At 38.3% G+C, this 72,089-nt stretch overlaps 1 protein-coding gene across 10 annotated transcripts; it reads left to right on the top strand.

The window, feature by feature from the left end:
• The first annotated feature begins 27,325 nt into the window (after positions 1-27,325).
• Positions 27,326-48,144, top strand: LOC107828372 (rab GTPase-activating protein 22). Of its 10 annotated transcripts, none has more exons than XM_075241511.1 (15): positions 27,326-27,482; positions 29,267-29,357; positions 29,703-29,762; positions 29,896-30,085; positions 31,862-31,960; positions 38,521-38,624; positions 41,204-42,015; positions 42,116-42,238; positions 42,349-42,437; positions 42,546-42,746; positions 43,550-43,951; positions 44,971-45,142; positions 45,235-45,460; positions 45,713-45,909; positions 47,194-48,144. In XM_075241511.1, the coding sequence occupies exons 4-13, from the start codon at positions 29,963-29,965 to the stop codon at positions 45,240-45,242; spliced, it is 2,133 nt and encodes a 710-aa protein (XP_075097612.1). In that variant the 5' UTR covers positions 27,326-27,482; positions 29,267-29,357; positions 29,703-29,762; positions 29,896-29,962; the 3' UTR covers positions 45,243-45,460; positions 45,713-45,909; positions 47,194-48,144. The 10 variants fall into 10 exon arrangements, with proteins under 10 accessions (XP_075097612.1, XP_075097614.1, XP_075097610.1 ...); XM_075241513.1 differs by having other exon boundaries at positions 44,971-45,054; XM_075241509.1 differs by lacking the exon at positions 45,713-45,909.
• Positions 48,145-72,089: the final 23,945 nt, after the last annotated feature.

Raw genomic sequence — 72,089 nt, forward strand, 5'->3', positions numbered from 1 at the left:
TTAGGTGATACCAGATAGTGCCAGCATTCTTCTAAATATCTAAAATTGTCCGTGCCATTAAGAACTCATGACCTTCCTCTCGAAATTGAACAGTAAACTTGCACATGCAAATCTCAATCCCGCACGACGCATCACCTCTACTATACCATCATATGAAGGCACGAGAATCCCATTATCAACTTTGAGCCATAAGCAGGACACATACTCTATCATCCAGAAACCTTCCACTTAATCTCATCTAGGAGAAAATCACAATACGCAACATACTCATCATGCTGGTAGAAAATATTCATCTCAAACTGTGGTAGAAATCATCGAGAACTCTTCGAAGCCCATTAGCATAAGACCAAGCCATCAGAACTGAATCCCTCTAACTCAACCAAGTCGCGCAGGTCACCAAAACTCAAGAATATTGCTAGAAAATACCGATAAAGCCCCACCATATCATAAGAACCAAAAGAACTAATAATATCTATTACCTTGCTGATCCAACCTACTACCAAGTTGTCTTGTTCCTCTGAGTCCCTTCTGAATTGCCTTCAAGTAAACACTTCTCCTTGCCATAATACCACGATCCTTACCCAAAGCTCACCACAAGAGATCCTAGCATGAAACCACGTCAATTTAAAACCCATGAGCCACTATATTCGCTCTTAAACGCCCCAAATACTGCAACCAGATACCCACGCTCAAAATACTTTATGTGAATTTAAATCTATTTCCTCAACCTTTCTAATACTAAAATATAGAACCCGATAATAATACAGAAATACCGCGAGTACCAACACCATTCAATGCAAATTTCATATCTTAGCCATTTCCAAATCCGAAAATTTCTCAAATACCACATATGAACCTTGAACCCATTAGAACCTTTCCGAGAGTTATCCAAATTGTTCTAATCTCAAATGTACCGCCCAAACAAGCTGAACGACCTCTGCTCAATTAGCACAAAAACACCCAAAGAAGTAACCCCAATTTAACACAAACAAGTGACTCCCTTTTCTTAGCACATCACATCTATCACGAATAACAGACCCAAATCATTCTAAGATTTCCACTTATCCATAAAGTGTAATACATCACGCTTCCAGAAATTCCCTTACTCAAGTCATCCTCAAAATCAAAATCTTCAAGTCATAACTGATCCACAAGTATGCCTCATACCAAAACCAATACAACACGTAACCATGCAATCAAATCGTCGATAGCAGACTCCCCCACTTGGCTCGAAGCCATAGATCAAAACACTCGATAACTCACAATGCCCATAAACTATTACTGCCATAATACCACAGTGAGATTCAACTAAATCCTTTTATAAGCTCATGTAACACAATTCATAAAATACCTCAAATCATCTGCTAAGTTCACATTCATCCTCATGACAATCGATTCAACTTCCTCAAGCAACCCAAACTCAAATTGCAACACATATAACTCACTGATAGAAAGAAACTCTCCACATAATCATCATAAGAATCACAAAACCTCAGAACACCCCGCAGGAGATAAGTCACCTGCTTAGCCTCAACCTGGCATCTCTCTATGCCCTTTCATGGCCACAACCACTATGCAATTACTAAATCTTCCCGGGTCTGAACTCGTCAACAAGGCATAAAACAGACATCATTCCACAAACAAACAATTGAAAGATCCTTGACACACTCGTGACTCAGGACTGAACAATACATTAAGACAGAAATCGAGCACCCAATAGTCCCTTTTTTTACATCCCAAGCAAACTCTTCTCGTCATATCCAAGTGATCTAAACACATCCCACAGTCATGTCATATTCATCATATAGCTATCCAGTCACTCATCGAGCCATAAATCCCACTCATAGGGACACTACCGGACATATAAGTCCAAAAGTACATGCTTACACAACTGAAACTATCGAGCCTAAGTTGCGGTCCAAATCTGGCCTCAAGTACTTCAGACTGGCCCATCACCAAAATATAGAAAACACATCTCGCACCTAATCCACGGAATCACAAGTCATCGATGCACAGCTGATACCGAGCGCTCACATAACATATGAGCGAGTGGAAGGAATTCAAAGAGATATGCTTCAAGCTGAATCAATGCTGCACGATAAAGAAAGAAAGATGGGAAGTTTATCCTAGATTCCATGTAGCCTCACAAAGATAGGTATGGACATCATCATACCGATCTGCAAGACTCTACAAGATATTTGCCCATGACTCGTTGAACCTATGAACCTAGTGCTCTAATACAAACTTGTCACGACCCAAAATCCAACTAGTCGTGATGGCACCTAACCCAACCTGTTAGTTAAGCCAACTAAAAGTCAACATAATCCAAATGAGATTAGTAAGAAAATTATTGATAAATTAACTAAACTTTTATACAATAACCCAAAGATTGGTAGTACAAATCATGAGCTTCTAAGACTTAAAGTCTACAAAGCTGGTATGAAATAAATACATCATCTGTTCAAAATATACATAAATAGATTTATAAATCTAAAGCTACCAAGGACAAGTGGAAGCTGCAACCGGAATGCAGGTATATATTCAATTTAAGGTCCATCATACACAGTAACATCAGCTCCAAGATATGCACGCAAGGTGCAAAAGTATAGTATGAGTACAATCAACCATATGTACTCAATAAGTAACAAACCTAACCTCTGGTTGAAAGCAGTGACGAGCTCGGAAGAAGGTCAGTTCCCATCACCAATAACCATTAACAATTCATAGCAGTATAGTGAAGGTAGTAAAGGTATATAACTCAAGAGATGTAATGATCAGCTCGTTCACAGATAGGGAAAAGTAGACATGCATTTCAGGTATAACAGCCCAACTCTAAATCTTACCAATGAAATCAATTAAACATGAGTTTATCAAAAGAATGGTGTTTTCCAATTTACAACATCAGATAAGACTTTTCGGTTATCAATTAGCATGAGGAAATTACATCTTTATGCCTACATGTCAAATATGCATGTCAAGTCATCAATTATCATATACCACCTAGCATGAGGAATATACATCTCTATGCTTACATGTCATAATATACATGTCAAATCATATATGTCACATTACCTTCTAGCATGAGAAAAATGCATCTCTATGCCTACATGCCATGTATACATGTCATATGAATGATTTCACGATGATATCCCCAAGTACTCCTACTCTCAACATACTCAAGTTGTTTGTCTCAATTTCCCACTTCATCACACATACATAATGACTCAGCACTGTATGGGTGTCTGGCTCATAAGCCCCTCACCAAAGCACGTGTAAATATCATCGTGCATGCGCTCACTGCTGGTATGTTATATACCTTTACTACCTTCATTATACTGCTATGAATTGTTAATGGTTATTGGTGATGGGAACTGACCTTCTTCTGAGTTCCTCATTGCTTTCAACCTTAGGTTAGGTTTGTTACTTATTAAGTACATGGGTCGGTTGTACTCATACTACACTTCTGCACCTTGCGTGCGTGCAGATCTTGGAGATAATGTTGTTGTGTATGGCGGGAGCTGGCATTGAAGATATACCTACGTTCCGATTACAACTGCCACTTGTCCATGGTAGCTTTAGATTTACAAATCTATTTATGTACATTTCGAGCAGATGATGTATTTACTTCGTACCAGCTTTGTAAACTCTAAGTCTTAGAAGCTCATGATTTGTACTACCAAACATTGGGTTATTGTATAAAGGTTTAGTTAATTTATCATTAATTTTCTTACTAATCTCATTTGGATTGTGTTGACTATTAGTTGGCTTACCTAGCGGGTTGGGTTAGGTGCCATCACGACTAGTTAGATTTTGGGTCGTGACATGGGACCAACACCAGTATCTACACAAGAAGTGCAGAAGTGTAGCATGAGTACAACCGACCCAATGTATACCATAAGTGTCGAGTCTAACCCCGACGAGGTAGTGACGAGGCTATGACAAGACACCTATGTAAATTTTGTACATGTATAACATAAAGCGACAAAATAACAAGTAGGACAATTAAAATATTGATTGGGATGGGACATGTAGAAAGTGGAGTACGATAAGAATGGCAAGTAGAAAATCACCGAATAACCTTTTCCCGAAAAACAATAATAATGCAACCAATTAAATCATCAATATGGAAATCAAGTAAATCAATGAAATCATTAATGGCGTGGCATGACCCTTCGTGCGTTTACTCTCGTCCTCATCATGTAATTGTCACGACCCAAAATCCCGCCTTAGGCATCACGATGGCACCTAGTCTGTAAGACTGGGTAAGTCGATTACGTATAACAGTTAAACCAGTTAAGCATGATATTTTAAAATAGAGTTTAATATAAATACCGAAATAAATATGACACAAGCCTATGCGGCAATAATCACAACAATCCTCCTAAGACTGGTAGTATAAAGTCACGACATTAAGGTGAATGAATACATAGTAATATTTGACAACAAGGTACAATAATGTTCGGATAACGAAATAACAATACAATCAAAGGAAAAGGACTCTAAGGGACTACGACGACCAAGCAGTTCTACCTTGAATCCTCGCGATCAAGAAGCTAACTCTGCCTGAGTCCAATATCTCCAATACATGCATCTGCACAAAAATATGCAGAAGTATAGTATGAGTACACCACGTTTGGCCCAGCAAGTATCAAAACTAACCTCGATGGAGTAGAGATGAGGTACGAGTCAAGACACCTACTAGTCATAAAACCTGTGCAGTATATAAGTATAAAGCTAATAACGGAAACAAGAATTAGTAATTGGAGACAAGGAAATAAACATGTGATATAAACAGTGAAGTAATACGAACACCGTAAAAATACCAGTGAAACCAATTAAGGAAAATAAATGACAACTAAATAATAAAACTGTTCTAACACAAGTTTCACCACTACATTACTCCGAGATACCTCATCTCATAAACACAAGTCACGTGTCCCAAATCATAACTCATATGCTCACGGCACCTTGTGCCCACATCATTAATTATAACCGCACGGACAACTCATGTGCCAATATCTCAATCCGCTCGGTATAGTTACAGGCTCACAATCACAATCTTCCCGGTATGGTCACAGGCTCAGTATCAAAATGGAAGTAGATAATACAAGGATACATGGGCATGATCAGTGAATGCCAAGTTTCATACTCCTGAACTGGTGTAAATGGCATGCTACGGTGTATGCTTGTGCGAGTGTACTATTACAATCCAAGTCAACAAGTAATATCAAAGACATCGAGTAGCTCATTAGAAGCGACACAACAAGTCACGTAAGGTACATGACATACACAAGGAATAACACATCATCGCATGAATATCATCAATATTATGCCCCCAGGCCATCACATATCATCCTTGACATAGCCACCCTTATCTCTCTGTATTGATAACATCACAATAGCCACCCTTATTGCTCCGCCCAGACATTTAACATAATAGCCTCCCATATCACTCCGCATAATGGCAACCTGTATCGCTTAGCCCAAACAATAACACAATAGTCACTCATATCACTCCGCCCAAACAATATATCAATAGCCACACGTATCACTCCGCATAGACAATATCAATAGCCATTTGTATCACTCCGCACAGACAACAATATCATTAGCCACGTGTATCACTCCGCACAATCAACAACAGTGAGATGCCACCCTTATGCTCCGCATAACAACAATCAATCCACATGTGCTAACATCACAACAACACGACATATCAACTCGTACCACAAGCGCCCATAAGCCACAACCTTTACACAATAACAATACCAATATCACCACAATACATAGCCTACGGCTCAACCATGATGTGTAAAAAAATCTCAATAGCAACAAAAATGAAATGGGGAAAATACTCAACAACGAACAATACACCATTAAACAACTTCAACTAAAACATGTTAATTGCTTTCAATAACTTCAACTTCAATTAACTGTTTAAGAATAAACTCAATAATGAAGGTATTTCCATGAAATGACAACTTCAAATCCTATTGAATAACATAAGCTAACAATGAAAGAGATGGTCATGAAATAGCAACTACGTCTAAATACATGAGAATAACCCGACAACAAATGGATATCATGTAACCACAATTTCAATTAAGAATAACTCAACAATAAATGAGGTCACATTATAATAAGAGAGGTAACAACTTCAAATAAAGCATATGCATAAGAGTAAACTTGACAAATAAAAGATATGACATGTGCTAACCACTTCAAATAAAGCATGTGAGAAAAAACTTGACAAATAAAAGATATAACGTGTGCTAACAACTTCAAATAAATACACGAAAGAAACCTAAGAGTTTAAACCGGTCAATTTCTATATATAAGCCTGAGTACGCTCTCGTCACCTCGCGTATACGTCGTTCACATAATTCAAATAATACAATCAACCCAAATCCTAAGGGGTAGTTCCCCCACACAAAGTTAGGAAGGATACTTACCTCCAAGAAGCTAAATCAATACTTTAAATAGACCTTCCTGTATGAAACAACCTCCAAACAGCTTGAATATAGCCAAAATAACTTAATATCATAAATAAAAATCATAGGAAACAATTCCGGATAATAAAGCTTTGATCTTTAATGAAAACCAAAAAGTTAACCCAAAAAGTCAACCTCCCGCGCCTCGGAACCCGACAAAATTTACAAAATCCAAACTGCGATTCTGATACGGGTCCAACCATACCAAAATCATCCAATTCCGACCTCAAATCGACCATCAAATCATAATTTTATATTTTAGAAATTTTTTACAAAAATCCTCAATTTCTCTAATTCAAATCACTAATTAAATGATAAAAGCAAAGATGGAATCATGAAATATAACCAAATCCGAGTCGCGAATACTTACCCCAATCCAAATCATGAAAATCCCCTCCAAAATCGCCCAAATCCGAACTCTCTAATTCAAAAGTGATAAAATAACAAAAGTGCTCGAAATAGAGTACTTATAAGTCTGCCTCGGTGTTCCTCTTCGCAATCACGGAATATGCTTTGCGATCGCTAAGAACAAAATCATAAGCTACCATATAACCCTAAGCGAACGCGATATTGAGGATGTGAACGCGATGCCCAGCAAGGAACAGCTACGCAAATGCGGAGTGCTAACCGCGAATACGAAGGCTTATGTTGACCAACCCCAGGCTACCCTTCTACGCGAACGCGTAATGATGCCCGCGATCGTGAAGAGTTGCATACCCACAATGACGCAAACGCGTCTCCATCTTCAAGAACGCGAAGAGCAACTGATCCTACCTACCAAAAACCCTATGCAACTACGACGGTCGACTCGAGATCGCGAATAAGAAGACACCAGATATCAGAACAACAATCCAAAATAGGAGGAAATGGCCCGTAGCCCATCCGAAACACACCCGAGGCCCCCGGGACCCGTCCGAACAAACCAACAAGTTCCATTACATAATGCGAACCTGCTAGAGGCCTCAAATCACATCAAACAACATCAAAACTACTAATCGCACCTCAATTCAAGCCTAATAAACTAATAAACTTTCAACTTCTACAAGTCGCGCCGAATCATATCAAATCAATTCGGAATTACCTCAAATTTTGCATGCAAGTCCCAAATGACACAACGGAGCTATACTAACTCCCGGAATCGAAATCCAAACCCAATATCAACAAAGTCAACTCCCGATCAAACCTCTCAACCTTCCAAACCTTCAACTTTTCAACTTTCGCCAAAATGCATCAAATCAACCTACGGACCTCCAAATCAAAATCCGGGCATACGCCTAAGTCCAAAATTACCATACAAAGTTATTGGAATCATCAAAACACCATTCCGAAGTCATATATACAAAAGTCAAACTTCGGTCAACTCTTACCACTTAAGCTTCTAAAACAAGAATCATTCTTGCAAATCTATCCAGAATCACCCGAAAACTGAATCCTACCATACATATAAGTCCTAATACATAATACGAAGTTACTCGAGACCTTAAGCCACCAAACGGGATGCTAATTCTCAAAATGACCTGTCAGGTCATTACATTCTCCCCTTCTTAAACAAACGTTTGTCCTCGAACGTGCCAAGAACCGTTCCGAAGTCATCAAATCACTGAATGTACTCACCATACACATACTCACGGGTGATCCCATGTCACCCCAATCTAAATAAGTCTGACAACACCATCTCAACTAAAGATTGTTCCTTCCACCCATACCGATAAGCCTTAGAACCAAATTTCTTCAACATCCGATCATCCCCCAAAGACCCGATTCTCACATAAACACACGGTATCAACCTCAACCAGCTGCAACAGCTCAAGAATACACCCACAATGTATAACCACACGACGTAACATATCACCCACATACCTATAGCAACAAGTCGACTACTATAACTATCCATTACCAAACCCGATACCGGTAAATAGCCTCATATCGAGTAGAACCTTATTCCAAACCTTCACAACACTAACAACGATGCAAGAAACATGAAGATCTCATCACCACTCACCCAAATCAACAAGCCACACCCAACGTCACTTGGGCACATGCCTCGCAAACTAAACTCACAAGCACAACTCGAATATGACTGAATATAGAAAGAGAAACACATGAGAGAACTATTGAACAAGTCGAGCAGGTACAACTCCACATCGGTATCATACTATAAATCCATGCCACAAAGGAAAAACAAAACCATATGAACTAATCACAAGGATCTCATCCTAATATAACCCTACCACAGCACGTAGCCCGGTTCAAACATATCAAACCACAAGAACACTAGGTTCCCATCCTCCACTCGGAATCACAAGTAAGGTAAACATCTCGACATTTAAAACACTCTACTAACTCAATCCCGTAGAACTAAGTAACGGACTTCCCAGACCTGTAGGGCACCTAAATCATAAGTCGTAGCCAAACCATCCAGAAATCAATCCAAAACCTACCGTATTAAGTAACAGAAAGTTCATCCGAGTCTCATAACTCTCAATAGTGAACAAATCGAAATGATAGACACGAGCTACCACTATAAAATCTCTCAATATATGCAAACACATATGCATAGTATAAGAATTACGAAACACACCCATACATGAAGCAAGGTAGGAGGATTCATACCGATAAATAGGACCATATCAAAATAAGATTAATTCTCCTCTATGACAAACTGAAACCATACCTGTAATGACCTCATCTGGTGCAGCGGTCTCAGCCCTACCATGGAAAGCATATCAACGGGTTGGGCCTCATCCTCTAGGACGCCCTATACCCACATATCCTCCACTCCTAGCTGGCTGTGCAAGTGGAGTAGCAACTGGAATGGATCCCATAGCCTGAGTTCCCTGATGAAATCCACCTCTCCTGAGTCTGGGACATTCCCTCATGATGTGCCTAGTATCACCACACTCATCACAACCTCTCTGCGGGCATGGCTATTGGTACTGAGTCTATGCCAGATTACTGGAATAACCGTTGTAGGAACCCCGTGCAGGTGGTGCACTAAAAGATGACTGTCCCATATAAGTACCCTGAGGTCCCTGACTAGCCGAAGCACCACAAGTAGTCTGAAGTGCGGACTGGACTGGCCGACTGCCTGCGCCTCCGCCATGATGGGTCATAGCTGAAGAATAGAATCCATTGAATCCTCTAAAACCTCGAGGTCTCTTGGCCTCATTATCCTCCCTCTCCTCACATCAAATCCGCTTTAGCCTCCTGGAAATCTCCACAACCTGCTGAAATGGAGTATCAGTCTCTAACTCCCGATCCATGCTTGAATCTAAGACCGTAACTGAGCCCCTCGATAAATCTGCAGACTCGCTCTCTGACTGTAGGAACCAAGGTAGGTGCATGTCGGGACAGCTCATTGAACTTGATGGCGTACTCTGACACTGCCATAGTGCCCTGGCATAGCTGCTCGAACTCGGTGCGTCACACATCTCTTAGGGTCTGGGGAACAAACTCCGTCAAAAACATCTCTGAAAATTGAGTCTAAGTGAGTGGTGTTGCATCAGCTAGCCTACCCTCCTCATAATCCTGCCACCACTGATACGCTGCTCCTGACAGATGAAATATAGTAAAAGCAACTCTGCTCACCTCCACAATACCCATGGTTCAGAGAATACAGTGACACTTCTCTAGAAAATCCTCCACATTCTCGATAATTGTGCCACTGAAAGTGGGTGGATCATACTTCTTGAACCTCTCAAGCCTCTTCTTCTCCACCTCTGATGCCCTTGGCCTGACCTCAGGTTGAACCAGAATAACAGGTTGTACCGGCATAACACCTGGAACCTAACCAATGTGAGCCCGATGCTCTAGAGTACGGGTGGTGGGAGTTTAAGCACCTCCCCAGTCTGTGAAGTGGCTGGTGCAACCGAAATCAATCCCGCTTGAACCAATGTACCAAACATGCTGAAGAACTGCGCTAAAGTCTCCTGAAGTACGGAGATAGCAACAGGTGCCTCCAGTGCCTGTTCCCCAATCGGAGCTACTAGTGGCTCCTCCGCAAATGCTCTAGCGGGTGCTCTAGTTGCGGCACGTGCCCCTCATCTGCCTCTACCTCGGCCCCAGCCTCTCGCGGTTCTAGGAGGGGCCCGGGTGTCTTCTCAACTGATCTGGTAGTGCGTTTCCTCACCATCTATGCGAGAATAGAAATACAAAGGCTCAAACTCTGAAAGAATTGAATTCGCACAATAAGAATGAAAGAAGTGGAATTTTCCTAATAGTTCTATAGCCTCTCGAAGTTAAGGATATAAGTCTCCGTATTAATCCGCAAGACTCTACTAAACTTGCTAGTGACCCGTAAAACCTATGAATCTAGAGCTTTGCTACCAACTTGTCATGACCCAAAATCCTGCCTTAGGCGTCGTGATGGTACTTACTCTCTAAGACTAGGTAAGCCGATTACGTACAACAGTTAAACTAGTTAAGCGTGAAATTTTAAAATAGAGTTTAATATAAATACCAAAATAAATGTAACACAAGCCTACACGGAAATAATCACAGCAATCCTCCCACGACTGGTAGTACAAAGTCATAAACTCTTGATGAATACATAGTAATATTTCAAAACAAGGTACAATACTATTTGGATAACAAAATAACAATACAATCAAAGGAAATGGACTCCAAGGGACTGCGACGACCAAGCAGCTCTACCTTGAATCCTCGCGATCAAGAAGCTAAATCTGCCCGAGTCTGATATCTCCAATACCTGGATTTGCACAAAAATGTGCAAAAGTATAGTATGAGTACACCACGGTCGGTACCCAGCAAGTATCAAGACTAACCTCGGTGGAGTAGTGATGAGGTATGAGTCAAGACACCTACTAGTCATAAAGCTTGTGCAGTATATAAGTATAAAGCTAATAACATAAACAAGAATAAGTAATTGGCGAAAAGGAAATAAACATGTGATATAAACAGTGAAGTAATCCAAACACCGTAAAAATACCAGTGAAACCAATTAAGGAAAACAAATGACAACTGAATAATCAAGCCGTTCTAACACAAGTTTCACCACAACATTACTCCGGATACCTTATCTCATAAACACAAGTCACAAGTCCCAAATCACAAGTCATATACTCACGACACCTTATTCCCACATTATTAATCACAACTGCACGAAGAACTCACGTGCCAGTATCTAAATCCGCCTTGCATGGTCACGGGCTCATAATTACAATTCGCTCAGCATGGTCACAGGCTCAATATAACAATGGAAGCAAATAATACAAGGATAAATGGGCATGATCAATGAATGCCAAGTTTTATACTCGTGAACCAGTGTAAACGGCATGCTACAGTGTATGTTGTGCGAGTGTACTATTACAGTCCAAATCAACAAGTAACATCAAAGACATCGAGTAGCTCATAGGAAGCGACACAACAAGTCACGTAAGGTACATGACATACATAAGGAAAATCCCACCATCACACGAATATCATTAATATTATGCCCTCAGGCCATCATATATCATCCCTGACATAGCCACTCTTATCGCTTTGCCCAGACATTTAACACAATAGCCTCCCGTATCACTCCGCATAATGGCCACCTGTATCGCTCCGCCCAGACTATAACACAATTGCCACTCATATTACTCCGCCCAGACAATATATTAATAGCCACATGTATCACTCCGTATAGATAATATATCAATAATCACATGTATCACTCCGCACAGTCAACAACAGTGAGATACCACCCTTATGCTCGCATAACAACCATCAATCCACACAACAAATCCACATGTGCTAACATCACAACAATACGACATATCAACTCATACCACAAGTGCCCATAGGCCACAACCTTTGCACAACAACAATACCAATATCACCACAACACATAGCCCATGGCTTAACCATGATGTGTACAAAAATCTCAATAGCAACAAAAATGAAATGGAAAAAATAACTCAACAATGAACAATACATAATTAAACAACAACTTCAACTAAAACATGTTAATGACTTTCAATAACTTCAACTGCAATTAACTATTTAAGAATAAACTCAATAATGAAGGTATTTCAATGAAATGGCAACTTCAAATCCTATTGAATGACATAATCTAACAATGAAAAAGATAGTCATGAAATAGCAACTACGTCTAAATGCACGAGAATAACCCGACAACAAATTGATATCATGTAACAAAAATTTCAATTAAGAATAACTCAAGAATAAAGGAGGTCACATTATAATAAAAGAGGTAACAACTTCAAATAAAGCACACAAGAGAAAATTTGACAAGTAAAAGATATGACATGTGCCAACCACTTCAAATAAAGCATGTAAGAGTAAACTTGACAAATAAAAGATATAACGTGTGCTAACAACTTCAAATAAATACATGAAAGAAACCTAAGAGTCTAAAGCGGTCAATTTCCATATATAAGCTCGAGTACGCTCTCGTGACCTCGCATGCACGTCTTTCACATAATTCAAATAATACAACCAAACCAAATCCTAAGGGGTAGTTCCCCCACACAAAGTTAGGCAAGATACTTACCTCAAAGAAACTAAATCAATACTCTAAATAGACCTTCCCATATGAAATAACCTCCGGACAACTCGAATCTAGTCAAAAACTTAATATCATAAATAAAGCCATAAGAAATAATTCTGGATAATAAAGCTTCGATCTTTAATGAAAACTAAAAAATAAACTCAAAAAGTCAACCTTGGGCTCGCGTCTCGAAATCCGACAAAATTCACAAAATCCTAACAGTCATTCCGATACGAGTCCAACCATACCAAAATCATCGAATTACAACCTCAAATCGGCCTTCAAATCATCATTTTATATTTTAGAAAGTTTTTACAGAAATTCCAAATTTCTCCAATTCAAATCACTAATTAAATAATAAAAACAAATATGAAATCACGAAATATGACAAAATCCGAGTCGAGAATATTTACCCCAATCCAAATCATGAAAATTCCATCCAAAATCGTCCAAATCCGAGCTCTCTAACTCAAAAAGTAATAAAATAACAAAAGCCCTTGAAATAGAGTACTTATAAGTCTGCCCAGGTATTCCTTTTCGCGATTGCAAAGCACAAAATCATAAGCTGCCAAATCACCCTATGCAAACATGATATTGAGAACGCGCACGCGATGCCCGACAAGGAACAACTACGCGGACACGAAGGCTTACGCTGACAAACCCCAGCCTGCCCTTCTACGCAAACGCATAATGATGCCCGCGATCGCGAAGAGCAGCATACCCACAACGTCGCGAACGCGTCTCCATCTTCGCGAACACGAAGAGAAATTGATCCTGCCTCCTAAACACCCTACGTGAACGTGACGGTCGACTTGCGAGCACAAATAAAAAGACACCAGATATCATAACAACAATCCAAAATAGGAGAAAATGGCCCGTAGCCCATCCGAAACACACCCGATGCCCCCGGTACCCCGTCCAAACTTACCAATAAGTTCCATTACATAACGCGGACCTGCTCGAGGCCTCAAATAATATCAAGCAATATCAAAACTACGAATTGCACCTCAATTCAAGCCCAATGAACTAATGAACTTTCAACCTCTACAACTCGCGTTGAGTCATATCAAATCAACCCGGAATGTCCTCAAATTTTTCATGCAAGTCCCAAATGATACAACAGAGCTGTACCAACTCGAGAAATCGAAATCAGAACCCATATTAATAAATTCAACTCCCGGTCAAACCTCTCAACCTTCCAAACCTTCAACTTTCCAACTTTTGCCAAAATGCATCAAATCAACCTACGGACCTCCAAATCCAAATTCGAACATACGCGTAAGTCCAAAATCACCATACGAAGCTATTGAAATTATCAAAACACCATTCTGGAGTCATCTACACAAAAGTCAAACTCTGGTCAACGCTTACCACTTTAGCTTCTAAAACAAAAACCATTCTTCCAAATCAATGTAGAATCACCCGAAAACCAAATCTACCATACGTGCAAGTCCTAATACATAATACGAAGCTACTCGAGACCTTAAGCCACCAAAGGAGACACTAATTATCTAAATGACCGATCAGGTCGTTACAGTAATACCATAAATGAAATAGCACGACATCACCCTTCGTGCCTTTACTCTCAACCTCACATGATGTGATAAATGATAATAAGCAATCAAATACACGACATTACCCTTCGTGCTTTAATCCTCACAATCTCTCAAATAAATAATATTGTATACAAATAAGGTACGACAACACCCTTCATGTTTTTCACTCTTCCTCACAAAAGCAATAACATTAATCCAAAATAGAAAAACAAGGTAGGAAGCAATTTCACTTCAATCATAGTGTAATGGTAATTCAACTCAACTTTCAAAATCCCAACAACTTCAAAATAAACAATATATATGAATGTGAACAATTAAAGAAGTAATAGTCTAACTACGACATGGAAAGCATAGTCATTGAAACAACATAATACAATAAAGCAATTTTCATCCACATGCTTTAACCCAATGGCAATGCATATATACTTGTCACCTTATATATACGTCGTCCCCACACATAATACACGTAGCAAATAGACCAACAAGTCCTAATTCTCTCAAGTCAAGGTTAACCACGATACTTATCTCACTTCACAACCAATTCAATGCTCAACTGTAACTTTTCCTTTAGAATTAGCCTCCAAACCAATCAAATCTAGCCAAATATAGTTCAAATAATTCAAAATAGGCTTTAGAAACTACCCACGAGTGAAAAAGATTCAATCTTTAATGAGTTTGAAAAATGTCAACAAAAGTCAACCCCGAGCTCGCTTGGTCAAAACCCGAGATTCAGACCAAAACCCAATTATCCATTCGCCCCCAATCCCGGTTATGTGATTTATTTTGAAATCCGACCTCAATTTGAGGTCTAAATCTCAATTTTACAAAACCCCTAATTTCTACCCAAATCCCTAATTTCTATTATGAAAAATTCTAGATTAAAGGTTAAAAGCAATGGGTATTTATGGAAATATAATATAACAAGTTAAAATTTACTAACCAATGAAGTAGGGATGAAAAACCTCTTCAAAATCGCCTCTAGGCCGGGCTCTAACTTCAAAATGATGAAAAATAGTTCAAATCCCGTCTTTCAGCTATTTTAATACCTGGGCGTCAGGTGTTCTTTGCGTTCGCGAAGCAACTAACGCGTTCGTGCAGAGCAACTTTTGCGTTCGCGAGGTACTCTATGCATTCACGAAGGCTTAAGTTCCCGCATGCCTTCGCGTCGTGAATAGAGGTCCGAGTTCGCGGAGAATAACCATCTGCCCTCCCCTAGATCCCCCAACGAATCGCGTTCGCGAGAGACCTGTCGCATTCGCGAAGGGTGAACCCCTCTCTGCTTCGCGTTCGTGACCCAACCCCCGCATTCGCGAAGAACAATCTGCCCCAGCCCCAAACTTCCCCTTCACGATCGCGAAGCACAAACATCAGACACCAGAAATAGCTGAAAACCATCAATCTCTTAAGTCAAAAATAGTTTGAAGCCTATCCGAAACTCACCCGAGCCCCTCGGGCTCTAAACCAAACATGCACACAAGTGCAATAACATCATACCAACTCGCTTGCAATATCAAAATACCAAAATAAAATCTAAAACTATGAATCGGACGTCAAAACGCATGAAATTTCAAAGAAAACTTAAGAACCTCTAAAATCATAACTAAGCACCCGAATCCTATCAAATCAACTCCGATTTGCACCAGAATTTGTAGAAAATTTTTGAATAGCAAAATGGACCTATTCCAAGTCTCGAAACCAAAATCCGAACCTGATAGCCATAAAGTCAACCTACGGTCAAACCTAGGAATTTTCCAAACTTTCAAATTGCTAACTTTCGGCAAAATAAGTCAAATTAATCTAGGGATCTCTAAATTCAATTGCGGGAATACGCCCAAATCTAAAATTACAATACAGATTTATCGGAATTGTCAAAACACCGATCCGGGATCGTTTACATAAAAACTTGACCTTAGTTAACTCAAGTTATTTTTAATGCCAAAAATCATATTTTCTTCAAAGTTTTAGGTAAAAACTTCCCGAAAAATGACACGGACTACGTACGCAAATCAAGAAACATCAAATAAAGCTAATAGAGGTCTCGAAATATGGAAATAAGGGATAGTAATTAAAATTAAAATGACTTATCGGGTCGTCACAATACTATTTTAGTATATAATATTTAATTCAACAGTGTATAATTTATTTCGTTGAACTAGCGATGAAGAATTTGTAATGTACACCAAAATAATATACTATATACCATTTTGGTATGCAGTTCATTCTAACGGTATACCGTTACAATTTACTATATAATCTAACAGTATACTATTACAATTTGGTCCTTTTAGAATTTTTTGAAAATTTCATTGATTTCTTTTTTGACTTTTCAATGGAGTTCTCATATGTTTTTAATTTTTTTCTTAAACCAAAATATTTAGTCTGAAATACTTGATTGGGGGCTGTGGCTAAAGTTTGAGTCAATTTGGTGGAAGTACTAATTTGTACTATATACCAAAATAATATAATATATATCATTTTGGTATATAATATCTAATTCAGTAGTGTATAATTTATTGCAACAGTATACTATTACAATATATGGTATAATGTAACAATATAGTTAAATTTATTTTTTTTAATTGTTCAAAAAAAAAAATTCAATGGGTTCTTTTCAATTTTTCAACAGAGCTCTCGATATCATATATCAGTCAGTATATGATATATAACATGTGGGTATCATAGTATACTGTAATAATATACTTTAACTACTAAAAAAAATATTATTTTAATATACTATATGCTGAAGTAAGTTATTTTTTAATAATTAATATAGAAAAAATTCAAATAAATAAAAAGAACAAAAATAACGGAGGCAAAAATGTGTGCAGTATTTAGATTATGAAAAAAGGCAACAACAACAACATCAACAACATACCTAGTATTATCCCACACCGTGGGGTCTGGTGAGGGTAGTGTGTACGCAGACCTTACCCCTACCTTGTAAGGATAGAGAGGTTGTTTTCAATAGACCCTCGGCTCAGGAAAGCATAAGCACCACATTAATGAAAATATAGACGAGAAGGGATAGTAACAAAAAGCCATATAAAAACAGAATAAAAACAACAAGACAGTAATGTGATCAACAATGAAAGAAAATAACGGTTAGTCATAAAAATCTACTACCAACAGAAAGTAAGATTGCGTGTCAATACTACTGTTATGAACACTCTAGACTACCTACTCTACTACCCTATTCCTCGACCTTCATACCTTCCTATCAAGGGCCATGTCCTCGTCCAGCTGAAGTTGCGTCATGTCTTGCCTAGTTACCTCTCCCCACCTCTTATTTGGCCTACCTCTACCTCTTTGTAAGCCCTCCTAATGACAACCTCTCATACCTCCTCACCAGGGCGTCTGTGCTCCTCCTCCTCACATGACCAAACCACTTAAGTCGTGCTTCCCGCATCTTGTCCTCAATAGGGGCCACACCCACCTTGTCGCGAATAACCTCATTTCTGATCCTAGCTAACCTGGTGTGCCCGCACATCCATCTCAACATACTCATCTCTGCTACCTTCATCTTCTGGACATGAGCGATCTTGACTGGCCAACACTCAGCCCCATACAACATCGTTGGTCTGACCACCACTCTATAGAACTTACCATTAAGTTTCGGTTGCACCTTCTTGTCACACAAAACACCAGAAGCGAGTCTCTATTTCATCCATCCCGCCCCAATACAATGTGTGATATCTTCATCAATCTCCCTATCCCCCTGAATAATAGACCCAAGGTACTTAAAAATCCCTCTCCTAGGGATGACCTGCGAATCCAGCCTCACTTCCCTTTCCCCTCCTTGAGTCTCGCCACTGAACTTACACTCTAAGTATTATGTCTTGGTCCTGCTCAACTTGAAACCTTTAGATTCTAGGGTCTGCCTCCATACCTCTAATTACGCGTTCACACCATCTCGCGTCTCGTCAATCAATACAATATCATCTGCAAATAGCATGCACCGCAGCACCTACCCTTGGATGTAGCGCGTCAGTACGTCCATCACCAGAGCAAATAAAAAAGGGCCGAGTGCCGACCCCTGATGCAACCCATCATAATCGGAAAATGGTCTGAGTCCCCACCCACCATCCTTACTCGGGTCTTTACTCCATCATACATGCCCCTAATCAACCTAACATAGGCAACATGTATACCTCTAGCCTCCAAACATCTCAACAAAACCTCCCCCAGGACTTTATCATACGCCTTTTCTAAGTCGATGAACACCATATGCAAGTCCTTCTTTCTCTCCATATACTGCTCCATCAATCTAGGATGTGGATGACTTCTGTAGTCGAATGCCCCGGCATAAGCCAAACTGGTTCTCGAAAATAGACACATTCCCCCTCACCATTAGCTCTACCACTCTCTCCCATACTTTTATAATATGGCTAAGCAACTTGATACCCCGATAGTTATTGCAATTTTGGATATCATCCTTGTTCTTGTATACAGGAACCATCGTGCTCCACCTCTACTCTTCGGGCATCTTCTTCATTCTAAACATGACATTAAATAACCTAGTGAGCCACTCCAAGCATGCCTTGCCTGCACTCTTCCAAAACTCCACCGGGATTTCATCCGACCCGGTTTCTTTGCCCCTACTCATTTTATGCATAACCCCCTCAACTTCATCAACTCTAATTTGCCTACAATACCCAATGTCACAATGACTCCCGGAGAGTTCCAAATCACCCAGTACAATGCTCATGTCCCCCTCCTCATTCAAGAGACTATGTAAATAGGTCTTCCATATCTGATGGATAACCCCCTCCTCCAACAAAACTCTACCTTCTTCGTCCTTGATGCACTTCACTTGGTCCAAGTCATGCGCCTTCCTTTCTTGCGCCTTGGCTAACCTGAACAACCTCTTATCCCCACATCAGCCCTCGAGTTCCTCATACAAACAACTAAAAGTTGCAGTCTTGGCCGCCATAACTACTAGCTTTACCTCTTTCTTAGCCAACTTATAATGCTCCCTATTCGCCATCTTCTCCTCCTCGTCTACACTTTTCACTAGCTTCAGATACGTTACTTTCTTGATTTTCACTTTTCCTTGCACCTCTCCATTCCACCACCAGTCTCCCTTGTGACCACCAGAGTAACCCTTTGAGACCCTTAATACCTCTCTTGTGGCTTCCCTAATGCACTACACAGTCATGGTCCACATAGGGCTTGCGTCCCTACTACTCCTCCAAGCCCTCAAAGTCACCAGCTTGACCCCCAACTCCTGCGCTTTAGCTTCCGTCAAGGCTCCCCACTTTATTCTAATGTTGGCTATACATCGCCATCTTCCTCCTCTTCCTCATGATCTCAAGGTCCATGACCAGGAGCCTATGAAGGGTCGAGAGGTTCTCACTCGTGATGACCTTGCAATCCGTGCAAAGACCTCTATCGTACTTCCTGTAGAATAAATAATCAATCTGAGTCTCGGCCACCGAACTCTGGAAGCTGACCAAGTGCTCCCTCTTCTTCGAGAAACTCGAGTTTGTTATCACCAAATCAAATGCTCTAGCAAAGTCCAGCAGAGACGGTCCTCCTCCGTTTCTATCTCCAAAACCAAGGCCACCATGCATATCATCATACCCCCAGACGTCACTCTAATGTGGCCATTGAATTCTCCTTCTATGAAAAGCTTCTCGGTATGCGGGATACCACATACCATCTCATCCAAATCCTCCCAGAAACGCCTCTTGACTTCCTCATCCAAGCCTGTCTAGGGTGTGTACCCACTGATTATGTTCAAAGTAAAACCTGCAACAACTAGCTTAATAGTCATCAACATGTTATTCACCCTCCTAACCTCTACCACTAGTTCACGGAGGTCCTTATCAACTAAGATACCTACCCCGTTCCTGCCCCTACCCTCGCAGAATACCAAAGTTTGAAACTGCCCACATGTCGCACCTTATCTCCTACCCACCTAGTCTCATGTACACACGCTATATTAATCTTCCTTTTCTCGAGAATCTTCGCTAACTCTACAGATTTTCCAATCAAAGTTCCTAGGTTCCAAGACCCCACTCTCAGCCTAGTAGCTCCCTTAGCCCTCTTACCCTCCCCCCTTACCCCCCCCCCCCGCCCCCCGCGATGACACCCCCGAGGACAAGACCTTACCCTACCATCGTTCACCAAAGCCATTATAATTTAGGAGTCACTACGCAAGCACTATCCCGAAAACAAGTGACAAAAATAAAATAAATTACCGAAATATAATCTACCACTAAAGGTCGCAAAACAGGTGAAGAAATAAAATAAAAGAACTAACGGAAACTATAATCTACAACTAAAGGTCTGAAAAACAGGTGAAAAAATAAAACAAAGGAACTAAATGAGCTATAATATACAACTAAAGGATAGAAAAACAGGTGAAGAAATAAAATAATTGAACTAAAGGAACTATAATCTATAACTAAAGGATAGAAAAATAGGTGAAGAAATACAATACAAGAGCTAAAGAGGGCTATAATCCACAACTAAAGATCACAACGAAAATGTGCAAAACTAGAACAGAACTACTAGGGGATATTTGAAATAAAGATTCAAAACAAAGATGTAAACAGGTAGATAACAATATAAATAAGTAGGCAAAGCTATCACTACAACAACAACAACAACAACAACAATAACCCAGAATAATTCCACTAGTGGGATCTGAGGAGGGTAGTGTGTACGCAGACCTTACCCCTACCCTAGGGTAGAGAGGCTGTTTCTGATAGACTCTCGGCTCCCTCCATCCAAGAACTTCCCACCTTGCTCTTGGGGTGACTCGAACTCACAACCTCTTTGTTGGAAGTGGATGGTGCTCACCACTAGAGCAATTCACTCTTGTCTAGGCAAAGCTATCACTAATGAAATTAATTTGACAATGCTAGGGCAAATACTAACTAAAGATTCAAGAACAAAATAGGTAGCCAAGGAGATACAATTACGCTAAAATATCAACCTATTAACATATCAGGACAAGAGAGGAACAATAGAACCTGGATTGCAACTCCGAAGAAGTGAGTTCAAAAATTCCGAACGAGAACTTATCAAATTCAATTTTCAATCGACACCAATATGTACCTTCAACTTCAAAATAGCTTAAGAATCAAATCTATCGAATCAGTTTTCAGTGATTCAATTTGTTCAAACAATCCCCGAATCGGAAGACTTAATTTCTTCGTGTTCTTCGACTTCGATTCCGAAATTTTCAACCAAAATCCTAGAAATTCAGCCCCAAATTCACTCAATCTTCTGATTCGAGTCCACGATCAAGAACGAGATTAATTCAAATATGTACCAAAGTGTAAATTTGAATTGGAAGTGTTGCTGGCTAAAAAATCTTTTTCTAAAAGATCTAAACTGAATAATTTCTTGTGTTCTTGTTAACCAAGTCAAAATTATAGGCAAGTTAACTAAAAATAGAAGAAAAAAAAGAAGTTGGATTATGAAAAAAGGAAATAAAAAATATTTTGAAATAATGATAAATAAGAATTAAAAATAAATAAATAAAATAAAAGAGAAAAAGAGAAGATAAAATAGTTATAATGTATAAGTTGTTCTAATAATTAAATTTTAAAAAAGAAAAAATAAGAAAAAAATACAAATTGTATAGTATACCAGTTATATTAACCAAAAGGTGAATAAATATTTACTTTATCAGTTATCTTTTCTTATTGTATAAAAAAAAAGAATAAGAAAAAAGAGCATAAAAAGTCAATGAAATTAGATTATGAAGAGAAAAAGAAAAAAAAAGAAAAAAGGAGTTAAATGAAATTAGAAAAGGAACGACAAATAAAAACATAAACAAAAGGAAAAAAATAAAAATTATAAAATAAAGAAGGAGCCAAAATTGAGTGTGAAATTAAATTATGGTAATAATAATATGATTTGGGCAAAAATAAATGAACAGAAAAGAAGAAAAAGAAAATATAAGAAGAAAACGAGAAAAAAGAAAATGAGAAAAAAAAAGAAGGAAAAAAGAAAAGAAGCAGAGAAATAAAAAAAGAAAGGGAGGAAAAAGAAGAAATTACCCACAAAAGCTATCATGGGTAAGAAATATAATTAGTTTGATGGGTAGAAAAGTAAATGGATATGCAAAGGTAAATAAATTTATTTTTGTGATAATTTGTCATTCATCCATTTTTTAATGGGTGAATGACATAATTACCCATCATATGGTAGATTAAATAATCTTTTTTTTTTGATTGCTCTTTTTTTTGAGCAATCTACGCTAAATGCCCATAAAACCTAAGTTTATTACCATTCTTTACCATTTTAAAAATAATTACAAAATATACCCACCCCACTCAAACTTATTACCTGGTCGTCCACCATAACTCTAGTCCTTCAATCACAAGAGACTCCTAAAGCCAAACTGACTAATTTTTCTAGTTATTCTTTGGTTAATCAACCAAAAACAAAGTAATTTTCTTTAAATTCTAATTTTTTTGCAAGATTGTTGGTTCTGAAAATAGCTAAACTTTTTATTTATTTCTCTCCCTCTTTCTTTCGGTTTCAGTTTTAAATTTATTATTGAATTAGCTACTAATTTATTTAGTATTTGGATTAGCTGAGCACATAATTCAATTATGGCAAAATTTCAAACTAAAAAAAAAAATGTAAACTCCATGTGCATAAGTTTAAAATTTCAGGTATGAATTTTCATGTGGGTTTTGAACTCTTTATTGTTGGAATTTAGTGGGTATTATTTTATGATGTGTAGATTGTGGTGTTAATGATGATTTTTGAAGATTTAATTGTGACAAACATTAATCTGCCATTGGATAACCTTGAAGCTTGAAACTCATAAATTGGGTTTGTTGAGTTTGTGGTTATTTTGATCCGATTCTGACAGGGTATGTTCGAAATGTTAATTGGAGGATGTTTCTATATTGTGAGTCAATTTGATGGAGATTTTAGAGTAGATTTTTAAATTTTGGGTTGAAATTGAGTTGAACTAGCAAAGAAGACAGATTTGTACTATATACCAAAATGGTATATTGTATACTATATTGGTATACAATAATTAATTCAAGAGTATATAATTAACTACAATAGTATACTACTAATTTTTTTTAAGGAATGAACCAATCCTCTATATAACAAAATAACATATTATATACCATTTTAGTTAATTCAATAGTGTATAATTTATTGCGTTGAACTAGCGAAGAAGAATTTGTACTGTATACCAAAATGATATACTATATACCATTTTGGTATACAGTTCATTCCAATAATATACTATTATAGTATACTATATAATGTAACGGTATACTCTTACAATTAGGTCCTTTTAGAATTTTTTGAAATTTTTATTGACAACTGATATTATTTCAATTTAATAATTGAATTAAAAAAAATCTTTTTTAAACTCTTTACGTACAATTGTATACCCTGTTGGTATAGCTATATAATATACTGATATCATATGTTAGTTGGAGTATTTTTTGGTTGTATTAGCTATATTTAATTGGTACACTATTTGATTTTTATTTAGTAATAGTAGAATAGTATAATATCTTGAATTGTTTTAATTATCCTTTATGCATGTGTATTATGTAATCATTTTGATTTTTTCTTTATGCATTTGTTTTATATAATAGTATTATAGTATAATATTTTAAAATATATTATTATATTAATATGTGGTACACTATTTTTTGATTTTTCTCTTTATGCATGTGTATTATGTAATAGTAGTATAGTCATATATAGTTGTCTGAAATTAATTAGTAGAACTGTATACCATATTGGTATAATTATATGTCATATTGGTATCATATGGTAGTTGGAATATTTTTTGATTGTTTTAGCTGCATTTTTAAGTGAATTCTATTTTGAAATGATTTATATGATCATGTTTTGCTGTGTTGGATTTTCTTGTACCTATGGACATAGATTTTGTGTATTATATAATAGTTTTTATAGTTATATGCAGTTGTTGGAATGACCCCGTACAATTATATACCCTATTAGTATAGCTATATACAATATTAGTATCATATGCTAGTTGAATCATTTTTTGGTTGTATTAGCTGTATTTAATTGGTATACTATTTGATTTTCTTTTAATAATAGTAATATAGTACAATATCTTGAAATACTTATTATATTAATATGTGGTACACTATTTTTTTATTTTTCTCTTTATGCATGTGTATTATGTAATAATAGTATAGTCATATAGTTGCCGGAAATTAACCAGTAAAATTGTATACCATGTTGGTATAACTATATGCCATATTGGTATCATATGGTAGTTTGAACATTTTGTTTTTGGTTGTTTTAGCAGAATTTTTAAGTGAATTCTATTATGAAATTATTTATATGAACATGATTTATAGTGCTGGATTTTTTTGTGCCGATGGACATAGATTATGTGTATTATGTAATAGTTTTTATAGTTGTAGGCAATTGTTGGAACGACCCCATACAACTATACACCCTGTTAGTATACAGAATGAGCAAGTTGTTTTGTGAATATTTAACTTGCAATGCGAGGATGTAATTTTCTCATACTTTTATTGCATCCTTTAATGTTTTAGTACAGTAGTATAGTCGCGGATAGTTGTAGCAATATTCTAGAGTAATCATATACTCTATTGGTATACATGTATACCATATTGGTATCATATTGTACTAGAAGTCTTTTTGCTGCTTATATTTTTATTATCATTTCTATTTTAACTAGTATATATGGAGATTTGGTAGCCGTAGATTATATTTTCTTGCTCCATAACTGGTTGTGTTACTGCTAATGGCAGAGTGTGTACTGATATTTGTAGGGAAGGAGATCAAGATTTGTATGACAATCACGTGGAATTAGAAAAGGAAAAAAATAAAAATAAAATAAAATAAATAAGGAGTCAAAATTGAGTGTGAAATTAAATTATGGTAGTAATAATATGATTTGGGCAAAAATAAATAAACAGAAAAGAAGAAAAAGAAAAAATAAGAAGAAAACGAGAAGAAAAAAAAGGAAAAAAGAAAAGAAGTAGAGAAATAAAAAAAAAGGAGAAAAAAGAGGAAATTCCCCACAAAAACTACTATAGGTAGGAAATGTAATTAGTTTGATGGGTAGAAAAATAAATGGGTAGGTAAGGATAAATAGTTTTTTTTTATGGGTAACTATGTCATTCACCTCCTTTTTTTAAATAACTTTACAAAAGAAAATTTGGCATCCTATAATAACACATAATAGGAATTGACAATTTTTTAGCCTTATATTAGGTTTGGCAAAGATAGCCCCAAATAATTGGCATTATATCGCCAAATCTTAAAAAAAACTACTCTCTTTTATATTCTTTCTCAAAAAAAACTACACGCTTATTTTGACTTTTCACCTCTTTTTTCTCCTTGTATTTCTTCTTCTATCTCTTCTCTTTTCTCTCATAGTTTAGCAAAAATTCTTGAAAATTATGCAAAAAAAATATGTGGGATGAAAAGGTAAGGTTGACCTCACATCAGAGAAAATCAGAAGCAAAAACTAAGAGAGAAAAAATATATTTCAACTTTGTTTTTCTTCTCTCTTCTTTTTTTGGTTGTGTTGAATGAGTGAGTGTGATTGAAATTAGTTGAAAATACCTAAACGAGGATATATACAAAATTTGAGCAAGATTAGCAAAAACTAGGAGAGAAAAAATATATTTCAACTTCATTTTTCTTCTCTATTCCTTTTTTTTTTGTTTGGATTGAATGAGTGGGTGTGATTGAAATTGGTTGAAAATGCCTAAACAAGGCTATACACAAAATTTGAGCAAGATTAGAAGTGATTTAGACTGGTTTCAGGTAAAAAAATCAGACCTAAAAATCCCACTGCGATATGTGTATATCATGTTGTATATTGTGTACATCAGTGTATATCACACACGAACATTTAGGACGTCTGTGTATATCACTTTGTATATCATGTATACAACACAAAATTTTTATGGACGCCCGTGTATATCACATTGTATATCGTATATATAACACAAATTTTCATGGATATACACAGACACACATAATATACATGAGATATCACTGATGTACATAGAGATATACACGGGTTACAATAGGGGATACACATGTGGAGTCGTCTTGAACTTGAGTTTTCAATCTGAAATGTGTTATACAAAGAAGAAAAATAATTTTTTAATAAAATTTTTTGATATACACATTATTATTATGTTATACACTGTGATATATAAATAATATAATTATTAATTATTGATCAAAAAAGGATTTTTTTTGATATAGCATGTTTAAGCAAGTTCTAAAATATAAAAATAATAAATATAATTGCGGGAGTAAATAATATTTTGGTATACAAAGAAAATTAATTTTTGATATACACAAAGAAGAAAAATAAACTTATGATATCTATTTTGGTATACACATGTCTGATGTGCTATACACTGTGATATACAAATAATACAATATTTTTATTGTGATATACATTGATATAAAGGCAGCAATAACTATATATATAATTTTATATTATCGATATACAAAGAATAATATTATTTATATACAAAGAATGAAAATAAAATTTTAATATACATATTGATATAGACAAAGAAGAAAAAAAAAGTTGTGATATGCATATTATTATTGTGACATATATTTATTGGCTATTTGATACCAATATCTATAACTAGGGCTATTTTCTTCTAATTATATGGGTATGTTGTTATACCATGCCAAAATCCTTTTACAAAAACTGACTTTTTTTCGATTACCCATCCCAAAATTGGTTAGACCATGCTATTGCTCACTTCAAAAATATTAGGCCCGACTGGCAGAAAGCCCATTTAAGAGGACATACCGTGAACTGACCCAAATACATGACACAAACGTCGGATACAAGGGAAGAAGAAAAGAAGAAGAACAAATCCAGCCAACGAATCCTTTGATGAAATATAAGTTGTCGTCTCTGATCCAGTTGTCGTCTCTGATCGTGTTAGTTCAATATATTGTCTTTTTGTTTGCCTAGATATGTTCCCATTTTCTGCTAGATTTGTTGAATACTCTAGTTCTATGCAATTGGATCTTTAGCAATTGTTCCCTCTAAATTCTCTTAATCTGGGAATTGATGTTGAATAACATGTCGTGAATAACATGCTAGCTATATGCTGAATGCTTCTGGTTGAATTTGTTGGTTATAAGTGGTATTTAGGAGCTTCTTTTTCCATGTAAAGTAAGCAAATATGTGTAAACATATTGAGTTCCAACTTGGGGTTTGGGGGGGGGGGGGTTAATCTTTATTAGAAAACTAAGTTAGGGTTTACTAATCAGGCATCGACTTTATGATACATAGAGGCAAAATTGAATTTTGTCAATGTGGAATATGAAAGGCTACTTGAGAACTAAGTGTAAAAAGTTAAGGGGCATGGACATGGCTTTGGAAGGGAAAGTTGTGTCTCTCATTGAGTGTTAGCAGCGCACGACAAATCATTCGTGTATATCAAACATGTTCAGGTGAGTGATAGTGGCATGATATGAAAATGAAGGTTTATGGCATGTTACTGTTAGTAAATTATATTTGGGAAAATGATTTGTCAAAATATGCAATTGCTTGGGGAGGAGATATTTCTTAATTTTATGATAGTAGATTGCATCCAGGAACATCCTCGTATTCATTCTTGATAGTTCAATTTTTCATTTTTAAATTTCTCAGGCAAAGTTGTTCAGTTTACCTCCCTCCCCTCCTCTAGGCTTCTACAGAACAAGTGGCTGCAGATGAGATCTTTCTTATGTTTAGATATACGGAATGGGGTCTTGAGAATTTAATTAAATTCATAGGGCGAGTTGTTTTTGTTTGTATCTATGGCCAAAAGGTGAAGTTGGGTCTCCATCCACTCCCTAGTTTTCTTATTTTTGGTAGATGGCATAGGGGTACATCCTGGTATTGGTGTTAACAACTATACCTCATCTTAAGCTAGTTGGGGTTATGATTGTATTATCCATTTCACTCCATTTGTACCCGTATCATTCCAATATTCAATAACTTGGGATTCTCTACTACTAGAAGTTCTCTATTTTTCTACTGACATACAAATATGTAAAAGATAATGACTCCTTTTAAGCACGAGATCATACATAATTGTACCAACATGACTGATTTCCTTATTCCTAAGTAGTTGGTATTATCTTTGAAATTCATAGGGAAAATTGTTCATTTTTCATCTATGGTCCAAAGGTGAAGTAGGGAGGGACCCTGTCTCCGTCCATCCCAGACCAAGGTAGGGTTCTGTGGAGGTGAGAGGAACCTAGATATTCGAGGCCTTCGTGGAGAATTGAATGATAATTGAAATCAGTGCTTTAAAGCGTGAACTTGGTTGCCGTTCCCTCTTGTCTCCCTAGAATAGGATGCGCGGAAAAATGCTTATGTTTTGGGAAAAGATGCCTTTGCTTTTAGGAAGACTCTAAGACAATTGGGATCACTGGAAATTGGAGAATGAAAAGGTATGGAGAATAAGAAGGGCTTTGTTTTGGGTTGGGTTATGAGATAGAGGAGAAGAAAAGGAGGGGTGGATTTTGGTGGTATCTTCTCTGTCTAACATGCCTAAACAAAATGATTTGTGTTGAGTTCTGAAGTTCAGATGAAATTTATCCTCCTTTCTGTGGTGACAATGTAGGGAAAGAGTGTGTGGATATCACGCTCAGCTATGTAGCAGCTGAAGTGGAAGAAATATATATTACTTGTTGGAATATTTGAACTAAAACTTTCTTTCTAAATGCAGGTCTTACCCGCCACAGTACTCCAGACATCAAATATTCAACTTTGGTTGCGGATTGCTGCTACATTTTTACTAGGTCCTGTTGCCTTGCATGGTACAGGCTACAATATTGCCATCCTCTTCGAAACACCAAAGATCCCCCCCCCCCCCCCACACACACACAAAACAAAGAAGGAGAATATATCGTACATTCACAGTGACTTTTGACTGGATAGAGAGGTCTAATTTGGCCCATTTAGTTTCAGTTTCATAAACGTTCGGGTTATGCTGACATTGGTTGAAAAAGCATCTGCTTTCAGAAGTTTTACATAATTTTCACTGCTTAAAGATTTCCAGAATAACTGCAGGCCTTTAGTCATATAAGTTACTCTAGAATGTTTCATTTGTAATAATAATTCTAGCTAGAACTGCTAATTGGCTGTTTCTAATGATATTGCAGGATCCTATTAACTCTTTGGATGATAAGTCTGAAAGCAGACTTGAATGGTTACACGCTTTGGTATTTTTCTCCAACTAATAGGAACTTGTTGTTGAACGGGGATGAGGGAGCTAATACTCATCGCTAGCTTAAATGATTTTGCTTGGCATTTCTACCAGATATGTTTCTTAATTAGTTTGTTTTTGCTTATCAGAGAATTTAGAAGTTGTAAAGCTGCTGCCTGCTTGGTTAGAAGGAGGGAGAGAGAGAACGCACATGTGATGTCTTTTGACGGAGCTGAAAGGCCATGGAAATGTGGAAAAGGGGGTACTGTGAATTTACAGAAAGTGAGTTCCATTGTCCGGGATATTGGGGAACCTTGCCTTCATCAGTCATCAATAAATGTAATGCCTTAATGACTCTTACCATCTATTAATTATCAGTTGTCACTTAGTTTTGCAAGGATATTATATGATTCCTTTTTTGTATTGCCTATAGAGTTTTCGTATTAACTCGTTTCTTCTGCTCTTCTTCCTTTACTCTATTTGTTTCTTTACTTTGTCAATTTATGATAAATTTTTGGAGTATAAAATTTTTGATGTGTACTGTTGCATCTCTTGAATGCTTCTTTCTAGAAAAATATTTTAATCTTAAGCCAAAAAATATCGGAATAAAGAATATATTTAGTGTAGGAAATAAACCAACGTTTGATGTATATGCAATCCTGCTTATTACCTTTCTAACAACTATTGCTGAGTATTTTGGTTTGTGCTTCTTGACCAACTCTGGACTTGACCAACTCTGGACTTTAAGAAATGCAACGATTGACTACGTGAAGTTCCAGTTGGATCACTAGTTTGTACCTCTGCTACTGTACTTCTATTTCTGTTGTTAATCAGTCAAAGTACTCTTGTTTCTTAATGTGCATCATTTTCCAGCAGAAGAAAGGATCGGTCAGAAGGTCTTGGGACCCTTTTACCCATTATCTGATCTGTGTTTCCTTCTTTTTCGTACTTACTAGTCTTTGGGCGTGCCTATACCCGTATCAGCGAGTATAAACTTTTACTAAACTACATAAATAATATTAAAGAATGTATGAAGTTACAAAATAAAAATTACAAGAAAAATATTCAAGTTCCTGAAAATGATGAATGTTGATGTTATTTAACTAATTAGCAAAGGACGAAATCATACCTCACAAAAGTCCTCAAATGCTTTATCAAAAGTATGTCTCCTAAGACAGTAATAAAAGGCAAAAAGCAAAAATCGGTTGAAAAGTCGTATTAAGAGTTCACCATTTTGATCTGACTACCAGAAATATCTATACTATTGATGAGTCCAAAAAAAAAAGTAAAAGCTAGCAATTAAATAGAGTTCCCTATAGAAAAAAAATTATACCCTGATTAATCTGCAAAATATAAATAAGATTACTGAAGGGGAGCCTTGGTGTAACTGGTAAAGTTATAGTCATGTGACCAGGAGGTCACTGGTTCGAGCCGTGGAAACAGACATACCTCTTACCCAGATGATTCACAACATCAGCTGGGAGTCCATATTCTGCTCTGGTTGGTTATCGATTGTGCAAGATTTATCATCCAGACACTATTCAAAGGATTTAGTTAGAGAAACCACCAAACTTTTAGTGCTAAGATACCTTCAGTGAAGCTGTAAATCCACATTAAGTTTTGGTCAGCAGGAGAATTTCCTGAATTGGCCGTTTTGCCACTTGCAACACTATTTGTTTGCTTGATTTCTAAGAAGAAGTAAAGGGCCTTTTGAACATATATGAATAAAGCTTATCTCTAGTGGTTCACCCATTTAATGTAATGAAGCAATATTAGGAAGAATTCAAGAGACACTTTTGCTTGTGTGTCTGTTTACTTAAGTTGGAGAATTCATGTTTATTTCTTGCTTGCTAATGATGGTGATAAGGATATTATGAATGCTAATGTTAGCTGTTCAGAAAATATTGTGATTTCTTAAGAGAAAGTATCTAGGAATACAGTATTTTTGTCGTAGGTGAGTTTTTTTTTTTTTTTTTTTTTTTTGTGAATAACAAAATAGGAATATTTGCTTTGTAAACTCAACTTTTATGTTGGAGACTTTTCCTTGTGCTTTTGATAATGATAAACTCAACATTCATGCTGAAAACTCTCTCCTTGTGTTTTTTGATGATGTAGATGAGCAAAATGCTTAAGCCTAACAGGTGGCAGGCTACCTTTGATAAGGATGGGAAGGTACATGGTTTTAGGAAAGTGCTGAAATTGATCATATTGGGGGTAAGTAAGGCTTCTATTTTGTAGTAACGTTTCTGTTTTTGTTAAAGCCTTTTGTAGATTGATTTTGTTAGCACGCAAATCGGATTTGCGCTAATAAGTGCTGAGGTAATTTTCTGAGAAATTATAAGAATTCACAAGGAAATATTTATAGCATTTCAGTTTTTATTTCACCGATGAATAATGTTTTTCGTTGTGATGTACCCCCAAGAAAGTGAGAAGGGAGAAAGGCAAGGGGAAGAAACAAAGAAAGGAAAAGCCCCCAAGGGAATGGTCTAGCAGTCAAAGAGATGTAGTAACAACCTAGGGAACAAAAGATCTAGATTCCAGCAAAGACAACACCATGAAAAGCTTTCTCATCTGTCTAAACCTTAGTGGCCAGAATTATCGATGCATGTGCTAGTGGGAGTGGTGCATTAGTTGAGGTTTTTGTATTAGGCGCATATAACACCATTATCCAAAAAAGAGAGAGAGAAGATAATGAAGAACGAACATGTATGATGGAGCCAAGACTCGGGTTAGGACAGCGGGATGAGACTCGGAACTCTTTCCGGTTGTGATGGGGTTGCACCAGGGATCAATTATTAGCCCATTTCTATTTTCCTTGGCGATGGACGCATTGACGCGACACATTCAAGGAGTGGTGCCATGGTTTATGTTATTTGCTGATGACATTGTTCTTATTGATGAGACGCGGGGTGGTGTTAATAAGAGGTTGGAGGTCTGGAGGCAGACCCTTGAGTCTAAGTGTTTCAAGTTAAGCAGGACCAAGATGGAATACTTGGAGTGTAAGTTCGACAATGTTACCCAGGAAGCTGATATGGAGGTAGGGCTTGATACACAAGTCATCCTCAAGAGGTAGTTTCAAGTACCTTGGATCTATAATACAAGGTAACAGGAAGATTGATGAGGATGTCACGCACCGTATCGGAGTAGGATGGATGAAGTGGAGGCTTGCTTCCGGTGTCTTGTGTGATAAGAATGTGCCGCTGAGACTTAAAAGGCAAGTTCTACAAGGTTGTAGTTAGACCGACTATGCTGTATGGAGCAGAGTGTTGGCTTGTTAAGAATCCTCATGTCCAGAAGATAAAAGTAACTGAGATGAGGATGTTAAGGTGTATGTGTGGGCATACCAGGTTGGATAAGATTAGGAATGAAGTTATTAGGGATAAGGTGGGAGTAACCCCTGTGGATGATAAGATGCGGGAAGCGAGGTTGAGTTGACCTCGACATGTTAAGAGGAGAAGTATAGAAGCCCCAGTCAGAAAGTGCGAGAGGTTAGCCTCGGTGGGTATTAGGAGGGGTCGAGGTAGGCCTAAGAAGTCTTGGGGGAGGTTATTAGGCGAGACATGGCGCAACTGGAGCTGATTAGGGACATGACCCTAGATAGAAGGGTGTGAAGATCGAAGATTAGGGTAGAAGTCTAGTAGGTAGTCGAGCGTTTCTCTTTGTTTACTCAGTTCGCTAGCATTAGTGTTAGTATGATATCCTTTTATTCATTGGCTTTTACTACCTAGAGTTTAACCGCTTTCTTGACTTGCTTCGGTATTTTTTATCTTGTTATTTCTACTTGTTGCCACCTTTTTCTCCTCTTCTTTCATCCGTTCTCCGGCCGAAGGTATATCGGAAACAGCCCCTCTGCCCTTCCAGGGTAGGGGTACGGCTGCGTACATCTTACCCTCCCCAGATCCCACTTGTGTAAAATTATTGGGCTTGTTGTTGTTGTAAGATAATGAAGAACGGGAGAAAGAAAGACGAGGATAGAGAAGAGAGAAAGAGGGAGACACTAAAGGAAATAGAGAGAGAGAAAGAAAGAAAGAGGGCTAGACTGAAAGAAATACCAAGAATGGAGAGTGATTTTAATATCAAATCAATTCATCCGTTTTCATTATTATTGAAGACTTTTCCAAAAACAGTACATAATCTATTTATATGATAGTGAATTTTGAACAAGTTAGAACTCTTAATTTAGTCACGTCGTTTTTTGTAAAAAACTTGACGAGTGAGGTTGACAGCGCAACATCCAAAGATTTGGAGTAAATAAAATGAACATATCTTGGGTCCATGTAACCTCATATAGTGGTTGATTTTGATCAGTTGGAGAATCACGCCCAACTATAACTATAAAGGACTAAACAATCGTTGCAAATATAATTCGCTTTAGAGTCCGGAGTCGAATTCCACAGGAAACTAACCTTTTGATCACAACCTTCACTATAGCCAAGAGTCAAGTGAACCAACTTTCCGAATTATCAAATAATGATCTGAGATTTAGACTAAATAATTTCGGCTAATAAAATGCAGGAAATTTATCAACTAATTAGATGAAGAGTTGTTTTTAAGATTCAGGAGGCTTAGGGTTGAGACTTCCCCAATTGTTGGATTCTTTCTCGCTACGTTAGCTATAATTTCGCCAATTGTTCTCTATGGATCGTGAGTACTCAACTTACCGCAATTATCTTTCGATCAATCACAATAGAATAGTAGATGCATTCTCTACTCTAGTAAGCAATTTTTACCCATTCTCATGTTGACCGCGTCAAAGCTTTGTTATTTTTAAACCTAAGCATTAATCTCTCAAATACTTCGGAGTAACGATGTCAATACAACCTAAGCACGTATTCTTTCTCAAGCAATACACACGAACTAGACATCGTTAATCGAGGGCCCTTCAATTAACTAAACTAAAACACGTAGTTGAACACAGAAATAAATGGCTCAAATTATAACAAAATGCAGTAAAAAATGCATCCAACAATCGGTTCCGTCAAACCCTAGAGTAGAAAATTATCTACTCATAATAGTATGCGTAATTACACTACTAAAATTCATAACCAACAAGAGAATTGGGAAGAAGAATGAACACTCATTACCGAATCTGTCCTTCTTCGCTCCTATCACGTTCTTGCCTCCAAAATTATTGTGTAGCCCCTTCAAGGACGTTTCTTGAGGTATATATATGGCCTAGGGCGGGTAGGAAGTCGTACAAACCGATCTAACTTCGGACAGGATTCACTGAACGCGTTTGGGTCTCGTGCGATGCAAGGCCCTTGGACGAGGCCAGAATTTCCTTTTTCCTCTTCTTTTCTCAAGCTAGTCCGCGCGATGGCTTCAAGTTACTGTTTTCGACAAAGCTGACTTCCCTGGCTCGTGCACCTCTCTTGCGATGCACAACCCTGGACGAACCCCAGCTTCAACTGTTTTCTTGCTTCTCACTTCCCTTTCGCGCTAAATCATCCTCTTTTTATCAATTTTCATTTGAACACGTTCCTACATAATAGAAACACGTAATGAGCACAATTTCCATCCAATAACCATGCAAATCTCCCATAAATCACATACGATAAGTGACGTAAATATACTCAAAACTTGTACTTTTTGCCAATTATCACACCTTCTCAAACCACTAACGGAAGATGCCGAATAATGCTGATAGAGCTCAAGAATGCAACAGTGTAATAAATCAAGTTTGTGCATTGATACTACATTGATGAAGCAACAAGAGAGGGATGACAGAGAAAGATGAGAAGAAATGATAAAGAGAGACAAAGGAGAAAAGAGAGACTAAGAGAAAGACGGAGAGACAAAAAGAAATATTGAGAAAAAGAGGGAGAAAGAGAACGAGATATAGAGAAAGAATATGAGAGGACAAAGAGAAATTTAACATCAAATCAGTTTAGCAATTACAATTTATTCAAGACTTCTCCTTTAGAATACATAAGAGTGCTATCTATAGGGTAGTGAATCCTGAACAAGTTATAATTCTTAGTAATAGTACTGTTTCTAAAAAGACAAGACTTGATTAAAGTTTATCTCTAACTAAAGATAAACTTTAATCAAGTGGGCTTGCCTATTCTCATCTTCGTTTGTACGTCGAAACTAATTGTCACCATTAACCATCGATATCTCCTAGTCCAAATATTTGATTCCAATGTCAGAGAGGGGGATATCTATTAACAATCCTGTATATTAGCTCCTTCTTGTGTTGATGTTTTGTGCAAATACCTAAAGTGAAGCCACACATTCTCGGTGCATGGTTTTTATAGCTTTGAAAATTATCTTGCCACGGACTGGACATTCATCCATTGTGTAAAGAGAATGAATATTATGGTGTGATAGTGTCATAATTTGGAGCTCTGACCTCTAAAAAGCTTGAATATATTCCACTTGGTGGCTTCCTATGTTATTGGTAAGGGAAAAAAGAGTATATGACTAATTTGTGCTAAACTAGAATATATGCAATACTTGTCCCCTTAGAATGCGACCTTTCATATCTGGTAGAAGAATTTCCCCCCACAAATTCATGCAATTATAGTATGTCGCAGTTTGATTCCTTTTAAAACGACAAAAGATTTGAAAAGAAATTAGTAAAACAAATTATTATTCCAACCGAAAAGTTCAACACATGGTATATTGCTGCAAAGTTGATAACAAAGAAACAAAAGCATCTAAGGTACCAGAGAAACTAGAGGCAGCAATGTCAGTTGCAAAAAGGGAGCAATGGAGGATTCTTTGTAATGGTATATAGCTAGGTATGGAAAATCGTCGTTGTGTTTTAAAGTGGCAATGGAAGCATTCAGAGAAACAACATTAAGAGCCCGTTTGGATTGACTTAAAATAAGTGGCTTTTAAGTTAAGTGCTTAAAAGCATTTTATAAGTGCTGGAACTTATTTTATAAATAAGCAGTTACGTGTTTGGATAAAAGTGCCGAAACTGAAAAAAAGCTGATGAAGTGTTTGGTAAAGAGGTGCTCGTAAGCACTTTTTCTTGTTAAAATGACTGAAATATCCTTAAAGTTGTTAACATTATAAAGAAGATGATTACTATAATATTATATTTTTCGTTCATAGCTTCAAACGGATGATTGTCACATTTTTGTCTTGTGTGTTTGCTATTTTTTTCTGGGTTGGTAAATGGGAAGACAGATGAGCTATTGAGCCAATTATTTGTAAAAAGTTTTCTCTTTCTCATTCCAGTAAATCGACCTTTTCTTTAAACTAATAAATCGACCACCCAAAAATAAAAAATTTAAAAACAGATCGCAACTAATTCATCTGCCCTTTAATTTCCCCCCCACTTAGATTGATAAAAGTTGTTCGAATATGTGAAAGTATTTTACTGAAAAATATGAGGGGTGCGTAAAGAAAGAAATGAAAGGAAAAGAAAAAGATGGGAAAATAATGAATGAAAGTGTAAAGAAAGAAATGAAAGGAAAAGAGAGGAAAGTTATGGAAGAAGACGAAGAAGAAGGCTGCTGAAACAAGAATGGAGAAAAGAAAAAGATAGTATGTTGTAAGGTTTTCTACTGAGGGGTAATTTCGGGATTAAGAAAAATTATAAGGGATAAGAATGTAATATATTTGGTCAAAGCAATATGGCTTTTAAGCCAATTTCGAAAAAGTTGGGTTTTTCAACTTATTGGTTTTGGCTTTTTTAAAGCAGATTTTAACTTTTTTTAAGCCCTTTTTTGGGTTGCCAAACACTTCCACAAATTAAAAAGTGCTTAAAAACCCAGCTTTTAAGCCCATCCAAACAGGCTCTAAATCTCCCTCAGCTTTCTTACTTCGAATTGTAAGCACGTCTAAGTACAGATCTCTTCAAAAATTCCTAGGGTTTTTTTTGGGGGTGGGGAGGCATACCAAGAATTGTAAAAACATTAAATGAAAGATTGCAAGTTCCAATACATTGTTTTATATACTTTGAGCTTTCTCCAAGGGGATGGTCTAGTGGTGGAGGCATGAGAGTAACAGCTTAGAGATTAAAAAAAAAGACAACACAGTGCACAAAGCATTCCGCGTTCACGTAAGGTTTAGGGAAGGGCCGCACCCCAAGGGGTGTGAAGTAGGCAGCGTACTCTGACACAAGTATCAATGGCTTGTTTCACGGCTCAAACCCGTGACCTATAGGTCACATGGAGACAACTTTACCGCTACTTCAAGGCTCCCCTTCAATCACAACCTAGAGATCCCAGGTTCAAATCCCAACTACAACACTTGGTGTGCGTGTATCTATTCTGGTGCACGGGGTTACCTTGGAAACATATGTTTATGTGCTGAACATGCTGCATGGTGGGTTAGTCGAGGTTCGCACAAATTGATCCGGACACAACTGAGATGTATGTGTAATGTTCCGTCACAACATTTTGAGACATGAAAGCTCCATCAAAACATCTCCCTTTCTTGGGAATAACGAGCATTAAGGGACAAACCTATTAAGAAAAGAAGAAAAGGAGAGTTAACCTCTCTGTTGATACTAAACAAGAGATGCATAATCCATATGACAATCCTCCTGAAAAACATAGCTGAAGTATCCTATTAGGCAGCTTCTGGAATACTCAGAGAAGTAGAGTGAAATGGTGACAGATTTTGTATAACATACATTGAAATTGAGTTTCACCTGCAAAACACACTTTTGTCAAGTTCTGACCCAGGGCTCTTTAAGGTGGTTGTTTAAAAGAGATTAATTTGCCAAAAGAAAAGTATTAATATTTGACAATTTATATATACATGAAATTTATGAGTGTATCAATGCTGTAACGGAAAAAATCTTTCTTGCATGGTAGGGTGTGGATCCATCCATAAGGCCAGAAGTTTGGGAATTTCTCTTGGGGTGTTATGCTTTGGGCAGCTCTGCTAAGTATCGAAAGAAGCTGAGGACTGCTAGAAGGTATTTGCTTTCCCCTTACTGCTATATTCCATTGAAAATGTGTTACACAGAAAAAAGGTGTGCGCATGCAAACTAAGCAACCATTAAAACAACTATTAAAGTTCGGGTAACCTAATTTAACCATATATCATAGGTAGAAACCTCTTGTTGGGGCGAGTCCATCATGATTTTTCTTTTAAGATGGGTATAACATGCGTTTTTATGCAGGAGAAAAAGTATTTGTGTTGCAAATGATTTGGGTTAAACCATCTACATTGAAATATTGAAATTATTAGTGACCTATATAAGGTGGATAAAGAAAATGTCTTTTTTTCTTTCTTTTAGATAGTTTGGTCTCCAAAGGAAAATAGCATGTATGATTTTAAATTTTTGTTTAAATTATTTATAATGGGATATTAAATTCTTTAGTTCAACTATATACTAAGTAGGACAAGCATTTTAATTTCAGTGTGTATTAAGAAATTTCACGTTGACATACTCCTAATATTCATGTGATTAAAAAATTGAGAAATCCGAAAAAGGTACCTAAAAATTCAATTTTATGTTGGTCTGATTTAGTTTATAGATTTAGCAAACTGACATAGTTGCTTTGGTATTTTTTAAGGAAAACAATGATCAAGTCAAATCAAACCATATACTCCCCTACCTGCAGTGATGAAAGAACACCATTATGAGGTCATCCAGATACGGCACCGTATCTGCCTTATACCCGCACAATTGCTGATTGCCTCTTAATCTTTCTATAAGAATTTTATCTTGGTTAAAAGGATGGAGCTTGGACCTAACTCAACCCCAAAAACTAGCTTATGAGGTGAGAACTGCTAAAAATCATATAAGAAGACAGCAACACATTCCCTCAACTAATACGGGACACTTAACACCCATGCACGTCCAAGACGGGTCATCTGGTGTGCTGATAATATAACACGGGGGCCAAATATTGGGTAAACAAGAATATGTTTGAGTTTGATTCTAATATCGTATTTTGAAGATGACTCTTGAACTAGCTCAATCCCAAAAGTTAGCTCATGTGATGAGAATTGCCCAAAATCGTATAAGGGGATAACAACCACTATATGGGCTACTTTAATCTTCCTCTTCAATCACCGCCTCATCTCCCCCCACTCCCACCCTATGTTACTAACTCTCTGTCTAGCATTGGTCTTTATGTCATATCATTTGTTTTTTACAATTTTGTATAAGATCGCTAAATTATCTCTCACTTCTTATACTTTACCTCCATATGTGGCATTCGAAATTTTTTTCCTCTTTCTAGCGTTAGCTCATCAATGGAAGAATTTTTGTTGCAATCACCTACCTTAACACCATTGATTTTTTCAACAACTAATCTCCTTTGAAATTTGCATAAGCTAAATCCCCTATTAGCCCCTCCCTTCTCATTTTATCTTCCTCGGTTAGACCTCCTTTCCCCTCTTTGCTCTCTAATTCCCCAAGTTCATTCACTAGTTCCAGCAATTTTATTTTTTGATTGTTCAGTTCTCTCTTTTTGATATCCATCATTTTGAACACTTCTCTTACAAGAAGAAAGCTACTATGTTTGAATCCCCAACTAGTTCGGGTCAGCTATATGAATCGTATTTGCTATGACGAAGCCTCAATCCCAACAAATTGGCATTGCTTATGTGGATCTTTTCCTTCCGTTTTTTATGTTCTCCGCTAAGTCTGCATGTAATCTGAGAATTTTAGGTTTTCTGAGACTACTTTCTTCCATGTGATTTTTGGTCCGTCTCATCCCCCGTTAACACTCTCTATTCCACTGTAAATCATTTTGTGATACCTTCAGCTTATTTGCTATGAATTCTTGAAAGTTTGGGGCTTGAACCACATGTTTTCGAATTTGAACAATACAATCAAACAAGTTGGTGTATCTGATGCTAGCTGAAGAAGAGGAACTTGAATAACATTTGGGAGCATCAGAAACATCTTCTCTCTTACCCTGTTGAGTTAAGAAGCCAATTGTGTCATGATCTAGATCGACATATCGATTGACAGAAGGAGGTCAACAAATTGGTGGCAATTGATTAGTAAACAATTCCTTCATCGTCTTGGAGAATGACTGACATCTTCCAGGGGGAATCTGTTGTATTGAAAGTTCTCCCTATAATCCATAAATCTGCTTCATCCCAACATTTTAATGCCTCATCTGTTTGCTTGTAGAAGCCCCTCAAATCCCCCCTCAATTTTTCTGTCCTCACTTTTAGCATTTGCATATCCATTGCAGTTATTTATTCACGAGAGATGCGAATTAAGCCTTTCACTGTCTTGTAGAAAGATTCAGACTCTTGCTTGTTATATCAGACGCGCCAAATTGTCTTAGCTTTATTCTCCATTGCCATTGTGCAAGGTACTTTCTAGGTCTGGAAAAGATTTTGATTCCTTGATCTGTTTATTCTTTTTTTTTTTAAGTGTTAAAGGAGGGGTAGTTTTATTCGTTATAGAAAGTGTGCCACCTGCATAAGCAAAAATCCCTATAAGAGATGTCTTAACTTTTGCAATTAACAAACTTTGAGATATGATTTTTGTATATCCATACTAAATCAATAATAGTGTCTCCTCAGGGAACGTTACAGAGACCTCATAAAGCAGTGCCAAGCAATGCATTCCAGTGTAGGAACTGGTTCCCTAGCCTATGTTGTTGGGTCCAAGGTCATGGATATGAGAACAAGTACCAAAGATGACCATAGAAGAGAAGCGGATGTCAAGGGCAGTCAAGCTTCTAATGTCAATACTGACAATTTAGACAGTTACAGTGATTTTGATAATAATTGTATAGACACATCACATGCACATCAAAGGGAAAGCTCTAGTGATTCTTGTGACCTTATAAGTGCAACGGGAAGCACAGATGAGGCAGCATTGGACTCTTTTTGTTCTGTGCCCACTTTGGGTCCATATGACTGCAGATCCACCGAACTTGGGGGTGAAGCATGTCAATCAGAATTTGTAAATGAGAACTATTTTGATTTTCCTCCTTTACCTGTTACAGATTTATTTGAAATGAGTAGCAAAAATAAGAAAGGTCCTAGGTCATATGATAAGACAATTTTGGCAAGGCATAAATTGAAATTTGGAGAGGACAAGATGCACAGCTTCAGAATAAATAATAATGCAGATCTTGTCATAGAAGCAAATGTTTCCTCATCATATGGCGTATCTAGTTCCCTGAACTCTGAAATTGTGAGGGTTCATCCTAGTGGGCCGGATTCAGTGTCGTGGTCTGGAAAATTCCAGGAACACGAAACAGAGATTTTTAACAGACTCATAATATCTGACGCACCAGACACTCCAAATATGAATGCTAGAACACCTCCAAGAGGTGGTTTCAGTGACGAAAGAGTGTCGGAATGGCTCTGGACATTACATCAGATAGGTGAGTTCAGCATTAATGATCACCTCTTTCCTAGAATTGTTTTTATTTCTTTTACCTGCAAATTAGTGATATTGGAACAGAGTTTCCTTTTTGCTTTTAGTTGTTGATGTAGTCAGAACAGATAGCCATCTTGAATTCTATGAGGATACAAAAAATTTGGCTAGAATGTCAGATATCCTGGCTGTTTATGCATGGGTTGATCCTGCAACGGGATATTGCCAAGGTTGTTCCTTTTCCTCTGGCCAAAGTTCTTTTTTTGCTGTATCAATTCAAAGCTCTGAAAAAATTCCTTTATTTTCTTCTGTCCTCTTACATGATATTTTTTTCTTCTAGGAATGAGTGATCTCTTGTCTCCTTTTGTTGTTCTGTTTGAGGATAATGCTGATGCTTTCTGGTGCTTTGAGATGCTTCTACGGAGAATGGTCTGTACATGAACATTGATTTCTTGTGTTATTTCAGACTTTAGTTTATCATTGTTATTCCTTTCTTTCTTGTGCTTGTGACTTTATTTAATGTTTCTTTCTTTTCAGCGTGAGAACTTTCAGATGGAAGGGCCAACTGGTGTCATGAAGCAGTTGCAAGCTCTATGGCATATTGTCGAATTTACAGATCGACAAATGTTTTCTCATTTGTCAAGCATAGGTGCTGAAAGCCTTCATTTTGCCTTCCGGATGCTGTTGGTGCTCTTCCGCCGAGAATTATCTTTTAACGAGGTTCTTTGTATGTGGGAGGTTTGTGTTTCTAGTTTTATCGAGAACTGGAATGTTGGTTGCAACAAAAAAGATGTCATGCCCTAATAAGAAAGCACCTTCATTAGTAGGAAAAGTACTATGGCATCAGAAGTTTTCTCATAATATGATGGATTTGTTTACTTGGACCCTTAAGCAATGAGTTCAAGTTTCTGGTCTACTTCTCTCTTTCTATTTTCCTAAGAATAGAGAAAGAGATGAAAGATGAAAAAGATAGTGGTGTGCCTAATTATTTATATACATCCCAACTTCAGCTCTATTTAGCTTCATAGCATCATTTGAAAGTGGCCACATAATCAGCTAAGTTTTAGCCTCCTTCAACATTGCAGGGGTATGAGTGTATCATCCTTCAAGCTCTCTACCATTTATTGCCACTTATTTATCCTGGATGTAGCATTCTCCATTTTACACCCATCAAGAACATATAATTGTGCGCACTTGTAGAGAGGAAAAGGAAAGAAAGAAATATCAAAGAGAGACAGTAAAGTTCAGAGATATTAAATGACTAAGAATCCATTCAACACGATTGTCATGCAATATTGTTGATATTTAATATGGATAGTTTTTGTCTATGTTGCTCGGGCTCTTCAAAAATGATGTTGTATCCGTGTCGGATCCTCCAAAAATTGCACCACATTTGGAGGATCCGACACGCATCCACCAGCATTTGGAGAATCCGAGCAACATGGATTTTTGTTCCATATAGTCACAAGTATGCTTTCTCTTCAATTTCATTAGGTGTTTTAAGTTGTTATTAATCTGCTTACCTAATTTGCATCTTGCAGATGATGTGGGCTGCGGATTTTGATGAATCAATTGCTTTTCATCTAGGGGAGAACTGCCCTGAAATATTGGTCATTCAGATTCCAAAGGAATCTGAGGCAGAATCAGGAGAAGAAATTGTTGAGAATAACAATAACGACTCAAAGGATGACTCGCCCCCTAAACATGGAAGTGGAGAGCATACCATCTCTGAAAACAATGGGATGAAGCTCTCCTTAGCTCGTCCATTTTGTGGATTGACTAGGAATATCTGGTCCAAAAATAATGGCATGCCCAGTTTTAATATGCTCTCATCAGCAAGGAGTAGTATTGATGAATTACCAGTTTTTTGTGTAGCAGCTATTCTATTCATGAACCACCGGAAGATCCTCAAAGAAACCCGCTCAATTGATGATCTGATAAAGGCAGGTGTATCAAACTTAACATCTACTGTTCTGTATACTGATCGTCGTTTTTAATGCTTACAATTGTGTGATTCTGCCCTTTTTTCATTTTTAATTGCTTTGTGTATGTTTCTAATTCAAATGTAATGTGAAGTGATCAGATTTTCAACTCTACATAATGTTGCCTATTTTTCTACTACTATACTACTACAGATGACAACATTTGCTTATTTCTCTTTATCTGTTTCCTTGTTTTTCATTTTACTTGATTGTTATAGTTTAGTTATTAATACCCTTAATTGCTTCCTGCATCGTGTTTCCAACACATGCTAGCTAGTTATTATGCTAAAGCATCAGGTTTTGGCATTACTGCTAGTAACCTCCTCCTAAATTTTGCATTTTGTTGTACACAGGGCATGATGTGATGTACCTATACTGTATAAATTTGCGATCAGCGATTACTTCACTACAACCGTTGCTTAGTGTTATTTAGGTCCTAGTGTTGTCGAAAGGAACTTTAAAAATATACTCTGAAGTTAGTATCTAGGTCCATTTTTGCTGCTGAAGGGCTAAAAGAATTTTAAGGATGCAAGATTATTTTTGTGTCTATCATGCTCTTTATATTTTAAAGAATGTTTGTCCTAGCAACCAATTTATGAATTTACTATATTAACATGCCGAAGGACCTTTGACTTTATCTCACTTCATGAAGATAAGTGTTCAACTTATTATCTTCTTCAGAATATGGTGGTTGATTATATTTTCATTTTGACTGGTTTTTCAGATGCTTCCTCATTTTTACCTTGGCGTTACTGCTATCTGATGTGGAAGTTGTTCTTGAATTATTTTGTGGCACCTTCCTCCCTCCCCCTCCCTCTGTGTGTGTGTGTGTATGTATATTTACCTGGCTTATAAATGCTTATAAGCTATAACACGTGCATATCGCATGAAAATTATGAATTTGTTGGAGTTACATGGTTACTAATTGTTTCATGTGCCGTAGTAATTGTACTGATAATTATATGTTGAACATGTGTCAGATATTCAATGACAATATGTTAAAGATTCGGGTCAAGAGGTGTGTACGGACTGCCATCAAGCTGCGGAGGAAGTACTTTTACAAGGTTGTTTCTGCTAACCTTCTGGCATGGGATTTTATACTTTTTCCTGCTCAGTGGGATCATTGCATTTTCCATACAAGATGCACCATTTGTTAGTTCCTATTTTTTAACTTTTATCTCGACAAGTAGGTCTTGCTATTAAAAACCTGCTGGTTTTAAATGTCTCTCTCCTGTTTGAAGCAGCTGATTAAAGGTAGAAACCCGGCAGCCCAAAATGGTGATTAAGTGTTTGGTCTCTTTCATTTGCTTAGATGGCAAGGGAGATCTCTCAAGTGGAGTTGTTAATTGCAATATTATTTTAACGTTGGAGTGCAGAACATTTATCAGAAGTAGTTTATTTGGAGATTATACAGCGAAGTGTAGTGGCATCTGAGTGTATGTCCATGCACTTGTTGCACCTTCATCCAAGGTACTCTGCAATTATTTATCTCATCTGAACCCAATACAGTATTCTTGTTTAATTCCCAAATTTTTGTTTTTGACAATTTATGAAACCCGACTTCTTATGGACCATGCAAATTTCGTCTTTTTTTCTTTCATGCCACGGGTTTATTATTAGTGACCGTTGGAGGACTTTTCCACCACCATGTGAAAAAGGATTTTAGGGTTAAATTAGTTGAGAGAAATATTGATTTCTTGAAGTGATGGGAACTACTCGCAGGTTGAAAATCATCACAAAGGGGTAAGAGTTTGTTGGCTGTTATGGGGCTCATAGTGTAACACAGAAGCAATGCCTTCAGATTTGAGAGGTTTTCTGGGTCTCCTTATTAGGAATTTCATGTTGACATTGATCAGAGAAAGGCAGCTGGTCCCAAGGATGTGAATCAAAGAAGATTGATGAGCAGGTGGAGCAGAAAAGTAAGCTAAGAAGATGAAGAAACCTAGAGAGAGAAACCCTAAAATGGCTTGGAGAAACAAACATTTTTGATTCGTAACATGATCTCATGAAACAAACATGTTGTAGTGGGTAATAGTCTCCTTACAATGTTTTGGGTAATCCTCCCCAAAACTTAAAACAGGGACAAAACATTAACAGTGGTCTCAAAAGAGGACATACCGTTAAATATTTTGTCTTTTATGGCCTTAGCAATCTTTCCCTCATGAGCTAGCTTCTGGGGTTGGGTTAAGCTCAAGGTTCATCTTCACATGTATGCAAAAGTAGAGTAACTTAAAAAAGAACATGATTCTCTACAAAGAGGATCTAGTCAAAAGTTCTCCAAAAAAGTATACAAAGCCAAGAATGCTGTGCTTATGTGTACAATGCAAAATTCTACTCTTTGAAGCACTCTCATGTTCTTCTCTTTCCATATGGTGTACATGAGCACAAGAGGAGTTACTTCCCATGCTCTTTCTGAGTTTCAACCCAAGCACCACTCTCTTACAGGCTCTAGTATCACCCAGTAGACTCTGAACATTGTTACGCACCATGCACTACAACATGTATGCAATAGTTCTGTGGAGTAGTAGACAAATTCTCATGCTTGCTTGTGCACGAAGCTCAAACCAATGTTGATTGTCCTCCTTAGGTTCTTTGTTTGTTAGGATGGCTCTACCTAATGTAGATTTCCCTCCTCATTTCTTTTCTGTTAGGATGGCTCCCCATGCATTTGTCTAGGTTCAACAATCTATTTTAGTATGACTTCACTTGGATTAATTCCCAGGAGTTTTGTTGCCTTGGAAGAATTAATTTGCATTTGGTGATAGAATTGATAATGTTGTTTATTCCATTCTCTGTAGATCAAATACCTATTATGTTTTAAGTCTTTTCTCTGGATATTGAAAGTAATCTGTCAAGGAGCTAAAATTTAGTCTTCAGGTAACACGAGTATTGTTAATTAGTAAGTTTTTCATGATTCTGTAGTAGGATGCTACATAAAGTTTATCTTAGTGTAATTCTTACTATGCCTGATAATTTGTCTCCAGATCTGATGTTCCCTACAGTAAATTTACTGTAATCTGGAATTCAGACCCGAATGCATAGTTAGCACCTGTAATCGTTTAACATGCTGATACTTTCAGTATATTTCATATGATAGCAAGTATCTCAGCAGGCAATTTCTACCTTTTAAATTTTAATTTATCTTTGTCATGTCAATTGTAGTGGAGAACTAAAATGCACCTTTTTGTATTTTTCTTCTGCAGGACCGTTAAGTTGCATGTTTCCTTCACCTTGGTTGGTGAATACAGTCAGCTAGTCAGGGAACACGAAATTTTTGCTGTCATATAGTTGGTGGGTGAGATTTTGTATCAACAATTTTAATAAACTTGCTAGCATTGAGATTTCTCAGGGAAAAGCTTGGGATGCGGATTAGGAGGCTCATTCAGATAATATTTTTAAAATTGAACATCAAGAGAAAAATAAAATAAAACAGATATTTCATATCTTTATTAACCAACTTATGTCTTTAGTCGTTATGATATTGTCCTCCATGTTTGAAACAAAATGGATCTCTTCTTATCAGTAATAGAAGCAGTAGAAAGTATATTTATATGGGGATTATGAACTTGCAATCTCGGTGTATTTCCCCTAGTTTATGGACTCCCTCCCTGGGGCATGTTCAATGCAAGGCGAATGAATGTTCTTCGAAGCTGCTTGAAGTTAGTTGTATAAAGATTAACTCACCAGTGTCAGCTCTCTCCACATACTAGCTGTTGATCGACTCCAAGAACTATTCATGAGCTGTTGCTGAGTTGGTGGTGTTGTCCTTTTTCTGGTGTGAAATAGATAGCTTGGCCTTTTCTTGTTTTCATTGAGCAATGTGATCTGAGACTTTCCCAGAGAGATTCGTTCATGCTGGGGTAAGGTTTTCAGGTGGTGTTGAAATTGAACAGAAGAATCTGCAATGTGCTTTACCCACTGCCTGTGCTCCTTGAACAAGATGATCAATTTATGGTATTGGGGAAAGAAAAATGAAAAAGGTGAATCTTTGATGATCAAGGTGCAAAAGTGCCGTGGTTCATTTTGGTCCCCTTTGGATATCAGTAGTTTTTATTTTAGCGGTTTTCTGAAAGAACTTTGGTATTTGAAAACAATGTTGAGACACCTTTTTTAGAAGTCCATTTTAGAAATAAAATAAATCATCTCAATTACACGAATCGTCCGTTTTAGAAACCAAATTTCAACTGCTATGCATTCTATTTTCATCTTTCATGACCTTATTTATTTCATATTTCATTTAATGGCCACTTACTCGATCGTCCTATTATGTTTCAAAACCTCAAAAAACTGAAGGCTCTGATTGAGTTCATCAGGCAGCAAAACATCGAAAGGGGAGAGCGTCGCTGTGGGCTTGGTGGTGAAGGTGCTCGGATTTCAAAATAACGCCATTGTAATGACATATCAACATGGGTGAATTTAACATATTAGTTATGGGTTCAATTGAATTCATGACTTTTATTCTAAACCTGAATTTTCAGTATTGAATTTATTAAAATTGTTAAAAAATTGAGGTATAAACCCATAACTCAAATAAGGTGATAGGTTCGGTGGTTGAAGTCGAAATTTTGAATCCATAAAATTAAAATTTTGGATCCGCCGAGACTTCTAGTGCTTTTGAAGAAGCTAGAATTGATAGTGACTTCTGATAAATGAAAAGGAGGAAGTAGGACTTCCGAATGTTGTATTTGCAGGGGGCAAGAAAAGCGTATTACGAGAGGAGTGTGTGGATTTGGTGGAAAGAAAAGTGATTGACCCCATAGCTATAGTAGCTTGTTTCTCCCAAACGCACATGCAAGAGTATATGTGGTCGTACAAATAATAAAATGATAAGTTGAGTGTCGAACCCACAGAGACTTATGTTAACTACCCACTAATTTCACCAAGATTGTTATTTAGTCGAGTCAATCAGAGTTTAAAAGCGCGATTATACTAGCAATAATTGTAACAAGTAACTAAATAATCATGCAGAAAATAGTTGTTGTGTATTCAGTAGAGATGTATATTCCAGGGTTGTGATCGATTTACCAATCCTATTGCGTTCTCATTAATTCTCCCTTTCATACAATTCGCTCATGGAATCGAATAATTGCTCTCCTTTTCAAAATAGATTAACGCCTATATTCCTATGGAATCAATCTATCAAGAACGCATTAAGATTACGATATTCAATTGAGCATGGTGACTAGGTATATTCCTATCCTAACCACAAATCCGCCCCCACTTAGAGTTAAGATCATGCCCTCTTCAATTCTTCTCTAATCTAGACGTAACTTTCCCAAGCATAGCATAGTTAGTAAATAGAACCTAACTGTTAACCAGACAATTAAGCAATTAATCACAGAATTGAAGAAACAACCATATATTAACGAATTATAATCAAAGTCAAGTCAACTTCAAACAACAATATTCATGGCTAAATCGCAACCCCATAATTTATGGGTTTTAGCTCCTCATGTTCATCACAAAAATCAAAAGATGATTTTTAAACATAAAGCTATGAAAACTAGATTAAAGCTGGAAGATTCCTCCAAAATTGACCAACCCCGAACTAATCACGTTTAGAGGGTATTTATAGGTTAGGATCAGAGTCCCCAAACCCAAATCCATGAAGAAAATGTTTAATACACGGACTAGAAAAGGACCAGGCCTCGGAGCTCGGGAGGCCTGGTGTGGGACGCGCTGCAGAGTGGGTGTCGCCCACTGTAACGCCAGGTTGACAACGCGCTGGACCAGGCGTCGTCCACTCTGGCTCCTGGTTCAATTTTTCTACCTTTTGGTGCTCTTTTTGTGTATCTTTGACGTCCATGTGTGCAACCTTCATGTATTTTCATCCTTTAACAATCCTACACATAAAACGACATAATTAGTCTCAAACATCGCACATTTAATCACTAAAATATTAAAATGTAGGGTAAGCAATGCACTAAATATATGCATTTATAGCCAAACATCACAACCCCATACTTCAACGTTGCTCACTCTCGAGTCAACCAACAAATTACACTATTCTTGAGCACTTTACAATTACACAATCGAAGCACACTATATCAATGACCACGGTTGATAGCAAAAATTAAGCTAGAGCATATGCAATCACAAACACTTCCCTTTTTCTTATGCCATTCTTCAAAAGAAATGTACACAATGACGACAATATGCCCATAACAATCCTAACCTCGAAAACCGACTCAATATCACAATGCACTCATGGCTTGAACACCCACATCGCAGAGAAGTCTAATAATTTTACCTATCTCTCGTGAAACCATGTGCCTCACAATAAGAACTAGAGAGTAAGTTGAATTCACACATTCGAATCTCATGATCAAATATAGTTTAAGGACTCACATATATCAAAGAAATTGCTCACTCTCACAAAAGAAGTCACATGCATGCAATTGGTACCATAGTCTTTCCCATAATGTAAATCTCCACTAATGTAGGCTTACTCGGTCTAAAACAATTAGAACTTTTCATGGCTGTAATCTGGGCTAAGGGACAGGTAGGATATATTTAGGACTAGTGGTTCACCCTCCTAAGCACTATAACATATCACATGATTAACTTTAAGCGCAAATTCTTCAATCAACTTCAATTTCACAACAAGATCACACCCCAAAAATATTTCCTCTTTCTTTAAGCACTACTTCAGTTCTACCCCCACTAGCAAGAACAAGACAACAATTTATTCATCTATATTTTTCCTTCTCTTTTTTTTTCTTCAGAGTTTTTTTTCTTTCAACTTTCTTTTTCCTTTTTTAATTTTCGCTAGTGGTGAATTATTTTACAAACAAGTGTACCTTTTTTTCTTTCATTGGTTCCACTCGAGAGCTGCCCAAATTTTCTCCTTACTTCTTTTTGCGCTTATTTTACAATTAAAATACTTTTAAGAGGTAAAATGATCAAAATAATGTCAATTAAGAACAAAAGGACATAGTGTAACATCCCAAAATTTTTTAAAGTGTTTTAAGACCATTAAGAAGATTGGCGAGTGCTAATTATATTAATTCGGGTATGAACAAGACTAATAATATGAATGATATCAATTGATCATGATAATATATGTATGAGGTGTATTAAGAATGGTTTATGGTCTAAGAAGAGCCCTGAGGCTAAGTCAAGTTGGAAATTATATGATGGGGTAAAGTTTCAAGTGAGTTTGTACAAGACTTAACTTCAAACAAACATAAATCTCAATATATGAAGTGTTGTATGATTTATGACCTATCAAATGAAAGTTCTATGTGTCTAGTATCTAATGATTCAAACCATTTGTCATTTGGATATTTGTACAATGAGTTATGGACTTTTTACCAGAAGGTGGTAGTGCAGCTACGTAACAAACTACGCAACCTGCGTAGCCAATTTCAGATTTTGGCCGAGGGAAGGCCTCCTGCGTAGGTTTTATGCGTAGGCTACGCAGGTTTAGGGGCCATTTTATAAGGGCTGAAACAAGGGGAGAGTTAGTTCTTCAACTTGGAATGGGTTTCTAGAGAGAAGGAGGAGCTCTTCCACCATGGACACACTTCAAGATAAGTTATTTTTTTTACAAGGATGATTATATAACATCATTTAGTGATAGCACTAACATTATTATGGATCAAATCCATAGAAAATGAGTTGAATCTTCAAGAACACTAAAAAGAGAAAAAGTGAGATTCTTCCATCAAGAGGTAATCTCTTCACTTGAGCTTTATATATATGACATATTGGAGTATGAGTAGCATATTTATGCGTTTTATTTGAAGTTGTAATGGGATATTGTATGAACCCTAAGGATGGGTCTTGAAAAAGATATTTTGGGCAAAGAAGAAGATGAATAGTAATGAATTGATATAAATGGATATGTTTTGAGTTTTTAATAATTTCAATAGACGTGATAACTTAATTTATGAACGAATTGTATCGAGACCATTTGGATAAGATACAACACTAGTTCTTGAAATGGATGTTCTTGAACTTAGAGTTTTGCTGGAGAAGACAATGAATAGTGACTTGAAGATTTTGGGTAATTAACGTAGTATCATTAATGACTCCAAATGAGTATTAAATAATAAGAATGAAATTGAATAGGCTAATGGGTGAACCTATCGGATAATTTGGGATGGTTGAAGGCTTATAGCCAAATTGTGAAGCCTAAATAGATATTTATAAATATTTTCGTATTTGTTTTGATGTTGTTGGGATATCTAATGGTAGATATTGAATTGTACGTGATATTTGGGATTTTTAATCAATTGGAGCATTGTAGTATTTTTGGAGCTTGAAGTTTGAGGTAAGTTGATTAAGACTTACTCTTCCTTTTGAGGGATTCTCTCTAAAAGCATGTTTTGAGTTGATACATTATATTATTTATAAATGTACATCCGTACTTGTGAGGACAAGCGGAAAAGATGTCACCACGTGTTTCTAAATTTGTTGCTTATGAAGTGTCATGTAATTTTATAAAAATCTTATTTTCAAAAATTGTTGGCAAATTGACACTTATGAAAATATTGTAAGTTTTATTAAAACTTATCTATTGATAAGAATATAAAATGCTTGAGTGCTAAAGATATGTTTTCATGAAAAAGTTTGTCTTTTGAAATTCTAACAAAGGAGTAGCACTTGTTGTATCTTTAGATTGATGTTAAATTGCTAAAGGTTTTAACATGAAAAAGGTTATTCATTTGATTTTGTTCACATGGTTTGGATTAGCTACGAAAATCATGATTTGATAAAAATAGATCATTTGAGGCTATTATGCTATGAATCTATTTTTGATATGTAAAATATTTTGGGAGTTACTAGTGGAGACCACCGAGATTGGTTCGATTGTTAAGTTCGTTACCATGGAATTATACGTGCCGGTGTAGGGACACATTCCAAGGCTAAGCCGAGGTTTGTGGGATAAAGTCCCTCATTGAGAGGGCAAATGATCATTACTTAAATTAATGAGATTAATTCGACTCGTATGGAACTACGGGAAGCCGCCCAGACAAGTAGGGTCAAATACTTGTTGCTAGGTCGATCACCTAGTAGTTGTTCATTATGTCGGTGTCGGTATAGTACTCCCGATGAAAGGTAAAAGAGAACTTTCTTATGTTTAGGCCTAAGGAGCTGAAAATAATTTTAATGAATTAAGGAGATTGAAATGGTTTTATATGATTTCTATTAAAATCTTGGGTTGATAGAGACGTTCTAAAACTTTATAGCATGACTTACATTTCATTTGTCTTTTCTTTAAAATGATAAAGATCATACTTTATATAACTGTTTATTACTTTATGTCAAATATTGGTCGCATAGTTTTTGTAAATCTTGTCCCAGGAACTTGAGTTAGAGAGAGTCTATGACACTTCTTAAGTACCGCCGTGGGCCCCCCCTCCAGGGCCCCACTTACTTTACATGTTTCAGGATGAGGAGTATATTATGTGCATGAAGACATGGCTAGGATGACTCTCTTCTCAAAGTATACTGTGATACACCACTCCTATTTCGTGATAGCTATCGTGTTATCTTTATATTTTTTGTTAGACGGGCATTGGCCCAAATATTGATTTCTGTTCTTGGTATAGAGGCTCCATAGATAATTATGAATAGTTGTAGTAATGGGGTTGTACACGATATACATGAAAAGATATTTATTTTACTTAGTCTCATTGTTATGATTATGAGAGGCTTCATGTATTGTTGAATTAGAAAAATATTACATCATTTAACTTGAATATATATATGATTTTTAAAGAGCTTCCGCAGTTAAATTGATTTTCATGCATATGGTTTGGGTGCATCATATGAGTTGGTTCGCTCGGGTCAGATAATGTGCCGGGTGCCGGTCACATGAACAAAAGGGTATAGGCTCGTAATGTGGGTGCCAAATAAAAGTCTATAGGCTCAAAAGGGTTTACTAGGGATAGATTTTATTTGTAATAAGCACTAGGCTCAAAAAGGTCAAATAAAGCCTAAAATCATTTTTCAAACCAAGCATCACCTAAAATTTCGGTTCAACTCACATACCGGGCAAGTTCTAGACTCAATCACGATAATATGGACTACACAAAATCTCACTTCACACATGACACATGACTCACTAAGGACGGTCTCATTCCGACTCTCAAACAATGCAAGTATTCACGGAGCCACAAGATATTAAGCATTTAGCACAAAGTGAACAATAGTCAAGTAAAAGAGACATAAGCGTCACAAGACATGCTATCCAATTTCATCAAGGCATCATGAATAATTTTAAAACATAAGGAAGATACTACACATGCCAAAGCCGAAATATGCTACTATCAAACAAGTCTTGGGTGCCTAGGAATTACATCATTCTTCTTCCTTTTATTTCCTACATCCTAATCTACTCTAAAAATAAAAAAATTATTATCCGGTTCAACTACATCCCATGAAAAGGAACCGAGGTACAAAGAAAAATCACGGGGGATTATTACTACCTAAAGGAAAACAAAAGACATGTTTTTGTTTTTCAAATTTTTTTGTTAGACTTAATCCCTCAAGAAAACCGCCTACGAGATCCATTGTCCGGAAAAGTTTAAATTTTCTAATATAATTTTTTTTGATTCTCTGTATTTTATAATAATAATTGTTTTTCAACTTAAAAAAAAAGAATCTAAGATAAAAATTACTAAACTAAAAAAAATACTAACTAGCACTAACCTACTATATACATGATCCAGAGAATTCCCGCCCCACACTTAATTTTATGCAATGACCTCAATGCATATAATACAATAAAAACAAGTAAGGTGAAACGAAAACTCCCTGGTCACTCCTCGTTATCGCCCTCATCATTGAAGGCCATGTCTGCAGTTGCCCAGTCTACATCATCATCCCCTGGCTCATCATCCTCATCAGCATGCTCTGGCTCAGCCGCAAAACACTCGGGCGTGTCAACATTTTCAACCTCGGGCAAGCACCGATCCTGGCCAAGCCCCACCAGATGCTCTGCATGGGCATGGAGTGAGTACTGCGCATGCAAATAGTCTCTTTCTTCTTGGTACCTAGCCGCCCTCTAATCTGCAGCTGTAGGTCCAACATCCCATAAACATGGGCCATAAAACTATCATCTCGAGCATTTAATTCAGGACCAATGAGGGAAGCCACATCAGCCTCATTCTTCAGATGGATGCTAGTGATGTCCATCCCACGAAGGAGTACTGGGATGATTATATCAAATTATTTCTCCTCTCCTACCTTTTCCTTCTTCAGATATTGAGTCAACATATTGCCAAAGAATAGTCTATCAACCCTCTTACTCTTTCTCATAAGCGTCATTTGGTGACATATCAGACGACCCACATTAACTTTTTGGCCGATCATCAAAAAGTACAGCAAGCACACCCTATCTCTCCTGATCAAAGCGCTATGATTGCATGGCAGCAACCGAGTTTTAATCAACTTCAACCAAACATGTGCCTCTATTTTCATCTTCTTCTTCGGGAATTTCTTATGGAGGCCGGTCTTCTTTTCACAGACCCAGGCGGCCATAGAATTGACACCACATAATGTGTGTCTCAGTTCTCGATACGTTGGGAGGGTAATGAAATTGCCCAGAGGCTCATGTGAGACATCTGGGGTCCCTAAGTAGTTGCAGATTGTTGTGGCTGAAAAGTCAATCAATCTACCCCGAATAGGAACGTACGACTTTGGATCATTTGGATCAAATCTGATATAAAACTCCCATACAAGATTCACATTAATGTCACTGAGGTTCCTAAATATAAAGCCCAATCCAAGAACAGATTTCCAGATCATCGGATACTTAGCTCTTAAGCGACGCTCCTGAATGGCCATATCAGGATGCATATGCTTGGGGCGACAATTCTTGTACCGTGCTTTAAGAGAGACATGTATACTTTTAATTCCATACTTTTGTTTCCTCTGGGGCTTGGGACTGAGGTTGCCATTGCTACAACTGCCCCAGCCCCTCAGCCTGACTGGATGTGGCTTCTCCCCCTTTTCGCTTCTTTGGTGGTGGAACAAAGGATGTCTTCCCCTTTGTGGTGGCCGCAACTTTGCCTATTCCCTTATCATTTGGTCGCACCATCTTTGTTTTGTACCTGCACAAGTGAACGTCAGTCAATTTTAGAAGGCATTTAATCAATTTGAAACATGGTCGCACGACCCCACACTTAGCAGTTTAGCATCTAGTTGTCAAGTAATTCGAGGCTACTCAGACTTCACCCTTGAATTTAAGCAATAATTAGCGCTACAAGACTATTAGTTCATGATGTAATTCTATGTAAGTGCAATGCTTTAACCCTTCAACCCCGCTCTAGTGAGCCACCCCACACTTAATTTTGATGTTCGGGATGTTTACAACCTCCTAGTGTATCAATCCGGGAGACTCGGGCTCCAATTGGAACATAACATGCTTTTGAAACATTCTGTCAAACACACGGTACGCACTAGTATGATTGAAGCTTTTGTGTGGGTTAGGGATTGCCTCACCCTCCCAAATTGGATTGGGATTCGAGTGTACACACTCATATAAACAACAAGAATAACAATCCTAAGGGGTCTTATGGGGTTGGGACAAGCATGAAAAATTTCTCATTCATAGCACTCATAGATTTTTCACTTTGTAATTGTTACCTCAATTGTTCCCAAACTAGAGGGAAGAAGAGAAGAATCCATACCTTGAATGTTGTAGAGGAGGAGAGAGTCTTCAATTAGTGGTGAATTTTGAGAGAGTGTTGAGTGAGATGAGAATGGGACGGGTTTGGTTGAGAGAAGGGGAGAGATGAGAGGGTGGCAGTGTGTGTTTGTGAGGGAGTGTTGTGCGTGTGTTTGTGTCTTATATTGTAAGAGGGTGTTAGAATGGAGTGTTGAGGGTTTTTAAAATTAAAATGAAAAGAAAACTTACCTGGCAACGCCCACTCTCACGCGAGCTGTACCGGGTGCTAGGCTGGGCGATGCTCACTGTGATGCAAGCTTCATGCCTGCGACGCCCATTGGGGCACGAGCTAGACTTAGCACTTGGCCAAGCGACGCCCAGTGTAACGCGAGATGGGCGTGCACGCTGGGCTGGGCCAGGCCAATTCTGTAGAGAGATCCTTCGTATTTTGGACTTCCTTATGAGTTTAATTAGCCTCTTACATGCTCTCGTACCTATTCAAACCTCAAAATTCAACCAAGACTCGTTAGTACCTAAAATCAACGTTAAAAGCTAATTAAACTAACTACACTACACTATAAATTGGGTTGCCTCCCAACAAGCACCTAATTTAATATCGCGACATGATGCAGGGCCTCGCTTACTCGTTAGCGAGTATTACTTTGGATCTCTGACGATCAATGACACCTCCCCAATAATGCTTGACTCTTTGCCCATTAACCAAAAACTTTCTTTCACCATTTAAAGCACGCAACTCAATTGCACCATAAGTAGTGACTCTCACCACCTCAAATGGACCTGACCACCTCGATTTTAACTTTCCAAGAAATAACTTAAGCCTAGAATTGAACAATAGTACCTTTTGGGCCGGTTCAAAGTGAAGCGACTTGATACACTTGTCATGCCATCTTTTTTGTTTTCTCCTTGTAAAGCTTAGCATTTTCATAGGAGTGCAGCCTGAACTCATCTATATCATCTAACTGCAAGAACCTCTTCTTACCCGCGACTTCAAAGTCCATATTCAACTTCTTGACCGCCCAATGCGCCTTATGTTCAAGTTCAACCGGCAAGTGATATTCCTTCCCATAAACAAGCTTATACGGGGACACCACAATTGGTGTTTTGTATGCAGTTCTATATTCCCACAAGGCATCATCTAGCTTTGCAGCCAATCTTTCCTGTTCACACTCATTGTCTTCTCTAATATCTGCTTTATTTCTCTGTTTGACACTTTAGCCTGACCACTTGTTTGCGGATGATATGATATGGAAACTTTATGGCGGACTCCATATTTGGCTAGAAGGTTATTCAATAATAGATTGCAAAAATGTGTTCCTTCATCACTAATCAAGGCACGTTGAGTCCCAAATCACGAGAATATATTTTTCTTCACAAAAGTGGATACCACCTTGGCATCATTGGTTGGCAATGTGACCGCCTCTTCCCATTTTGATACATAATCCACCGCTAGCAAAATATAATTGTTTCCTATAGACAATGGGAATGGTACCATGAAGTTTATGCCCCACACATAAAAAATCTCTACCTCCGGGATATTATTCAAAGGCATTTCATGCCTCCTCGTGATTGTTCCTGTTCTTTGACACTGTTCACACTTCTTAACAAATACATGGACATCCTTGAATAATATTGGACAATAGAACACCGATTGTAACACCTTTGCATATGTCCTATCGCCTCCATGATGGCCTCCATAAGGTGAGGCATGGCAGTCATACAACACCAATTCCATCTCCTTTTTAGGAATACACCTCCTCATCAACTGATCATCACACTATCATACTGAGGGAGGTCGATCCACCAATAGATCAACTTGGGTGGAATGTTCTGGACCATACCGAACCTACGAACGTTGTGCTTCATTGTTATGCATAGAAGAAAAGAGTTATCCCTTCCCTCTCCTGATTTGATTAATTAAGCGATAATAACCAACACATTGGCACATTTTCTCCAAGTAATGCACATAGTATGAATGTGTCCCTCGGGATTGTAGAGATCCCTTAGGACTTTGGACAAGGTTTATCTAAATGGATTTAATATGCCATGGGTATTTAATACATTCTAGGTTTAACATGATACATGCGTATTCCAATTAGAGTAGGTTTCTAAAAATGGTCTAGATCCATACTCTCAAGCGGACAACTTGAGAGGGAAAGGCACGGGACCGTCGACTGCACCACTGATCGACTAGTCTACCGCTAATAAGCCTTTCTGATTTAAAAAGGGTATTTTTGAAAAATGCGGACACTCATCAAGCGTCGCTATGTTGATAATGGGCACGAGTAGAATATAATCTTGAAAGCATGCTTAAGCAAAAAGAAGTAATATATAGTCATGTAATTTTAGATGGTCAAAAGTACATAAATGCAGTATTAAATAATGCGATAAAATAAGAAAGGAAGAAAAAGAAAAAGAAAAAGAAAAAAAAATGAAATAGTTAGCATGGTTCACAAAGTTCGAAAAACATAATTAAACCAATAAAGCAAATAGATGAGAGAGGAAAGAGAGGTTCATGGTATAACAATTTCAAGCAAGTAAAGAGACGGGAAAAGGATATGCATGAAAGAAGTCAAATAAAGCATTTCAATGACCAACTCCACACAGGCATAAATTGTTATTGTAAAAGCCTAAGTAATCCCCAGCATAGTCGCGATGGTGTCACGCCTTATTTTCTCGCGAAAGCGGATTTCGACACTTGATAACTCTTTTAAATAGGTATTAAAAGAGAAAAGTCACCACCTAACGATTTTAAGGTGCATTAAGGAACCTATTTTTAAATAACTCTGTTTCAACTAGTATGTATTACCAAAGATCGGGTAAGGTCTCAAATTACCTCGGAGAGAAGGTGTTAGGTACTCTTCGAGGTCCACAACTGTGGTTCTCAGCCGAATTTCATATTATGTGGGATTTATCGAATTTATAGCTATTTATCCTAAGTGGTCATGCAAAATGAGTTTATTATTAAACTAAAAGAGCAAAGGTCTAGGTAAGAAATTAGTTATTTCTAAGTGAAAGGAGATAATTAGTCGAAGAAATACTGCGCAAATAATGAAAGAAATAATCTGCAAGAGTAAACTTCATTCATTAACAAACTAATTGGTACAACTCCTTGGAGACTACAAGGTGTAACTTAGTTGAATCTAGATTCCAACAAACTAAATATACAAGGAACAATTAAACACAATGCGCGGTCCTAAATATTTAAGCCCGAAGGATCACCCCCGTGCAACATAAATAATACTTCACAACCCTTATGAGTGCAATAGTTTCTTATATTATCTAGCGATCATAAACTATCATGTCCAGCTACCCGATTACTATTATAAGTTGTTAACCTAAAGCCCACTAATTCGATTCTAGGTCGTACCCTACTTGTGCCTAACCATCCCATGCTTATGGTCCATGAGGCATTGGCCTCTATATAGGTGGTTCTCGACTCTTCGTAGGATGCTCAAAATTAGAAGACTAGGCGTCATGTAATAGAAACAAATATGACTCCATATAATGCAACAATTAGAATAAATGGGCTCATGTTTACCTCTACACGTAGATTCATATGCACGTCGAGTAATGGTCAAACAACAACGATAGACAATAGCAGAATGGACAAGACAAATGCTCTTCTAAGACAAGCAGTTGTGTATGGAATTAATTAAGCCTAAGGCATGGGCTCTATACGAATACATAGGCGATCAGTTATAATTAATCATGCTTAGAATTCATACGCAGGTAATCAAACTGTAGCGACTCGGCCTATCGTTTTGAGAGTTATAGACCTGTTTACCCTATTTACAACTCATTTTGTACTTTATAGCTATTATCTGACTTGCCGGGGTAGTCGGTTCGGGTCCGGAGAGATTTCAGACTGAAATGAAATACTTAGTCTTAAGGTTGAAAGCTTAAGTTGAAATGATTAACCGGATGTTGATCTATAAGTAAACTACTCCGAAATGGAGTTTTGATGGTTTCGTTAGCTCTGTTTGGTGATTTTTGACTTAGGAGCGTGTCCGGATTGTGATTTGGAAGTCCGTAGTAGAATTAGGCTTGAAATGGTAAAAGTTGAATTTTTGGAACGTTTAACAAGGAGTGGACATTTTGATATCGGGGTCGAATTCCGATTTCGAAAGTTGAAGTAGGTCCGTAATGTGAAATGTGACTTATGTGCAAAATTTGGGGTTAATCGGATGTGTTTTGATACGTTTCGGCGTTGTTTGTAGAAGTTGAATTTCCTTAGTTTCAATAGGCTTGAATTGGGGTGCGATCCGTGTTTTTGAAGTTGTTTGATGTGATTTGAAGGCTCAACTAAGTTTGTATGAGGTTTTAGCACCTGTTAGTATGTTTTGTTGAGGTCCCGGGCGCCTCGGGTTGATTCCGGTTGGTTAATGGATCAAAAGTTGAAGTGGAGAGATTGCTAAAGATAGACCTCTGCTGGTGTAACCGCACCTGCAGAGCTTTGATCACAGGTGCGAGCTGGTAGGTGTGGGCTGGCTTGCGTAGGTGCGAGTTGGAGGGGATTGTGCAGGTGGTCGCAGGTGCGTTGAGTTTTTTGCACCTGCATGACCGCAGGTGCGCAGAAGCGGAAGGCGCACAGGTGTGATAGGGAATTCCGCACCCGCGTGACCGCAGATGCGGCAGGGGGACCGCAGAAGTGGAACTGGGCAGATGAGCTTGGTCCACAGAAGTGGCGTGGATGCTAATAGAAGTGAGTCCGCAGAAGCAAAGTTAGGGACTGCAGAAGCAGAATGAGCCGCAGATGCGTGTGTGATGCCGCTTCTGTGACGCTGCAGAAGCGGTTATGTTTCCTCAGAAGCTAAAGTGCTCGCGGAACACTTAAATGCAAGGGTTTGCGATTTTGGCTTCATTTCAACATTTTGAGCTCGGGTTTTGGCCACTCTTGAGAGGGTTTTCGAAGGGATTCTTGAGGTAAGTCCCTTGTGCTCATTTTTTATCAATAATATTATTTCCCCATTGATTTTCTCAACTTGTTGGTGTATATTTAAGGTGTAAATTGAGGGTAAGACTAGGGATTTAGAGAGTTTGATTTGGGGATTTGGGGGACGATTTGGTGTCAGATTTTCATTAATTTGATATGGTTGGACTCGTGGTTGAATGGGCTTCCGAGTTTTATGACTTTTATCGAATTTCGAGACGTGGGCCCGGGATCTGACTTTTGAGTGGATTTTTGGCTTTTGATTAAAAACTTAGCATTTTCTTATGGAGTTTATTCCTTTAGCATTTTCTTCGGAGGCCGTTTTGTGAAGCAAGGGTGTATTGGAGTAGAGATTTGCTCGGATTGAGGTAAGTAACAGTTCTAAATCTGGTTCTGAGGGTACGACACCCCATATTACATGTCACATATTTGGTTTTGAGGTGACACACATGCTAGGTGACGGGCATAAGGGCGTGCACCGCAGGAATTGTGACTTGGTCAAATTCCATGGGGCTGTGTAGTTTAATAATCTGTTGTTATTTGTACATTCTCTATGTATTAGAGAAATTGAATCACAAATCATGCTAGAAATCATGTTTAGACTATGTGTTGGCACTATAGGGACCCACATAGGTCGTGTACATGTTGAATTATCTGCTAAATTGCTGTTTTGTACTCAGTCATAGTTTTACTTGTATATTACATCTCAGTCTCTATTGTTCATTATTGATGCATCATATTATTGCTGTTTGGGATGCTTATCATGATTTCCGAGAGCCCGAGAGACTAGAGATGTTGATGACTGAGTGAAGCCGAGGCCCTGATTGTGAGGATGTTTATGGGATCGGGCTGTACGCCGCAGCATGTTTCACTGATATATGCCATGATTGGCTTGTTATAGCTCTTGGGCTGAAGGAGCCCCTCCGGAGTCTGTACATACCCATAGTGAGCGCATGTACCTACTGAGTGAGAGTGCCGAGTGTCGAGTGCTAAGTGATTGAGAGGAATGAGTGATTGTGAGGAAAGAGTTATTGTGAGGTTGGAGTGTATGGGAGAACTGACTGTGAAGATCGTCACTACTTTCAGTTCTTTATTTAGTCTTGTTACTTACTGAGTTGGTTGAACTCACGCTGCACCATGCACTTTGTGTGCAGATCCAGGTATTTTCGGACATGGTGGGTGTTGATTTCAGTGCATAGTTGATCTTCTGGAGATTCCAAAGTAGCTATTCGCATACCTTGTCTCTCCTTCCCTATCTTTCCATTTATTGTATTTCGTTCAGACTATCACATACAGTATTTTCTAAACTAGTGATATATAGATGCTCATGTACTCTGTGACACCCCGATAGTTGGGAACTTTCGCGTTGTGTTTTGGGTTTATATCCCGTTTATGAGAACTTTCATTGTTTAAACTGCTTTAATTTATTTTCTGTTAAAAGTGTTGGGACTATTTCTAAATGTTGGATTGCCTAGTACGACGATAGGCCCCATCACGATAGGTTGGAATTTTGGGTCGTGACAGGTTGGTATCAAAGCCTAGGTTACATAAGTCTCAAGAGTCATGAGTATGTTTAGTAGAGTCTTGTGGATCGGTACGGAGACGTCTGTACTTATCTTCGAGAGGCTGCCGAACCCTTAGGATACTTCACATTCATGTATTCTTGTCGTGCAGATTTGTTGATTTTGGTAACTAAACTTTTGTACTCTATTCTCTCAAAGATGGTGAGGACACGTGCTACCAAACAATATGGACAACCACCAGTACCACCAGCTAGGGTCACGAGAGGCTGAGGTGGCAGTAGGGGCCATGGTAGGGGCAGAGGTGCAGCTCGTACAATAGCTAGAGCAGCACCTGCAGATCCACCAGTTGCTCCGGCTCAGGAGCAGGTTCCAGATGTAGTTGAGCCAGTGGGGCCAGCTCAGACACTAGCTGTGCCTGTTGTGGTTCCAGGCCTTCATGAGGCTTTGGCCCAGATATTGACGATTTGTACTGGCCTTGCTCAGGTTGTTACGGCTCAGGCCACACCAGCCACTTCTCAGGCCATGGAAGGTATACATACCCCCGCCGCCCGTACTCTAGAGCGGGTGATGCAGGGACTTCAGACACTGGGGGTATTACCAGCCCAGCCGGTTGCAGCTGCTCAGGCCCCGGTGCTCCCCGTTATGACTGATGATGAGCAGAGAAGACTTAAGAGATTTGGGAGGCTTCAGCCTCCATTATTTAGCGGTGTTGAGTTAGAGGATGCCCAAGGTTTCTTGGATAAGTGCCAACAGATTTTTCGCACGCCTGGTATTCGTGAGACTAGTGAGGTCTCTTTCACTACTTTTCAGTTCACTAGGGCTGCCTTCAGATGGTGGGAGGCTTATGAGAGGCGCATGCCGGTTGGTGCAGCACCACTTACATGGTAGTAATTCTCCGCTCTTTTCTTGGAGAAGTTCGTGATGTAGTCTCGTAGGCAGGAGCTACGTAGACAGTTTGAGCAGTTACGACATGAAGGCATGTCTATGATGCAATACGAGATGAGGTTTTTTGAGTTGGCTCGTCACGTAGTTTGGTTGGTTCCCATTGATAGGGAGAGGATTAGGAGGTTCATTGATGGCCTCACATATCAGCTGGGGTTGCTTAGAGGGTGTCTGGTGCTACTTTCGATGAGATGGTTGATATTGCTCGGCATATAGAGTTAGTTTGTAGCCAGCAGCATGGAGAGAGGGAGGTTAAGAGGCCTCCTGGATCGGGTAGTTTCGGCGGTGTTCCTTCTAGAGGTCAGTTCTTCCACGGCAGGGGTCTTTCTTATAGGCACGCTCAGACTACTCGTCTAGTTCACCGTTTTGCATCATCCAGCCATGATTCGTACAGTTCTCATCAGGGTCAGTCATCTCTCAGTGCCCTTCCAGCTCAGAGTTTATTCCGTGCTTTATCATCTAAGGGTTCATCTATGTCGGGTCCTTCTAGCAGTTATCCCGGTGATCGGGGCTTTATTCAGTCCCCACCACCAGCACCGGGGAGTTTCTTTGAGTGCGGGGAGTTTTGTCATATGTGGAGGTAGTCTCATCGTCGCCTGGGAGGTTCAGTGCAGCAGAGGAGTCAGGTTGCGACTTCAGCACTAGTTACTTCACCACCCGCCCAGCTAGCTCGGGGTAGGGCTTAGTCAGCTAGGTGTCGTCCAAGAGGGAGAGGACGATCAGGTGGAGGCCAGGCCCAATTCTATGCTATTCTTGCCAGAATAGATATTGTTGCTTACGAAGCAGTGATCACAGGTATTGTTTCAGTATGCCACATGGATGCCTCTATATTATTTGGCCTTGGTTCTATTTGTTCGTATGTATCATCGTATTTTGCTTATTTTCTAGTTATGCCCCGTGAGTCCTTAGTTTCATCTGTTCATGTATCTATGCCAGTGGGCGATACTATTATTGTGGACCGTGTATATCGGTCATGTGTAGTCACTATTGGGGGATTGGAGACTAGAGTTGATCTTTTATTACTTAGTATGGTGGACTTCGACGTGATCTTGGGTATGGATTGGTTGTCTCCATGTCATGTTGTTCTGGATTGTCATGCTAAGAACGTGACGTTGGCGATGACGGGGTTGCCAAGGATTGAGTGGAGAGGTTCTCTAGACTATGTTCCCAACATAGTGATTTCATATTTGAAGGCCCACCAGATGGTTGGTAAGGGTTGCTTATCTTATTTGGCCTTTGTGAGGGATGTTGGTGCTGATACTCCTACTATTGATTTTGTTCCGGTGGTGCGAGTTTTTCCGGATGTGTTTCCTGCAGATCTGCCGGGCATGCCACCCGACAGGGATATTGATTTCGGTATTGACTTGGTGCCGGACACTCAGCCCATTTCTGTTCCACTGCATCGTATGGCACCGGCTGAGTTGAGGGAGTTGAAGGAGCAGCTTCAGGAACTTCATGATAAGGGGTTTATTAGGCCCAGTGGGTCGCCTTGGGGTGCACCGATTCTGTTTGTGAAGAAGAAAGATGGTACTATGCAGATGTGCATTGATTATAGGTAGTTGAACAAGGTTACAATCAAGAATAAATATCCTTTGCCGCGTATTGATGACTTATTTGACCAGCTTCAGGGAGCGAGTGTGTTCTCCGAAATTGATTTGAGATTGGGGTATCAACAGTTGAAAATTCGAGACTCGGATGTTCTCAAGATAGCATTCAGGACCTGTTATGGTCATTATGAGTTCCTCGTAATGTCTTTTGGGCTGACCAACGACCCAGCAACATTCATGCATTTGATGAACAGTTTCAGCCTTATCTTGACTCGTTTGTCATAGTGTTCATTGATGACATCCCGGTGTACTCTCGTAGCCAAAATGAGCATGCCCAGTATTTGAGGAGTGTGTTATAGCGGTTGAGGGAGGAGAAGATTTATGCTAAATTCTCCAAATGTGAGTTTTGTCTTAGCTCAGTGGCATTCTTGGGGCACGTGGTATCCAGTAAGGGGATTCAGGTGGATCCGAAGAAGATAGAGGCGTTCCAGAGTTGGCCCAGACCGTCCTCAGCTACCGAGATTCAAAGCTTTCTCAGCTTGGCTAGTTATTATCATCGATTCGTGGAGGGTTTCTCATCTATTGCATCGCCTTTGACCAAATTGACCCAAAAGGGTGCTATTTTTTGGTGGATGGATAAGTGTGAGGAGAGCTTTTAGAAGCTCAAGACTGCCTTGACCACAACTACAGTTCTAGTTTTGCTTTCAGCTTCAAGCTCTTATATAGTGTATTGTGATGCTTCTCGCATTGGTATTGGACGTGTGTTGATGTAGGAGGGTAGACTCATTGCTTATACTTCGTGCCAGTTGAAGCTTCATGAGAAGAACTACCCTGTCCATGATTTGGAGTTAGCTGCCATCATTCATTCATTGAAGATTTGGAGGCATAATCTCTATGGTGTATCTTGTGAGGTGTTTATAGATCATCAGAGTCTCCAGCACTATTTGAAATAGAAGGATCTAAATTTGAGGCAGCATAGATGGTTGGAGCTGCTAAAGGATTATGATATCACTATTCTATATCATCTTGGGAAGGCCAATGTGGTGGCCGATGCCTTGAATAGAAAAGCAGTGAGTATGGGTAGCCTTTCATTCATTCCAGTTGGTGAGAGACCTCTTGTAGTTAATGTTCATGACTTGGCCAACCAGTTCATAAGCTTATATGTTTTGGAGCCCAACCAGGTTCTAGCCTGTGTGGTTTCTTGGTCTTCCTTATATGATCGCATCAGAGAGCGTCAATATGATGATCCCCATTTTCTTATCGTTAAAGTCACGGTTCAGCACGGTGATGCCAGAGATGTTACTATTGGGGATGATGGAGTATTGAGGATGCAGGGTCGGATTTGTGTGCCTAATGTAGATGGGCTACGTGAGTTGATTCTCGAGGAGGCCCACAACTCGCGTTATTCCATTCATTCGCGTGCCGCGAAGATGTATCAGGACTTGAGGCAGTATTATTGGTGCAGAAGAATAGAGCGGGGTTTGTAGCTCGGTGCTTCAACTGTCAGCAGGTGAAGTATGAGCATCAGAGACCGGGAGGATTACTTTAGATGTTAGAGATTTCGGAGTGGAATGGGAGCGGATCACTATGGATTTTGTAGTCAGGCTACCACAGACTTCGAGGAAGTTCAATGCCATTTGGGTGATTGTTGATCGGCTGACCAAGTCCACACACTTCATTCTAGTTTGGACTACTTATACGTCAGAGCGGTTGGCTGAGATTTACATTCGAGAGATTTTCCCTCTCCACTGCATGCAAGTGTCAATCATTTCAGATCGGGGCACGTAGTTTATATCACTGTTTTGGAGAGCCGTGCTGCAAGAGTTGGATACCTAGGTTGAGTTGAGTACAGCGTTTCACCCTCAGATTGACGGACAGTCTGAGCGCACTATTCAGATATCGTAGGACATGCTACACGCTTGTGTCATTGATTTTGGGGGTTCATGGGATCAGTTTCTGCCGCTCATAGAGTTGGCCTACAACAACAGCTACTAGTCGATCATTCAGATGGCTCCGTATGAGGCTTTGTATGGGAGACGGTGTAGATCTCTGGTGGTTTAGTTTGAGCCGAGTGAGGCTAGGCTATTGGGTACTGACTTGGTTCAGGATGCTTTGGACAAGGTTAAGATGATTCAGGAGCGGCTTTGCACGGCGCAATCTAGACAGAATAGTTATGCCGACAGGAAGGTCCGTGTTGTTGCTTACATGGTTGGGGAGAAGGTACTGCTCAAGGTTTCACCCATGAGGTTCGGTAAGAAGGGAAAGTTGAGCCCTCGGTATATTGGGCCATTTGAGGTACTTTAGAGGATTAGCAAGGTGGCTTACAAGCTTTCTTTGCCACCTAGTTTGTCGAGTGTGCATCCAGTGTTTCATGTTTCTATGTTACGGATGTATGTCGGCGATCCGTCTCAAGTTTTGGATTTCAGCACGGTTCAGTTGGATGGTGATTTGACTTATGATGTAGAGCCGGTGGCTATTTTGGATCGACAGGTTCGGAAGTTGAGGTCAAAGGACATAGCTTCGGTGAATGTGCAGTGGAGAGGTCAGCCAATTGAGGAGGCTATGTGAGATACCGAGCGGGAGATGCGGAGTATATATCTACACCTATTTGAGACTCCAAGTACATTTCTTGACCCATTCGAGGACGAACGTTTGTTTAAGAAGGGGAGGATGTAACGACCCAGCCGGTCATTTTGAGAGTTATAGCCTCGTTTCCCCCATTTACTGCTCATTTTGTACTTTATAGCTATTATGGAGTTTTGATGGTTCTGTTAGCTTTGTTAGGTAATTTTGGACTTACGAACGTGTCCGGATTGTGATTTGGAGGTTCGTAGTGGAATTAGGCTTGAAATGGCGAAAGTTGAATTTGTGGAAAGTTTGACCGGGAATGGACTTTTTGATATGGGGGTTGAATTCTGATTTCGAAAGTTGGAGTAGGTCTGTAATGTCAAATGTGACTTATGTGCAAACTTTGGGGTCAATCGGACGTGTTTTGGTAGGTTTCGGCGTCGTTTGTAGAAGTTGAATTTCCTTAGTTTCAATAGGCTTGAATTGGGGTGCGATACGTATTTTTGAAGTTGTTTGATGTGATTTGAGGGCTCAACTAAGTTTGTATGAGGTTTTAGCACCTGTTAGTATGTTTTTTTGAGGTCCCGGAGGCCTCGGGTTGATTCCGGTTGGTTAACGGATCAAAAGTTGAAGTGGAGAGATTGCTGAAGATAGACCTCTGCTGCTGTAACCGCACCTGCAGAGCTTTGATCGCATGTGTGAGCTGGCTTGCGCAGGTGCGCGTTTGGAGGGGAGTGTGGAGGTGTTCGCAGGTGCTAGGAGTTTTTTGCACCTGCGTAGATGAAGGTGCGGTGAGAGTTGCGCAGAAGAGGAAGGCGCGCAGGTGCGATATGGAATTCCGCACAAGCGTGACCGCAAATGCGGCAGGGGGAATGCAGAAGCGAAATTGGGTAGATAAACTTGGTCCGCAGAAACGGCTTCAATGCTCGCAAAAGCGAGTCCGCAGAAGCGGAGTGAGGGACCGCACGAGCAGAATGAGCTGCAGGTGCGTGTGTGATGTCACCTATGTGATGCCGCAGAAGAGGTTAAGTTTTCGCAGAAATGGAAGTACTGGCAGAACACTTAAATACAAGAGTTCGCGATTCTGGCTTCATTTCAATATTTTAAGCTCGGGTTTTGGCGATTCTTGAGAGGGTTTTCGAAGGGATTCTTGAGATAAGTCCCTTGTGCTCTTTTTTGATCAATAATCTTGTTTCCCCATTGATTTTTCCACCTAGTGGTGTGTAATTAAGGTGTAAATTGAGGGTTTAAGGCCAAGGATTTGGAGAGTTTGATTTGGGGATTTTGGGGACGATTTGGTGTCGGATTTTGATAAATTTGGTATGGAGGACTCGTGGTTGAATGGGATTCCGAGTTTTGTGACTTTCATCGAATTTCGAGACGTGGGACCGGGGGCCGGCTTTTGAGTCAATTTTTGACTTTTGATTAATAACTTAGCATTTTCTTATGGATTTTATTCCTTTAGCCCGTATTGATTATATCAAATTGTTTATGGCTAGATTCAAGTCATTCTATGGTCGTTTTGCGAGGCAAGGGTGTATTGGTGTAGAGATTTGCTCAGATTGAGGTTAGTAACAATTCTAAATTTGGTTCTGAGGGTATGACACCCCGAATTACGTGTTACGTATTTGGTTTTGAGGTGATGCACATGCTAGGTGACAGGCGTGTGGGCGTACACCGTAGGAATTGTGACTTGGTCAAATTCCATGGAAGTGTGTAGTTGAATAATCTGTTGTTATCTCTACATTTTCCATGTATTAGAGAAATTGAACCACACATCATGCTAGAAATCATGTTTAGATTATGCGTTGGCACTGTAGGGACCCACAGAGGTCGTGTACATGTTGAATTATCTACTAAATTATTGTTTTGTACTCAGTCACAGTTTTAATTGTATATTACATCTCAGTCTCTATCGTTCATTATTGATGCATCATATTATTGCTATTTGGGCTGCTTATCATGATTTTTGAGAGCCCGAGAGACTGGCGAGGTTGAGGACTGAGTGTGGTCGAGGGCCTGATTGTGAGGATGTTTAAGGGATTGGATTGCACGCCGTAAAATATTTCATCGATATATTCCATGATTAGCTTGTTATAGCGCTTGGGCTGAAGGAGTCCCTCCGGAGTCTGTACACACCCCTAGTGAGCGCAGGTACCTACTGAGTGAGAGTGCCGAGTGCCGAGTGATTGAGAGGAATGAGTGATTGTGAGGAAAGAGTGATTGTGAGGTTGGAGTGTATGGGAGGACTGAGTGACTATTGCTCTGAGATGATGCATTGACTTCATTATTGTTGGACTTCCGCTGTCATATATCACTGTCTTGAAATCTCTGAGAGATATTACCTTCTGTTTCAGTTGAACTTGACATGAATTAACTGTTTTTGCCTTTATTGTCGAACTTGAAAGCATGCCTACTTTCCTAATGTTGAAATCACTGTACTTGAACTTTGACTGTGAAACTTGTCACTACTTTCAGTTCTTTATTTAGTCTTGTTACTTACTGAGTTGGTTGTACTCACGCTACACCCTGCACTTCGTGTGCAGATCCAGGTGTTTCCGGACACAGTGGGTGTTGATTTCAGCGCACAGTTGATCTTCTGGAGATTCCAAGGTAGCTGCCGGCATTTCGCAGACCTTGTCTCTCCTTTCCTATCTTTCCATTTATTGTATTTAGTTCAGACTATCACAGACAGTATTTTCCAAACATGTGATGTGTAAATACTCATGTACTCTGTGACACCCCGATAGTTGGGAACTTCCACGTTGTGTTTTGGGTTTCTATCCCATTTTTGAGAACTTTCATTGTTTGAACTGCTTTAATTCATTTTCTGTTAAAAGTGTTGGGAATATTTAGAGATGTCGGCTTGCCTACCACGATAGGTGCCATCACGAAAGTTTAGGATTTTGGGCCGTGACACAAATAAGCAGGATTCCTTGTTTAAGCCATATATGCAAGATTTCTAAACGATCTTTTTTTATTGTTTTTAGATAGATCAGCAGTTAAGTGATGCAAATCCTTATTTTTAGACTCCATAGTCAAGATCTCTTAGAGGATAAGTGTGAAGAACATGGCTGAAGGACATAATAGCACAAGTAGTTTCAATTACATAACAAAAACTCCTATAGGGATGATAGCTAAGTGTTGAATTCTAATACATGATTTTTAAGCGGAGGAGTAAATATTCAAACTAGTTAACTCGGAGTTTGTCCTATAGGCATGTCTTCTAAACAAGTTATAAATCACATTGGCAGCATTGAATCAACAGCTACTTAGGGTCCTAGATCATGATTTCTAAGCGAATATACAAAGTTGAGGGTCCTATAGGCATGCTGTCTATTAGCAGGTAGTGCCCAAAATAAAAACATGGCAAATAAGTAGCAAATAAGATCATTTGGACCCTATAGGCATGTTTTCTACCCGTTTGTACGAAATTTAAAATACCCTATCCCCTTTTAACTAATTTCACCAATCATTTGTTTTCTATAAATTATTACAGGCCCAAATAAAATAACTATAGACCCAATTACAAATGTAAAGTAACCTAGTAATGCATCTGGGCCTTCAAGTAGGCTTAAGACTTTAGACGGACAACGACCCAATACTCTATGTGCTGACGATATACTTCAAAGCCCAATACCAAAACTTAACCCAGCAGTCCAGGCTTGAACAATAGAAACAATTCCCTTATCCACCCATTATCAATTACAACCAATGAGAGCATGAAGACACGAATGACAACCCATATAAACCAAATCATTCTGATAACTTAAAATTCTAGGCGGGAGCATACACACATCTTGTTCATAGCACTACAACTAGCAAGAGCAGGTGTTTCTAAATAAACATCCCAAGGATACAAACATGAAGCACATTTGAGAGCCACTTAAAGACTCCTACAGACACATACATTATGGAGGATATGCAGAACACATAGAATGAATATATA

This window comes from Nicotiana tabacum, chromosome 21 (genome assembly GCF_000715075.1).
Source record: "Nicotiana tabacum cultivar K326 chromosome 21, ASM71507v2, whole genome shotgun sequence".
Classification (NCBI taxonomy): domain Eukaryota; kingdom Viridiplantae; phylum Streptophyta; class Magnoliopsida; order Solanales; family Solanaceae; genus Nicotiana; species Nicotiana tabacum.

What these genes read in the sequence shown, in the direction of transcription:
- LOC107828372 (XM_075241511.1), top strand. Translation starts at nt 29,963, where the DNA reads ATGTCTTTTGACGGAGCTGAAAGGCCATGGAAATGTGGAAAAGGGGGT. An exon ending in AAGCTGAGGACTGCTAGAAG is followed by an intron (nt 38,625 to 41,203) that starts GTATTTGCTTTC and finishes GTGTCTCCTCAG; the next exon opens with GGAACGTTACAGAGACCTCA. An exon ending in AGGTTCTTTGTATGTGGGAG is followed by an intron (nt 42,747 to 43,549) that starts GTTTGTGTTTCT and finishes TGCATCTTGCAG; the next exon opens with ATGATGTGGGCTGCGGATTT.